The 56,731-nt window shown below is 38.2% G+C and overlaps 1 protein-coding gene across 1 annotated transcript; it reads right to left on the reverse strand.

The window, feature by feature from the left end:
* Window positions 1-6,841: 6,841 nt before the first annotated feature.
* ABCD3 (ATP binding cassette subfamily D member 3) lies at window positions 6,842-33,841 on the reverse strand. The gene is made up of 23 exons (XM_058809046.1): window positions 33,668-33,841; window positions 23,870-23,906; window positions 22,762-22,863; window positions 21,216-21,304; window positions 20,273-20,342; window positions 19,419-19,516; window positions 18,721-18,844; window positions 17,730-17,786; window positions 16,483-16,625; window positions 16,058-16,127; window positions 15,559-15,628; window positions 15,341-15,438; window positions 15,170-15,261; window positions 14,628-14,716; window positions 14,480-14,552; window positions 13,705-13,768; window positions 13,265-13,342; window positions 13,109-13,174; window positions 12,917-13,006; window positions 12,581-12,700; window positions 12,070-12,174; window positions 10,691-10,747; window positions 6,842-9,883 (listed from the first exon to the last, which is right to left on the reverse strand). Exons 1-23 carry the CDS (start codon window positions 33,778-33,780, stop codon window positions 9,806-9,808), a joined length of 1,983 nt encoding a protein of 660 aa, XP_058665029.1. The 5' UTR covers window positions 33,781-33,841; the 3' UTR covers window positions 6,842-9,805.
* Window positions 33,842-56,731: the final 22,890 nt, after the last annotated feature.

Raw genomic sequence — 56,731 nt, forward strand, 5'->3', positions numbered from 1 at the left:
TGCAGTTGCTTGTCATAGACAACACAGTATGCTATACTTAAAGAGATTCTGGGTTTGTTCTGAATTTGGGTGGGGGGGAAGGAGGGGAGAAGAGACACCCACAGAAATGCAAACAAGTGCCTTAAATGGTAAAAGACCCCTGACTGGACCAGTTCTGGAAGTCTGAAGCACTTCTGTTTCCTAGCTGCAGTATGTTATCATCCAACAATGCTGAGTAACCAGAGTCACGGGGCCCACAGATCCTGTTTCAAAGAGGGTATTTTCTGTTTGTGGAGACAGTTGAGAAAGGGGCTTCTTAATTGCAAACTTCTGTAAGTTCTAGTTCTTGGGCTGCACCCACGCAAAATGTTTTAGGCAGAGACTTTCTCAGAGTATTGGGTTGGGCAGAAGTTGTAATACCAATAAATGTGTTGTCACTAGGAAGAAAGAATAGGCCCACACATGTGGCCACTCCAGCACTGTATGGATTTAAGATGAAGGCAGACACACAGGGAATGGATATGAGGAAGGGAAGGCTTTTCCTATGCAGCTAAGTTCCCTGGCTCCTCTTCTAAGGACGTTTCTGTAAGCAAGCATGTTCCTTTTGATGCTCCCTATTCCCCTGTTCCACTTAGCTCCATCATCTGAAAAAGGTATCCAACTATTTCAAGTGGATAAATACATTTACATAGCTGCCTCACACAGTACTTGTGCCCTCTCCTTGTGCAAGTGAATCTGTAACACTGCACACTTTAACAAGCCTGCTTTAAAACCACATTCTTCTTCACACAAGCAAAAAAAGGCTGATGCTGTTCTGCTGCTTTTCTGTCAGCCCTAACAGCAAACACAGATAATAAAATTACTGCCATTACTTAAAATGAACAACTGTAGAGAGCTTCATAAGTGCATGATGGATATGGCAGCAAACAGCTTAGCTATTTCTAGCAGACTCAGCTTTCCAGTGTGAGAAGAGTGCTGCTGAGAGACATGTAATGATAAGAACATGATTATGAGCTTAACTTGGATCACTAGTTATGTGGCAACTCAGGACAAAGAGTTTTCTGCATGAAGTGAGAATAAACAACTGTGATAGATTACCCTGTCAGTTCAGTTTTGTAAAGCTGATTATTTTGCAGGTTAGTAGTGATCGCCACAATTTCAGAAACCTTGTAATATACATTACCAGATCCAAGAGTCAATTGAATAATCTAATTACACAGAATTTATCCACATGCAACAAACCATGCTTTCTATAGTCTATGTTTGTCCTGGTGTGCATGTTTGAGAATGACAGGAAAAGAACAACCTGCTGGACAGGACAGAAGCAGGAACTGGTCAGCTGAAAATCTTTCCACAACCCTTAGGTGTGGTGTTACTCACCATGGCATATGCTCCCTCACAGACTACGCCAAGTCTGTCCCTTACAAACTGCCACAGAGAGCTGCCCTTCCCTTATTTGATGTGTGTGTCTTCCAGTGCACTACAGCAGAACTTTTAGCAAAGCTGAGGACATAAAGATGTGCTACAAGATTTCTTCCTTACTACATATATTGAGAAACCTTCCCACCACGAGATCCCTCTGCTTCTTCTGGCACAGGCCCTCACTCAACCCACGGAGCCTCTTGCAGCATCCCCCAAAGGACCCAGAAAGAACATCTTTCCCTGTAACTTCTCAGCCTCTAACTGTAGCTGAATTAGCCAAGTTAACAGCAAGATTTCCCTCAGGGATGGTTTCTTCCAGAAAAACCTGTCAGTATCTGGTTATAAACAAGCAGCCACCTTGACTGCCCCCAGGGTTTCACTGCCAGGCTGTCTCAGATGTCCAATTGCAGAGGTTGTGCCTGTTTCTCATCTTGTCAAAAGAGACATATTTCTGTGACTGGCTCCTGTAAGAAGCTTGAAATGCTTCTGCTCCTGGCTTCCCCTAGTTCTTTTGTTGATGTTTCCCTTCCTCTCCTCCATCCCCTACTCATTCCCATTACTTATTTTTCATGAGAGATGAACCCTCTGCCTTATTTCTTCAGACAGGTAGGCAGGATCTCTCTCATTTTAATCATAATATAGAATCTGAATAAATCCATGTCTCTAAATCACAATCAGAAACATATTAATAGCATGGAAGCATTATTTTTTTACCTTCTACAGCTCCTCTTGGTCAGTATTATTGAGACAGTAACTTTCAGAACATTCACTAGTACTGCTCCAAATACCTCACTGCGCCTAATTAAATTTAAGTGTAATTTTTTTAGCATCTTGTTTAAAATAGCAATGAAGTTATTAACATGAACTTTACAGTTCCAGATCTCATTTGAACTCCCTGATGCATTTTCTTCTATTTTTATTTTCAAATTTTCTACCTTATTACTTCAGGAAATATTAAAGTGGCATTGTTAAATTTAAAAAAAATATTTCATTAAAAGAGGTGTAATTAAAACTCACCTTCCTTTCAACAGAGAAATATTTTCCCAGTGAGATCACATGGTATTTTTTAAATTAGTTATTCAGTAATTACACAACTCAATTAATCAGCTAATGTACTAGAAGAGCTAGAGTGACAAGTGAGATTTTAAAACCTACTCCAATAAGGAAGCACTCCTTATTCAAGGGAAAAATGTGCGTTTGTTAGTTGAGTTTTTTCATTTTAAAGAGTGCATCCTTGATTAACAGAAAAAGTTTTCCCTCTGTTGCCTCCATACTTTACCACCCCTTCACCCCAAATACGTACATCTCCACAGAGATAATACTCAGTCTGATTTCCCAGCTCTCCACTTGATTCTTACACGATCACTTGCTTCCAGAGAGCACCGAGGGTGACCACAGCCGTGTGTCAGCGCTGCAGGACCGTGACCGCGCAGCCGCTCCTCCCTCCCTGCCTGCCCCCGCAGCCACCCATGGGAGCAGCGCCCCTGCACGTACAGCCTCTACCCTAAGCCATCGCCTCCGCAGGAATTCTGTGTCTGCTTTCTGTGCTTCGTGAGCCTAGAAAAGGTGACACCAAGTGGTAAAAAGGGGCATAATCAGCACATTAACAATCCAAATGTTTCTACATGATTAACACACTGACATCCAGTTTAAATCCAGAGCTCACCAAAATTTGGAGGAAAAGGGCACGAGAAATGTATTAGATCCTCTCTTTTCTAATAATGAAAAGGAACAGAGAGATGGAACAGCTCAATAAGATCTGATGTTAAGGGCAGGAATGTCTCTCCTCCTGAACACCTCCCATCTCCTATTCAGTGCTTCCCTCTGACAGCTTCTCCAGGAATCCTGGACTACAATATACCCTGTGCCGTCAATACTCAAACATTGCTGGAAAAAAGGCCCGGTTAACAATCCATCAGTACTTACCTATTGTTTGCAAGTTGGTGTTGAAGCCTGCACAAAACCTACTCCCTTCTCCTGACAAACTTCTTTAGTCTCAGAAACTCAGGAATACCTCAGAACTAGATTTGCATGCTGACTGTTGAGCTTCTTACTAGACTTTCTTTCCTCAGTATCCTTGAAACAGAAAACAGAGTCCTCTTACTGCCCTTTTAACTCTTAGAGGAACAGACTAAGCACCTTATAGAAAGAACTGTAGTCTTCTAGAAGTACTGGAAAATGTTTTACTACTGCTGCACATGTCATAAATTGAGCTGTAGAAGCCCTGTGAATTATGCTGAAGTACAAGCTATGTTTGGAACTGTGATAACACACTATTCCAGTGGCAAGGAAAAGAAAGGCACGGGTAGGAATAGCAGGAAGGCAGCTGTGTTTGAAACTGGGGCTATTTTGGGCCAGATGTGCTTTGAGTTCTGCTGAGCCTGTCTTGAAAAAGCAACCCCAAAAACACCTTTTGAAAATAATGACTTTCTACTCCACAGCCAGTGATAGGCACAAAAAGTCAAAACATGTCTCAGCTGAGAGGTTGCTCTTCTGTACCTGTCTCTCAAGCAGGTCCTTACAGAACAAACTCTGAGACAGCAAAATACAGGGTGCCTGCAGGAGCTAGTACTGTCTGTTAGACACAGCCCTTCTGAAGTTCCAACACAACTATTTCCATAATTGAAAAAAATTGTAAGGTTTTTTTTCTTAATCTAGTTAGCATTGATGGGCTGCAATTTGACTTTGACCCTTAATTCCCCACTGTGCTCCAAAAAGTCTTTGCACATGGTTCCTGGCTTTTCAGAGAAGCCTTGTTGCAATATATAATATTGCATCCAAGTTGGAACAATCCTCTGGTGCACATGCTTTGCTTTTTAACTATTATTTTTTCCCAACACATCAATCCCTCTATAGGTACTTCATCTTTCAGTGTTACCACATCTGTCCCATCAGTTACTTCTGACATAGCCGTGTTTAGCTGTTGTTTTTGTGCCAACAAATTCCTGAAGTAAAATACTATAATTAAGTAAATTAAGCTAAAGAAACATTAGCTTATTTTGGGGAGCACCTTTACACTTGTCATTATTGTACAGTGATTAAAAGTAGTCAATTGTTTTTTAGGACCTACTTGCACTCAAACACTCAGGGTAAGGAGATTGAGGGTATATTTGGTTACATAGAATGCTTCTTCAATTGCACACTTGGATTGTCTTTCAAAGCAGCCTCCCCCAAACTTTCAATAATCAGTATTAAAAATTTAGCTTTGATTTGGGCCAAACTCTTAAATCACTTTAATGGAGAAAATTTGCTTAGTCACGTAGGTGGAGTTCCCTATTTCTCCCCAAGTAAACCAGTCTCAGCATTTTTTTGGGTCTAGACAGAAGTGACCTCATTTTTCCAGTTCTGTTCTATTTCGGTTCATCATGTGTTTCCCAAAATGAGAGATGGGTGGGAAATGAAGGATGCTGGTTTGTGGACAAGCAGAGCAGGGAACAGGGCTGGGCATTACAACAAATGTGCTCCTTTCACAGTAAAAGCAATTGTGTTCTATCTTTATGGTCCAGACTTGCCAAAGGTCACTAAGAGAGGTTTCTAAGCAGTGTAAGAGAGACTGTGATTAAGTCTGGTTTGTGAAAGATGTACCCCCACAGAAGTAGAGTGTCCAAGTTTCCCTTCTCTCCCATATAAAAATGCCAACTGGATGATTATTCTTGCATTGTAGCATTCATTGCAGGATTACTGGCAAAATGTCCTCAGTTTCCCAAGTCAATCCCCAAGGAATTTGCTTAGGCCTATTATTCCTATTTAATCCCTGAAAATTTACTCTATTTTCCAAATTACTCCCTTAAAACAGCTTCTGTCTGTGAAGTTCTAGGCTATTTGTCACCTGACTCTGCTTTTGATTTCAAGCAAAGAAACTTATGCAGAAGTCCAAAGAAGGCTTTGAAGATAACATTTTTTCTAAGATTTTTAACGTGAAAGACAAGCTGCTTTCATAATAACCTAGGTTGGCTATATTTCTGTTTCAAGATGAATGATAGAATGGTTTGGGTTGAATAAAACCAGTTTCATCCTCTGAGTACACGTGACAGGATGGATTTCATCAGAACATAAACAAACATAGGGACCTGCAATGTGCACAGCCACTTTAAACTTCCCAGTGAAGTTTCAGGCATCATAACAAAAACCTGACTGTGTCCAGACCTTGAACAACAACATGTGAAGGGAAAGAAAACCAGCCAACCCACCCCTTCCTGACACAGCTGCACATCCCTGATTAGTAAAATCAAGAAACCTCTCTCCATGCTCAGGAAAGAGACTCGCACAAACCATCTGGCTATGTACACCTAAGAAAGAAGCAAACAGATTATACATAGAAATAACTGCTTTGAACAGCAGCCTTGTAAGCAGATTTAAACTGGTACACTTGATTTTCTTGACAGATATAAGTTGTGGTTTATTTTCTCTATAAAACCTTGCCAACCTTTTCACCCCACTATTTTTTGCAGTGGGATTTCAGATGATCATTACCGTGGATGTTTCTATGGACATCTCACAGTACCAATGACAGTTAAATTTAAATTTAAAAAATGGATTTTAACTTATACCTTAATGTATCTAAAAATAAATTTATGTATTAAATGTCCCCTCCACAACACAGAAATTCCTTTCTTTCCTCCTCCAACTCATCAACCTAACTGAACAACACTTTGATTTGAAAGAATGCATTCTTGGTTGAGATATTTTCCTTCAAAGGGAGGTCTACCCTTTTAGAATGCTTTACAATACACTTGTTGCACAACTAATCTCAGTTAAGAAAAGATTCATACTTGTTGGCATTAGAAAACACTGTTCACTTAAAAATCAGTGAATTCAGGCATATCTTGGCTGCACTTCTGCATTACTGTGTTTCAAGTATCCTGATAGCTGGTATGTCTACCACAACGAAGGAAAACAACTAAAAATTAAAAATACAATAAATGTGGAAAAAGATGAACTTATTATCCTCAAAGTACAAAGATTAAGGAGCATTCACAAGAATTACATACTGATATCATGTTAATCTTACTCTGGCCCTTCTAAAATCAACAAAGGGAAAAGAAGTGGCCAGGAGACAAAGGAGAGGCCAGGCTCACAGAATACTGTGAGCTGGAAGGGACCCAGAAGGATCAAGTCCAGCCCTTAGGTCAATGGCTCGTACATTATTAGCACCAGGCTACAGCCAACTGAGCCAATCCAGTGCAGACTCAGAGCAGATTAATGTACCTATAATCCCACTGCTCTAAGCATGTGTCTTCAAGAACTGAGCTCATGTACTTGGTTAAGCCTAAACTGGATGGCATCACCTGGCTGATTCCAGGGCAAATTTCACACAGCACTGCAGCTTTTCAAAGCTGAACACAAAGACAATCAGCTCATTGAGCAACTCAGCATTTGTTGCATATGCATTTACTACAGAATTCCTAATCACATCATTAAAAAACATGAAAAACCTAGATATATTTTATCTTTAGATTTTTTATTATTATTATTTCAGAGGCACTTAATGTCTTACATTTACATAGCGCCGTTTCCCCCTCCAAAACACTTTACAGTATTTACACACAGGAATGTTTCCCACCGTTGAAATGCAGCCATCTGACTATTTCCAGTACCATCTTCAAAGCACCAGCAATTTGAGACTGAAAGTATGCATCAGTGTGTTGTCTATTAAGGTAGTTCAGAATTCCACTTCATGAACTTCCAACTTGTGCTATTAAAGAAACATAACTAAAATACAGTATCACAGTGCAATTCTGCAACAGAACTGAGACTTCCATCATTTCCATTAATTTTTTTTTTTTACAATCTCTCATTAGATCAAGTCTATCTCAAACACTTTAATGTAAGGCCTTTCAAGAATATAATTCTAAAATATTATTCTTTTTTATATTTTCTTTATAAGCCTCCCTTACAATCAAGCACAGAATATTTTTTTCCCTTCCAGTATATTTAGAAACACCAAGTCCTGGCCCTAAGGAGATATGAGCATCCTCAGTTTCAACAAACTTCATAGCATCTAAAGGCAAACCTATTCCTCCTTGGTTTTGAGGATGGATTTTTTTGTTTGCTTGTTGTTAGTTTTAAAAATAAATATAAGATTACACAAAATTCTGTTACCTCCAGTAAAATTGTAAAGTACAATTGGGATTGGCTGCTGGGGGCAATGTAAGTGTGCTGTGTATGGTTTTACTTGTTAGCATTAAAAACACATTAAAGTATCCCAAGTTCGCTACTCCACTGCAAGACTGCCCTAATCACAAAGATCATAGCAACTTTCTCAGTTTCGAGAATTTTTTCTTTGTCTCTCTAAAAGATTACTAAAACATCCCTCCCAAGAGAAGAAGTTGCATTTGTGCTGAGAACTTTAACAAAAAAAACCCCAAACCAAAACACCATCCTACACCAACCTGTCATCCCTATTTGTCCCTATGGTTACACTTTGAAAAAGACTACAACCTCACACACAGCATGCTGCTACCTGCTACGTTATGGCTGATGTGAGAACCTGAAGGAACAGAACCAAGAGATTAGTGAAATCAGGCACCTATCTGCCTTCCTGTAAAACAAGCACAAAAATGATTCTGGTACCTTATTCTCTGGAATATGCTGTACTTGAGAGAGAAGCTTTTATGATCTTCATTGAAGCATAATACTCAGATTCCACTGTGGTCACTAGATTCTTGTACCGGGACAGCTGTTTGCATTTGAGTACTTTGAAAGAATACTGACAGGTAGGGGCAAGAACTATGATAAAAGGAAAAATATTAACAGGTAGCAATTTGAACATGAAAGAAATTTCCTAATTAAACTGGGTAAAAATTAAACAGCAGTGCATCCAAGTACATATCCATTTTATAAAAAGTAGGGGTTTTTTAAAATCTAAACCCTTGATAAAAGATGCACAAAGTACAGATGTATTGCATATTTTATGCATGCCTTCATGTAGTGCATTCCTATATTATATCTTACATGGAACACTAAAAAACTACTAGACCTTCACTGTACAACAGGTATTGTAATTTTTTTGTTTTAAAGGCTAAACAGCAATTCAGTTTGAATTACACCTTCCTATTCCCTGATCACAAAAAACACCTTGCTGTATTTATGCTTGTCAAAGTCAAATGACAACCACAGTAATCATTTGTATGGAAAAAACAACTACAGTAAACTATTGTAATAATTTGGTTCCTTTGAGGGGATTTGGAAGCTGGAACAAGAAAACCAGCAAGGACTGGAAATCCTTACAAAACACAGAGAATCATTAGTAAATAATTTGTAACGGAAATCAAGAAACATCATGACAGTCAAGAGAATAAACATGAAGAATGAAAGCATTGTTTCAGGCTTCACTGTCCAGAAGACCAAACAGAGAGTACCATTGTCATTTGCTTTCAAATTCAGACATGAAGGGCAGCTAAAACTATAGGATCATCAAATTTTTTTGAAGAGGGAGGAAAGGAGGAACTTGGAAAAAGTAACCGCTGTATTACAGGACAGATTAACATTTTTGAGCTCATTATAACCTCTACTGATTTGATGAAAGACTGGACCCACATTCTTTTCTCTGTTCCCTCTTGTGGGAGTCATTTGTTTCTTCAGAGCTAAAAACATTCACAAGCTTCTTTGATACAAGGATCATCACTTTTCTTTCCCTCCCATTTTTTCTTGTGGGTCAATCCTTTCCTCCCTCAACCTCCACTCAACTCTTCATTACCACAATATTTCTTTGTCAGAAAAAAGATAGTTGGGCTGGGAGATGGAGGAAGCTTTTGCTAAATTGGGAGACAATGAGAGCTGAGCGAGCTGCAGAGGGAACTGCATGGACAGACAGATGTTCAAGATAAATCCAAATCCCAGCAAAGAACAACCGTAATTTTTTTTAAACACCAGAAGGAATTAGTTTTGTCTTTTAGTTTCAGTTCATCCTTTTTCAGCAAGGGCACATTGGCTACATCACAAGGCTTGGACAAGGAAAAGGCTCTTTCATTGAACAGGGCACAGATCTGAAGATGGGACAATGTCCTGCACCATGTGAAATCTCTCTGAAACATGCATAGAACAGAGCAAAAATCCAAGACTGCTTTGCAGGAACAAGAGAGGTAGCAACCCTAATTTTAACAGGGCTTTTCACCAAAGGGAAAGAAGGTCTACAAAAGTCAAATCAGCCGATTTCAAATGGTTTGCATCCCAGGATGAATCAGGTTACACTAATTTAAGCCCAATTTAATTTAGGCAGGTTTTTAAACCACAAGAATAAGGACATTCTTAGTACGTATCAATAATTACACCAACATATACACAATTAGCAATATCCTACATAATAGTAAATGCTTAACAAGCTGAGTAATTTTATGGTACATTGTCTGACATTCTACACATTTCCTGTAATCATCAATTTCTAGCAGTTCAGTTCATGACTTTAAGATCCAAATTCAACTGTGTCTTCAGTTATTTTCTTGAACTCATAGTTTCCTCGGCCATCCATATGCAAGTAGAACTGAAAAAAAACAATATATGTTATTAACTAAAAATTACCAGCTCTATAAAGACCAAAACAAATTATATTTTAAATACAATTTAAAATATATATTTAAAATTTATAATATATATAAATAAAAATTTTAAATATTATTTTAAAAAGATAACATTTTTAAAACTTAAAAAAATGTTTAAAAAGTTTTAGAGGGTAAACTTAAACTCAGAGGGTAAGCTGCTTTCACCTCACATGTCATTAAATTCACCTGTCTCTGTAAAAATGTTAAATTGTATTTTTGCATATCATGCATCAGTCTGCTAACAGCCATATCTAGACTTAACACTGTTCTCTTGGGTTTTGTGGGGCACAGATTCATCCCCATGTATGAATTCAGTATTTTTATCCACAGGTACAGTCTGTCTGCATAAAAAGTACAGTAAAACCTTAGTTTGCAATAAAAAAGTCCAGGCCTTAGCGACTATTTTTAAAGCATAAATGGATTAGATATAATGAAAGCAAAAAAAATCCATGCTGTTTACTGAATTCTAGTTCAAGGAGTTTTTTTTGAGTCTAAGAAAGAAGACTTAAGCAAGCCTCTCATATTTTATAGATACAATAAAAATTTTTGGATAGCATTCTTTCATAACTAAAAGCATAAGAATATTTCAAAGAGTAAAATGAGATTTTGAAAAGTAAAACCTTATAAAAACCCAAACGTAACACAACCTATTAGGATGTAAAACGATAAAACCTCAAATCACCAAGTCAATTTCCTACAGTCAGTCAACAAAACCCAGACATATTCTTAATAAAGCTAAGATTACATACATCATGGTGTTTCCAGAGTGACTTCCTGTGAGAAACAGTGAAGAGAGTGATGCCAACCTATATGACAAAAATACCCACAAAACAGTTAATTCTTCTCAAGGCTAAGGTGTTAATAATTTTTCAGTATTGTATCAGATGAAGATCTTAAATTCATAACCACAAATTTCCAGGCTATTATTAACACTACACATACATAGCTTTTATTTCAAGATTTTGCTGGGAGGGGGAAGCAATCAGGAGGGATTTATAATTTTTAATTGATTTCATTATTCTTTTGCTCCTAAAGATTGCCAAACATAGAATTAAGTGAGTAAAAGAGGTAAGGCAGGAAGCAGGTAAAACAATAAAGCTGGTGAATAAAGGAATTTTAACAACAAAAAAACATTCCAAACCCACAAAAGCAGTAATCAATTACACACTTAGAGTGACAATTTAAAGTGAATAACCTTCCGTTGTTTCCTTTCAACTTAGCCAACTATCCATCCCCAACAAGGGATGCAAGGACAAAATGACTCTGATGATAAAGCAAGATAACATTTTTTCTTTTTGCAAGGACAGCCTAACCAGGAATTCTACTTTTTCAGCAACATGCACTAGCCACTTGGCAAGCACAAATGAATGTTCATGTTTATAGAATAAGAAGCATATGGAAAATAGGCTTTAAAAATCGTCAGGGTATTGATACCAATGTAGTAAAATGAGTCCATGAAGTAATGCTCCTCCTGCAGAGTCCTCACCTAGTGTCCATTCTCTACTGCAGAGGGCTCCTTCAGTTTGAAGCACATATTTCAGTGGCTGCACAGCTTTGCTCCCTTATCATTCTGGAATACTGCTACTCAATAACTAAGGTCATTTCAAGCCCTTTCTTTCCCAGACTAGGGTGTGAAATTGAATCTTATTGAGTTCACTATTGTGATGGCACTACAGAGAATCTGAAATGGTGAGTTTAAGACGACAAGGAAACACAAAGCTATATAATCATATCTTCCTAGAGTGCTTGGCTTTTCATATCTCAAAAGAGATGGAAATGTGACCTTCCCAGTTTCACTTCTGTTGCCCTGGCTAAAAGAAGCCTTTTGAACAAGAAAGCATGCTATAATTTTAGGTTATTCTAAGACTATCTATAAAAGTAAGGTTACTTAGCAGTCAGTAAGAGTTCTATGTATATCATAGAGGCTACACGTGCATCTAAATTATCCTGGGACTGCAAAATGATTACTGAATTCTAGCATGCATGAAGTTGTATGCCCCTCTAAGCTTTTTTCCAGATTTTTTTTTTTTTTTTTAGTCTGCACTAGGCATAAGGAAGAGTGAACCTTGTACCATTTCAGGTTTCTTGTTAATGTACAGAGAGATAACTCCAGAAACAAAGAGCTCACCTTTCTGCAGTGGCTGTAAATGTAGCCCTCTACATCCACACTAACAGCACTGGTGCACTCATCCAGAATTGCAAACTGGGGCTTATGATAGAACAGCCTTGCCATCTGCAATGCAAGCCAAAAAAAAAAGGATACTAAGGATATTGTGGATACAAAACTACCAGCAATGGTGCAGTGTTAGAAGTTAAACTAAGAATTAGTGTCCAAAAATCTACTATGGAAAGGGAATTAAGTTGTAAACCACTGAAACCTGAAAATCCAAGAGTTGTACATGATCTCCTATTTTTTTATTCGAGACAATGTTTAAAAGCCAGTATTTCCTTTTAAATTTTGAGTACAAACCCCACTATTTCCAGTTGTTCCTTCAGTATTTAGGTATTTCACATTTTGGGGGTTTTTTCTAAGTCAAATACTAGTATTCAATGAATAAAAATAGCTTACAGTTCACATTTTATTTTTTACTGCTACAAATGTTCTGCATTTGTTAAACATTTATGCTTTTGAGACATACTGCCATTCTCTGTTTTTCTCCCCCGCTGAGTACATCCATCCAGTCCTGAACACTGTCCCAGCCTCCTTCACGTTCCAAGATCGGACCCAGCTGGACATTATCCAAGTACTCCTTCAGCACCTTTTATGGAAACAGGAATGACAAATAAAGCTTACATGAACTTAAAACACAAGTGGTTGAAAAAGCTAAAAAGGATTATACCATAACATTATCAACCCTGGTAAATATTAAAGTCCTATTAAATGCAGTGCTTTTCATAGCAGTTTCAGTATTTCTGAATTGGAAGCATTACTCATCCTGAGCAAGACAAAGGGTTAATGAACTAATTATCATTACCTGGTCAGAAATCCCTTTCTTTTTCTGATCTTCCAAAGTATCTGGATATATAACTTGATCTCTGAGCGTTCCAAGAGTCATGTATGGTCTCTGAGATACAATTAGAACCAAAAAGATATGTCAAATATTTCCAAACATAGTCAAAGTACAAAGAAAGAGAGTATTATTGGTGAGTAAAGTACTTGGTCTCACCTGAGGAACATAGAACAACTTTCCTCTTACAGGTTTTGTTAAACGCCCACCAAACAACGGCCACAACTGCAAAGGGAAAAAGATTAAAATGTGACAAAAGTCCAATTATAACCATGCTCTGCATTCTCCCCTGTTGGTTTTATAAAGTTCCCTTACCTCACCAAGAACACGGAACAGGGAGCTCTTCCCACACCCATTTGGCCCACAAATCAGCACATTTGCACCAGATCGAACCTAAAATCGCAAAGCCAACACATAAAAGGGTAGTGAGAAAGTATTGCTGAAAGTTTCAACAATCAATAGGACAATCTGGTATTATCATATGCTTGTTCACAAGTTTCTGACATTACAATGAGCAATTTCCAGCAAAAACTAGGTTTTTTCCCCAATTGGTTTAGCAGCAGCAACTGCAGCTGGAAGAAAATGAACTTGTAACAATAAAAACTTTTTTGGGTAAAATAGCTTATTGCCTTTTTTTTTAAACTAACATGACAATTTGTTTGTACTTTCGTTATAAACAGGATGACCTTCGAAGCTATCGTCTTCCCTTGAAAATTTTACATTAATATTGTTTCCTATGATGCTAAAAAACTTACCTCAAAGTTAAGGTCTTCAATCAAAACATCACCATTAGGTGTCACCAATGGAACATGATCAAACCTGTAAGTATTGCAAAGTTAAAAAAGAAAAACACAACAGTTGTCTAAAAGAAGCTAATACTGCATGGTTACTTGAGAGATTTAAGGCACTGGGAAACACCTCACCAGTACCTGATTCACTCTCCCACTTTCCAGCTATGAACAGCTAAGGAAGTTCTTGAAACTCTAGCTTTTAAATATCTACATCTACAGGCTTGGTTTTATCCCCTGTATTTGTTTTTTGAATCCTCCTAAGCCTTTGGGCTCCAAAACAGGAGAACATCTTGTGGATACAAACCTACATTTAAGGATGCATGGCATTTTAAACCTAGTAGTGAAGTGTATCTCACTAGTTCTACAACATGCAATGAATGACTTCTCTGCTCACCTCCCCCTTGCCTGTTTGAATAATATAATAGAATAAGATCCATAACTAATATATTTCTAAAAGGAAACAAGATGGTCTGAGAAGTCATATTCTAAAGGACAGTAGGAATGTTACCAAAAACCCCAAGTTCAGAGAGCAGAAGATGCATTCTGCTAATATGAGAGGATAGGACTGGCTTACAGAACAGAAATGCTGAGGTGGGATTACTAATAAATAAAGTTCAACAGGAACTGCAAATTGTAATAACAGGTATTCAGCCCTCTATTAATGGTCACAGAGAGACTTTTAAAAAGTCTACTTTAAAAATACTGAACTATTGAACTTGAGGAAACTTCACAAACATACTTGATAAGGTTATCACTGTTGATAATTTCTCCAGATCCAGGTATCAAAGACAAAGGCTGCTTTTTATCTCCATCTTAAATAAAGAAAAATGTATTAGTGACTGAAATGCTACACAGAGATGACATATTGAATATTATATCACATGTACCTTTTTCTTGTGATATCATTGTACGCTGATATTTGCCACTGTTCAAGTCCTTGAGAACCTGCATTAATTCCGTGATTCGAGCTGTGAAACTTAAGAAAAAACAATCCACAGAAGGTCTAATAAGCACTCTGTCAAGCTGCTAAAATGACAGTTATTCAACCCAGCACAGAAGCAGAATGTTTACATTTTAGAGTTGCACCAGGTTGTCTAATATGCACCATATTTTAAAAGCTCCTTTTCCTGTAATAGCCAAATTTCACTTCTTACAATATAAAAAAAAAGTTTTGCAAATAATAAATACATAATTGACTTAAGAGCATTTGACAAGGTTTCAACTACACATTCAAACTGCATGCTAGCACTATCAAGATGTGAAACTTATAGTGGACATAATAGCACATCTTCAGACGTGTTTTCAGCATAAAATGTTTTTAATTGCTGAAATTTTAGCATGCTGCAAGGAACAAAGCACATAAGTTTATTTGAATTATAAAATCAGTTTCTGAAATTGAGATGAGAAAGATTCTTATTATTAAACTTACCCAGCCAATCTCGTCATTTCACGGCCTGCTAGGACTATTCTGCCCAGAGCTTGAGACATTCTCAGTAGCATTCTTCCACTTTGGTAGTAATCCTACAGTAGAAGAAAAGTTTCTTTATGTGGACTAACAAAATTTAAAATTTAGAGGTTGTTTTAATTCTGGTCTATTTACCTCCAAAAGTTCTGCATGAGTGCTATTCTGATGGCGTGGATCAGACAGGTTCAAAAATGGACGACTAACAACCAGGTAGCCAACCACAGTGGCAAGGTCTGCAGTTTAAGAATAAATATTAAGCTGCACATTAATTGAAACAGTAAAAAAAGACACTTATTATGTAAAAAGTTTGTTTGTTATTTATAGGAATCCATTAGCACTTGAGACATACTTACATTTGGCAATGATAGTATCAATGAAACCCATAGAGAACCGGAACAGGATAAAATTATGCAAGTGTTCCACCTGGTAAGTTACAGAAGAAAGAAGTTCAAACTCTATCACTACCTGTTTTACTATCTTTTATTAGACATTTGGTTCCAAACAATTATTTTTCAGTACCTCAGATAAATTAACATGCCACTAAGTGTGGTAAGCACAAGAGTCCCTGCTGGCACAGATTTATATTTGTGATCAAAACAACCTACAAATGAAACTAAATAGTGAGAAGAGTAATTGTGGTGGGTGACAAGGAGGTAAGTGGCTAGAGAAAGGCCATTCTAACAGAAACTTCTGTTCTGCTTATAGCCTACCAGCTAATTTTTTAATCAAATGAAAGTAGCAGCAAAAACATCAAGCCACTGTAATTCAATTTTTATGAGTACATGTCAGGAATCATCACAATAGAATTAATAAAGTTTTGCTTTAAATTTTTAAGAAGTAAAAGAGGCTTACCAGCTTACGGAAAGTCTTGTGAATAGTCTGTTTTTCTCTCAAGTTTCCATTATAAAAAGCAATTTCCTCACTAAAAAAAAAAAAAAAAAAAAAAAAAAAAAAAAAAAAAAAAAAAAAAAAAATGCAACTTCATTTTGTTAAAGACAGTCTTTGAAAAAGTCAGACATAAAATATGGGAATATAGCACTTTCAGTTACTTTATGAAATACGGGCTTGTACTTTTTCACAACAAAGAACACAGAATTATTGTACCCCACTCAGTCTTGACTGTGGAATATAATGCACATACAAATTACAGCACATAAAGGTGCAAACACTTGGCTCAAACCTGATAACATCACACTTCCCAAGTATATTTTAACACACAACTTCCATTTACCGCACACTACAGTCACTTGTACCTTAGCAGCCAAGCAAGTGTATACCTGTTTGTAATGAGCCGTGAGTTGACATATCTGTACTCCCCTTCATACTTCTGTTCTATAATAGTCATCTTGCCAATTGGTCTCCTTAAACGTGTAAGGAAAAACCCTGAAATAATCAAGTACGCCATCATGCTAGCTGGACCCTGGGAAAATCAAAAAAGAATAAAAGCTTAGGTGGTCTCAAACGACAGTATCTGTATCCAAAGTGCCCAGAAAGCATGAATCCCTTAGTTCTCACCTCCTATGTGCCTATGCTGCCAAGTCAATTACATTTGCAATTCCCATCATATCCCCTTCTTTGGTGTTATAGATACTACTTTACTAATTTTACTAATTCTCTGTCCCTAGATGTCCTTCCCACCCCAGCCTTCTATTCAGGTTTTTATCACCACCCAGTGTGACCTGTCCCCTACTGTCCTAGATTACTTCATTAATGATTTACTGATACCCTCTCATTTCTTCTCCCTCCTTTCTGCCTACTTCTTTCTCTGTACATTTGCTGAAGTGTCACACAGCAGTCAATATTTCAATCCCACTGTCCACTGTTTCCTTGTCTCTCAAGTAGTCCTGGATCCTAAGTTTCCACGGATGAAGGACAGATGATTAAATACCACTGAAGCATGGAATGGCATAAACTGAATTTGGCATAAACTGCACACAACAACTACTAAAGAGAGCAGAACAAAGACATCTGAGACTGATAGTTACCAAGGTTTAGTTAAGCCTTACTGCAAGACTGTCAACAAAACTTGCACCATGTGACCCACAGCTACTCCTTTTCAACTCCTGAACATTTTTGATAATGCATCATTTCACTAATCTGAAGAATTAATTCTGCAATTATTCAGCTTATTGAGTCTTACAGCTCAATGCAAGAAATGGTTCCCCTTCATAGAAACTGCACAGAAACAGAAAACTTATTTTCACCTTTAAATGCAATCCATGCAAGACACAAACAATTAGAAGGGTGTTGTACTAAATAGGATTTCTAAATAAGTACTAGAAGAAAGTAAAGAACTTTCTTGATCCTTCAAACTGCCTGAAAATCCTGTTTTTTATTTTGCTTGCCTCAAAATAGAGGGCACTAAAGCACATAAAACATTAAGTGTAAATGCCTATTTCCAGTATAGCCCTTCAAATAATGTAGGAATCCACAACTACCACCTAGAGTTTTCCTCAGATTCCAAACAGGTACAAAGAAGGGAAAATGTGCTTATAGTTCTAAAAAAACCACTCCTTTTATTTACCTGTGCTCCTATTGCACTTGTTAGCTTGAAGATGTACAAAACTATATCCAAGAAGGGCTGCAAGAAGCATAGGAAAAAAGGCTTAGAACACAAAACCAATATAATACTGTTCAGAAGCCATGTACCACCCCAAGAACAGTTACAGCTCTGTACTAAAATACTGGCTAGTCTATTATACAAACTGAAAGCTAAGACAAAAGGATTCTCAGCCACATGACTTTTTCCAGAAAACACTGGCTCTAGAATTGAACATAAAAACATCATGATCTTCAGATAAATACATACCATATGAAAAGAGTACTTTGCTGTTTTAGGTCTGTAATGACATTCTGTTCACTTATCAAAGGTGGAATAGAACCCATAATAACTTAACTGAAGTAATTATGAGAAATACTTAAAAGATAATGCCTTATGTATCAGGCTATGTTCCTGATAGGAGGACTATTCCAAAATTCTATAACCTCCCTCACAAAGCTAAAACAACTGAACTAAAAACTACTATCTGTTGTAGTCAGAAGATTTTGAACAAAGTAAATTGTAGTTTACTTATATGCATCTTGCATGAAATATATAGCATAAAAAAAATTTAGTCTAAATATGTCAACAGTATTCTCATTCACTACCCAGTCACCTTAAAATTCTCACCAGAAACAGAGAAAAGCTTATTCAACCACTCCTCCCTACACACAAAAATATTTGTGTGTAACTAAGAGCTAGGCATTGCTTTTCTTCTGGAAACTATCTACCTGAGAGAGCAAAGTCATCATTGCTCATCTGCAAAAGAATGCTTTATGTTCTTTAAAAGAAAATTTAATACAAATTATAACAACTCGCAGCAGTGCTTTGGTCATGAAAGCCAAAAAAGAGTATGAAACACTACAGCATTATAAACAATTTTTTTAGTACCATACTCCAAGCAATTGTTGTGAGTTGACATCCCCATCCTAAATGCCAACAGCTACTACTCAAAGTTCTCTCTCAAAAGACTTACCTTGCTAAGGTTTGAGTACAGGTCCACTACACTATTACAGAATTTTTCCACATCCTGTGTAAGGAGTTGATCTGGATTGGCTATTCTGTTGTCCAGATTTCCCATTTTGTAGTATGTATAAGTTCTGAAACAAAACAATTGCTAAGTGGCAGGAAAAAAAAAACATTACCTGGGATCTGAAATAACTGGAACACCCTTGGTTCATACAACTGAGACACTTAGTAGGGCAAACATTACATTACTGTATGGAATCAACGTAGCTTGTGCTTTTACCTGACTAAACCCACATTAAATGCTGAAGGATTGTTTAGGCATTTAGGCTCCAGGATGTCTGAGCTGAAGCTCAGGCTCATGCTGTGCTGCTATTGAACTTAGAACACCCTCACACAATCTACTACAGCCCATCTGACAACCACATTTCAGTCCAGAAGTAGCTGCTCAAGCTCATACATCCAATTCAGTCTTCCCCATATGAAGGCACCTGAAGTACTTTGGAATCTGACCCAATCATGGAAGCAGTGCAGTGCATTTTGTCCCCCAATTAAGCCAACTTTACCGTCTTTGTATCTATGGCATATGCAACCTGGATAAGCCACTCACCCTCAACTGCAAGTTAATTGCAACCTTGCAATCTTCTTACTGTGTACTTAAAATTAATTGAATCAACTTATAAAACCTGTAGACAAGGTGTTACTTACTTAAGATATTCTTCATAGAGATATCTGGTAAGTCTTACTCGGAAGCAGAGCTTCAGTTCATTTAGACCATACTTCAGGAAGTTATTCACTAAAGAGATCTAAAATAAGAGACAATAACATTTAACTAACAAGGGAAAATATACTTACATCAATTTGCAGCATAAATTGTGTAAATACTTTAAAACAGATCAATTCTCCCCTTAAAATCAATTATGCCATAAACATACCTAAGACCAATCAGACAGTGTCTACAGGACGACTGCTTAAGTTTCTGTCTCCAGATTCTAGTGGGTCTCACCACTTAGGATAAAATACATTCAATATTACATATTTTCAGCTCTTCTGATAAACTCTAGACAAGAGCCACCATTTTACAAACACGGCCTTAAATCTGTCAACTAGTTTTAAAATTTATTGCAAATCAGATAGCAACAATTAATTCTATCTGGCGCAGATCAGAGATGTCAATAAACTGAAGGAAATTTAAAGCATGGAAGAAAGCATAACAAAGCTGTGAAAAATGTAAGAAATATAAAAATTAAAGTTTAAAAGAAATCTTCATCTTCAATGGTGCCAAAGGAATCCCAAACCTATAGTCAAAATTGCCATCAACAAAACTAACCTGAAAACCTGAACATAGCTGTTAAAAAAATAGTTGCTACCAATAAGGAAATATGCTGATAAAGTCTCCCCATAGTGGAGCCAGAAAATTAAATGTGTTTTCATACAGACCTGTATGCAAAACAATTAATTTCCATAGGTTTTAAGACACTCATTTGAGACCTTTTCCTCAAAATCTTAATTTACATTTAAAATACGTTCTACTAATAGGTCAGCACAAGAAAAGCACTTACAGCAGGCATTGCAGCAATGAAGTTGAACAAGTATTTCTTGAAATCTTTTCTGCTGCGGCCAATGATAGCACTGCAAATGACCACCAGCTAAGAGTCAGTTACAAGAGAAACAACAAAGTATGAACTTGCATGTCTTAAGTGGATAAACTCTCAAAGGACCACACAGAGAAAACAAAGTCATCATGGAAACCTGTAGCATCAGCTGTAGGATCCAGTCTGACACCCTCTAGTAAGCTAAGCAGCAAGTGGCAGACTGAGCAGTTACCTCCTGTCTGCTCCTCTCTAACTGCCCACATTAAGGGCTCAAAAATTCATGGTCACAGAATACCAGTCCTTTCCCTTCGCTGCTTTCATAGATTCTCACAAGAGAAACAAAGCAGTCCTTCCATTCTACAAAGCACCAAATGTCTCTCCTCAAAACACAGTATCATTTTGAATACACAGTTCAAGACACATTGTGACTTGCTTCAATTAGCAACAAGACCAGCAAGAATAATCAGAAGTCTAAAAACTACTTTCTAACATATTAAGACCAAAAGCATTGTTTTTATCAACCTAAAGGGCAAACAGCTCAGTGGGAAGAAATTAAAGTCCTAATAGCCACACAACATGTCTAAGTCTATCACATAAAATGACTATTCTGAAGTACCTTCTTGGACATTCAGATCAACAAGATTTAGTGTCTTCAGTGTACAAAATGTTACCAAATGAATATTTAATAAATAGTTTAAAATATTAATTTAATCAAATAATTTTATTGATGAACAAAAATAATTTAATATATTTATCAAAATATAGTGGTCTGTCCCCAAATTGCAACTACACCAGTTTTCCAACAGTTTTAAACAAGCAAGCTATAAAATGTCCAAATATATATTGTGATAGAAAACTTTCCCTGTTAAACACTTGACAGAATGTCTAAAAATAACAAATGTGTAGGTACCTTTCAATGACTGTTCCATTTTGAATCATCCAAATGTCACAGTAAGTTCGGACTACCAGCATCACAGCAATAAGCAGCAAATAACCTGTCTGGTACAACCACAGAAATGTAACAGGTAAATAATGGCTAAAATTCACCATTTTTTCAGCAAGTCATCTAACTGTATCTAACAGAAAAGCACTGGTGCCCTAGCTAATGTAATATTTACTTACTTTGCTGGAAATACATTAGCATACAGTACCTTAAATAAAGTACTGACTACATATTTACAGTGAAAGTTTGCCTTTTAAAAAAAGCTGTATTTGGTTGATCCATGTACTGGACACATTATAAGATGGAGGATTGCAGGAATAAAAAAGTTACTGCAATTCTAAGACAACTTTCTGCCATAAGGTTGCAAGAGACCTCTGAACATCATCTACTTCAACTCCCTACTTACAACAGGGCCACTAGTAACCAGTCACCAGTTAGACCAAGAGTGCAGACAGTTTCCCATGCACTTCACTGTCCACTCATCCAGCCAATTCAGTTTGCCTGTTATGGTATTAAGGGAGACCTGATAGCAAAGTATTCAGTATCCTCTGTTCTTCCCTTATCCACACAGCCAGTTCTCTCATCACTGAAAGCAATCAGGTTAGTAAGGCATGATTTGTCATTGGTAAATCCAGGTTGCTTGCAATCACTTTTTTGTCCCTTTTGTGGTCAGAGTTAGCTTACAAGAAGTTTTGCTCACAGACTTGCCACGAATATGATGAGGCTGACCAGTAAACTTGTTTTCAAATATGGGAGCAAAGTTTGAGTTTTTTTGGGATTATCTGTAACCTCCTCTAGTGGCCCTGAGCTTTTGAAGCTGATAAAGGCTAGCTCTGTGAGCACTCTCACAGGCATTTCCATCCATGCTTCTACCTTCTGTGCACCTCCTTTTTGTAGCTGGGCTGCTGAAGGCCCCTGGTCTACACTCTGGACATCACAATTCACTGCTCTTGTGCCTGATGTATGTTTAGGTTCTTACAGTTCATTGCTTAAGTTCCAAGCTCAACTAATGCTTTGGATCTTTTTTCTTTTAAAAGTGCCCTGGAAGGCCTGAGAAAGATGGAGGCACTGATTTCTACACTGCATAGCTTTCCTGAAATGATGCTGAAGAGAACTTTTGACAACTTCATTTTCTAATACAGGTTGGCCTGGCTATAAGTTACTAAATCAAAATAATGAATGAACTGAATCTTATTTAAAGGCAGGAAGCTTTTGCACACAGAAGTGTACTGCCTTGTACAAGACAAACCAAGATGCCCTTTTAAAAGTTATGCTACAACAGTAGTTAGCAGCTGACAGTAAATGGCCTATCTTGTAATTGAAAACAGAACCTTTAGTGATATAACAACTGAGCATGATGTAGACTTTTATATTATTACATTGCTATTTTAAAATACATAGCACAATTTAGTCCAATTTAAGTAATGTATATGCAGTTTAAATTCTGATGTAATTTCAAAAGAGACTTGACTCCAGCTTTATTTCTTTATTTATTAATGCAGGCAATGCTTACCTCTTTGCACAGTGTTCTAGGGACCATTATTTTCAGGATTCGACATATTCGTGCAATAAACACTCTGTCCACCATGGCTCGCTCCTTCTTTCCCTCCTTCTGCTGCACACAGAACAAAACAAGAAAAGTGAGAACTTTTTGTGTTATTGAACTGTTGATGTGATATTTTCCAAATCATTTACAGCTATATTCCTTCTGCAGAATTTGCAATATTTCCTGCCAACTTAAGACTTGCTCAGACAAGTTAAATAAGGAATTGGGAACTATCAAAACAAACTGCAATAGTACAGTACTAGTAGACCTGTACTTCTAGGTGTCTGCTGTATCCTTTCTGTTATCTTTAGTACAGTTTAGTATAGAATTCTTTTATATAATATAGAATCATAAAATAATAAATTAGCCTTCTAAGAACATGGAATCAGATTCATCATTTCCTCCCTTTGTTGGGGGTCTCAGAAAACACAATGTACACCCTTCTATTTATCCAGTGCAAACCCTTTTTATTTTAAGTTTTCAGTAAAGATATAAGTACATGGAATCTATTCATAGCATTGTAATGCCAGAATCACAGATTCTGCCTTTTGGTCTATTTTATTTGACCATGAAACAAAAATCTTAGCTTAAAGGGATTTAGTACATCCCTTTCAAATAACTGAATTAACAGACACACAAAAGATAAAGGAAATGACAAAACTCCTACCAGATGTGTGAAGTAGTTTCTAATTTAGTAACTGTGAGACTCAACATCTTGTTCCATACATTTTTCTTTCACATAAAAAAATAAACAGAAGTTATACCAAATCTACACACAGCTGTTTGTTTCTATCTATACAGAAAATCTTACAACACTGGTCCTTACAAATTCCTAGGGCAATAAGAGATAAAAGAACATTGTGCACATCAAGAACTGATCATTATGGAGTCAAACTTCAGCCTCTTGTGATTATCCTGATTCTTCCATTTGTTTCACCAATGCAAATCTGAAAGTATCATTCAAACTGTACTTGCACCGTAGCCAAGATCAAACTACAGTGACAGGACTTAAAGTTTTAAAAGATCAGGTTTATTTAAAATTATTAAAGAATATTTGACATAAGGAAAGAATTACCTCATTATTCTGCAAAGCTTGTTTTCCACTTCTTTTACTGCAGAGAAAAGAAAAAAAGTATTTATTTGTTATTAACACACTTTTCTTTGTCTTGATCGCTACACATAAAAGACAGAGAGGAAACCTTGGGATTATGTTGCTACCTATTTCTTTCAGGGCAATACAGCAGGGCTACCTCCAATGCCAAACCTACATGCTGCTGTTATACAGCACATATAATGCCAGTGAAACCCCACTCATTCCAGCAACCAGTTTCACGTAGGAAAACCAAGTCTCACCCTTTCATCTCAAAGTTCTGCTTTACCTTGGCTTTGTATCATGAACTCCAAGAGTTTTTCTGTTTCTCACACATACTTTACAAGCATGGCTACGTGGTTCCACTGACCACAAATGAAAACTACAAGAATGCAGATCCAGCAATCCAAGCAAGCCAACTTTGATGTTTCACACTATCTACATAAGCTAACCAGATTTGTTTTGCATTGCATTTGACTTCAAAAATAACACATTTACTACACAGAGAGATTATTTGTTCATACACATGTGCTACAGGGGAAAAAAAGCCAGCTCCTGTGAAATCAAGTTCCTGCAAAGATGTCCATTAAAAGGGGAGTTATTTTTTAGTCTGTTTTCCTTCCTCTGCATTTAACAGAACAGTTAGTAGAAAAATATTTATCAACTGGCGTTAAACAAACATTCAAAACCACAACACTATTTTTTTTGCCTCGACTTTTAAGAAAGAAAAGCTGAACAGTAAGGCAGTTATAGTTTGTCTTTCTTCTTTTTGGAGCACTCAAGCATCAGACAAGCACATGAAGCTGTTTGGAGAATTTATGTAGTTTAGAAGAAGCCACAAACTATATTAAACCATAACTTTCTTAACCATGGTATTATAACACTGAGAGCAGGCTGCCTTAAAACTACAACATTCATACACTTTCAAGGCAGAACCTAGGACACTACAAGAAAGCAGAAACTCCTTCAGTCTACAACACCAAAACAGGAGCAGACTGCCACACAACCAGCTGTCCCACAACTTCATCAACAGCACCATTTCACACTTGTGTTTTAGAGTTCCACCAAGAAAATATCTAGAATGAAACTGCGCCTAATTTAATTTAAGATGATTAAAAAGATCTATGAATGTCACTGACGAATAAAAAGAAATAACTTAATTACTATGAAAGAGGCAAGGCAGCAGAAGAACATGAGAAAAGAAGGAGGGAAGGAGGAGACCATGAAAGCAAGAAGGGAGATCCACCAGTTCAGCAAGAACTTAATTAAAGGTAACAGAGACGGAAGTCTGAGAGAAGATAAAAATCTTGTAAGACTACTTGTGTAAAAGACAAAACAAAGAATTAATATGAAGGGCAGCAGGGGCCAGATTGAGGGAGAAATAATAAAAGTTCAGAAGAGATATAACATTTAATCAGGCTGTGAGGGCAGTAAATCTGTGGAAATGGTAACAGAGTGTAAAGTCTAAGAAACAGTCTAGTTGGAGACTACATCCTGGTGATGCAAGAGCAATGCATTTCTTGTACAAAAAACTTCTCAATCCATCTTCTAATTTTACAAAACTTGAATATGGATCAGTCCAATCACATTAGGTTTGGCAGTAGGAGGAAAGTAGTATTAAGCATGAATGAGTAGTGATCAAACTATGTGGTTATTTCTCTAGATGATTCATGACTTGTTATAATGTAAGATGAAAGCATGCTGCTCTTCCATATATGCTGTAATGATTCCTATAAGCTTTACTGCTTCAAGTTCCACCAGTCTTTGAAGTCACAACACTCCTAATACACAACTATTTCAGCTTTAAAAGGATCAGAAGTGAATATATTAATAGAGTAATCTATTAGGTAGATAAGGCCCAGAATTATTCTATCAGTTAGTTGAATATCTTTGATGTATTTATTGATACATTTTTCCTACAGTAGCTGTTGAGAGAAACTGAGCAGCCGAAATTACTGACTGAGCTGCAACTGAATATCCATTAAAGGAAGATTGTTCAGAAATCAAGATCTTACATTTAATAATAAACTCACATTTAATTAGCATTTATAGTTATAAAGTTTAAGATAAAAATGAAGCATTTGTAAATTTAAAATCTAATTTTAAAAGAGCTTTAACAGTGTTCTGTTCTCTTTTTTCTAAAAAATTTGTGCAAACTCAAAACAAGACTAATACTTGAAAAAGTATGGAAACAATCTTACATATGAAGTCAAGAAGAAAAAAATATTAAATGTGCCTATATAGCTCTCATTTTATTTGCAAATAAAGACTCTGCCATATTCAAGCCTGGAATAAAACCTTTCCAGTCCAATACCTATTGGCACTACTCCTGACTCCACTATACTACTGTAAAACTTTTGGTGGTTGCATTCTCAATGAATTTAAAGACTAAATAACATTCTCAATTAGTCAGCAAGAATACAGCAAGACTATCTGGTTGCAGCAGAGAGCTCTAACACTTGGAATAGATTCAGGCTCTCCATTATTCCAGACCTCTCATTTACATAATGCTGGAGCATCACAAGGCTCGGTGGTGGAGGAAGGTAAGTGCTACATGCTGGCCAAGTTCCCCAGTGCAAGTAACTCCCCTGGTACAGAGCCACTGCTCCTTTGTGCCCTCACAGACAAGGGGGGATGACAATGAAAAGGTTTTTGAAAAGGAAAAAATTAGGAAAAAATATAGTAGTAAAACATTTCTAATAGTGAATCAAAAACAGTGGAACTTGTCACCATATATTTTCAAGATCTAACTGCACAAAACCCTCCACAAAGCAGTCAAAGCAGTCAATTCAATGTGTAAAATTTTTTTAAGACCACAAAGAGTCTAGAGGTATAATGGAACACATATCTCCTGAAGAAGTTTCAGGAAAAACAGCATTTCAGATGTAGCCTGCTACCTATTATTTAAATGCACAGGGCTTTTACAGCAAACACAGATATAAAAAGCAAAGAAAGGCATCAGCAGCACCTGGGATGACACAACTACACCAAACTTGTCATTCATCCGTGCATGGTAACTGAATAGCAACTCTCTAAAGAGAAGTAAGTAATTACTCAGTAGGCAGGAGGCAATACAACAAAACACCTTTCTCCTGCAAAATGAGAAACACGATCAGCCCATACCAGCAAGATGCTTTAAAGAAACTAATGGAGTTTTGGGACTCTGTACAGGCATCTGACAGCTGATCCAACTTCAAGGGCAGTATGGAAGCCCAGTGGGGATGGAGAAATCATGCAATTCCAGTCTCCAAAGAAGGACTGGTCAGAGTACTGGCTCTTGTGACTCTATTTACATACCAGTGAGGCTATTCTCTCTAAAGAAATATGCAATAATACTGGTTACTCAAACAGAATCATTCTCAACACTACTGAAGAAGGAAGTGATTTGAGAAACTGTGAAAAGCCTCCAAGAGGCCTGAGTCTTCTTACTGAAAGGTCTCAGGCACACTAGTTCTGTGGCATTTACTAGTAAACAGGAAAAAGTTAAAGGTTTACTGTCTTTAGAAATACCTGTCTCCATCCAGAACAAAGTTCAGAGGAAGCAATCTACACTGAGCTCAGCACAACAGGGAATTGCAGGTGAAGAGGGTGATAAGCAAGACTTGCTGTTTAATGGCACATTATGAGGAAGTAAGGGCTTTAAAGTGTTACACTGTCCTTAACTGAAAAAAAACCTACAAATTTCATTCACGTCATGCTACCTTCCTTCTGTGGAGTTAGGATGACTTGCATCTGCTCAAGTGCAAAGAAAGAGTATCTGGTTTAGGATTTAGTGTAGCATTTCAAAGAGTTGTTACCTCCAGGCAACCTTTGTATCCTGCAGACCTTACATGTTGGAATGGCACCGTGAAGTTTTCACAGCTTCCAAAAATCACACAAAATAAACAATTTTGCAATAGTTCATGATTATTTGTGCAGTTTTCAGGTTAGTTTTGGAATCATTAAGACATTGTAAAGAGAATAAAATTCAAATGGCTAAAGATGCAATGCAACAGTGTGAAGAAATAACTACAGGGAGAAAAGTCTGGTGTAGTTAACTGGCAGGCAGAGTTTCATAGTGCACGTCTCACACAGAGGGGTAGAGAGCAACAGTACAGTTATTTCAGGTCAAGGGCAGCAACCCTACTCAGAAGCCTGGGCACAGTCCAAAAGCATGCCCATTTACACAGTACACTCTGAGCAGACAGAGAAACCAAAACCAGAACTTTCTTGGCTCTAGATTGGTGGCTAGTTGCAGCTTAACCAAAAATAATGTGAGAGGAATGTGTTCAGGCAAGCAAGAAGGGGACTCAGAAGGTCACAGAGAGCTGTTACTGCAAACAGGAGCTCTGCATTGCTAAAGCTCAAAAGGTTTCTACAAACCTATGAGAAGAAGACAAAGCAGAACTGTTGGAGAGGAAATTCTAAGTTTCAGTAGAAGAATGCATCTCAATAATATATCTTACATACAAGAAAAACCTCAGCACTAATAATTTTGTCTTAAGCTGTGCTTGGGCCTGAGCTGTGGCTGCAGATCTCCTTCATAACAGTGGAAAAAGATTTCTAGCTAGTTTCCTAAAAAAATTTTTAAATCATTTTTTAAAAAAGTTATACACTGTCATACACACTTATACTAGATCTTCCCTTAGACAGCAAGCATTTTATGCAACTTAATTAAGAGAGAAACCACTAATTAGCTAGCCAGGCCCCAAACAAAGGCGGTCTAAATGCTAGGATTAGGGCTGAGTCATCTGGTTTCTCCTGTCTCCATACCCTCCAGCTGAATTCAGGTTTCCTGAGCCCCAGGCAGGTTTTTCTACAAGACTGCATTTTCAGTATATTTTCTAGTAATCCTATCTGCGTATTTAGTCTTTTTTCCCCCTCAACGCTAGTGCACTTCCTGCAAGCAGCAGACTGAACAGTCACATTCACATCTGGAAAAATTTACTCCAATGTAGTTAGCATAAAGTTGTTTTTGTTACTTGCCACCTTTCCTTCAAGTAACACAGGTTCCCTTTAAGGCTTTTACATACACAAAAGCAGTCTATTAATCTGCAGCAATGTAATTTCACCCTTCCTATCAAACAGCCATGACTCAACTAGAACAGGTCCCTCCATTTGAAGTACACTGGCAAAGCCCACCCAAGGACATTCAGAATCTAGAGAAATTACACAAACTAACAAGAGAGAAGAACATTCTAAATATATACAAATGGAATAAAAATGCACCATCTGTTTCAAGCTACAACTACCACTTGCTACATCTAAACTCCTATTTTACGTTTGAAAGCACCTCTGAGCATTTGGACGTGTGTCTGTCACCTCTGACTGCAACACTGTCACTGTCACAGCACGTTCTCAGGCTGTGCAGCTGAGGACACAAGCAGGGACATCTGAGGGAGTGACACGAGTGACACGTGCTGCCACTCTGTCAGCAGACAACGGCTGAGGAGCACAGTGACAGGCAGGAGCACAGGTTAAGTGTCACCCAAGATGAACTGTGCAAACCCTATTTGATACACACTGTCTGCAACTCAGCCTCCCTCCACTCAATGAGCTTTCCCCTCACTCTAGGCTTGCCTAACCTCTAAGGCCCCAGGCAATATTCTTGCTTTATTCATTTTTTCCCCAGAGGTGGGACACCATTACAGGGGTTTCCAAGTTCAGTTTATATTAAATTGTGTCCATGTCTTAGCATCTGCTTGGATTCTAATGAATGCAGCTAGGTGAGAGGAAAGGCCCTACAAGCAGATTCTAAAATATTTGGTCACCTTCTCATTCACTACAAATGCCTTCCTATTACTCTAAACTGTTTATTGCCTTTCCCTAACCTTGCAGTTCCAAACTCTTTACCTCAACTACCTTCTATTACCTCTCTCAATCCCTCCTTCCAGCAGAAAGTTGTATGAGTTAAAGATCTTCTTTTTCAAAGTAAACCAAGCTCATTCTCTACTTGTGTAAGTACTTTATTTTAAATTACACAGATACTCGGGAAAAGTTCTTATTAGAGGGGTAATGAAAAATATCCAGCTCCTTTATGTAACACCCTTTAAGGCTTTAATTCTGAAGCAATCAAATCTTAAGCAAATATTCTATAACTTCTTGTTTGAAGCAAGATTAGTGAAAGAGAATAAACAGACTTTTTTTTTCTGCATTATAAACCCAGGATAATGTAGTTTCTCAAAGAACTTCCCATTACTCTAAAAAAACCCAAATACTACAATTGAAGTCATAATTGCATTTAGATACCACAACTTTCCCCTTCCAAGAGGACACACAGCTTTTGTAAGGAAACAGACTTTGTGAGAGCAACTTTGAAAAAGAACCAATGTATTTTTCCTCCATGTTTACTCCAAGGAAGTAAGATTGAAAACTAACAAGTTAAACAAACAGTTCTACATCACTCTACTTCAGAAGATTTCAGAAAAGTGTAGTAATAAGGTGTTGTAAATTGCAAGTGACACCACCTCTCAGTTCTGGAAAATCAATGAGCAGTGTAATACCTCTTACAGAAAACATCTGTGACTAATCCAGGCAGTACTAATTAAGTGATCTTTGACCTAGTAAGGCAGGTTGGCATAACACATACAGCTTAATTATTCATACATTACTACTTTATATGAGTTGTACTGAACTTTGCCCCTATTGTCTGAGAGCAGAAAAGTAGGTTAAAGTTGCTACTTCTCCTTCCTATAAACTGGTTATTCTATATAAAAACAAACACATACAACATGACAGGCCTGTGACATAACTTTCATGTTACACATTCAAACACACCTGATTTGCTAAAAGATGATTTTCTTTTTCTCAATTTGTATGTTATTTTACTTTCCAAGTTTAACCAGCAGCAAACCTATTGCTGACATTCCAGCAAAACTTTAAAAAGCACACAAAAATCAAACAGAAAAATGGCAGGTACTGCAGAAATACATGAAATAATAGGAAAATGTGAAATGTTATTTTGAACACAAAGTATGTACAAGAATGTATTCTGAAACTATGTGAGGAAGGAAGAAGTTTTGCAGGTAAAGTTCACAGTTGCACTAAAACACTTCATTGATTCACCTGAATGTTAAGCCCAGCGTTCTGCTGGTTATATTCAGGTCTGCAACATTTACCTTTGCCCTTACAAAGCTCAAAACTAGAATTTCATCTTCCAGAATTCAAGAAGTTGAAATTCACCTCACACTGACATGGCACAACATTTTCAGGCATTATACACCAAGGTTAACAAAGGAATTCACACACAAAAAACTAAATCACCTCACGGATTTTAGCCAGTTAACCTCAAGCAGCAGATACACTACCAGTCCTCTTCCAGACTATCTAGATTGCCAAGTGAAATTCTTCACCCTAGGAATAAGTACAAAAATTTAGGACAGCCATGCCTTCCCAACTTCTTCCTCTTCCCAGAAAGTCAGAGATATAAAACACAGATGCTAAAGGACACACTAGGCCCTGCAGATTTCAAAGGTTGTGCACTTGTTACTATATGTCAGCATCATATACCAGCACAAGAATGCTGAAAACGTAAAGATGTGGCACGAAGACAATCCTTTTCAAAAGTATTCTCTAATTTACATCAGCAACAAAACATGAAGAAATGAACGATACATGAACTAATGAGACTAAAGGAGGATGAGGCGATGGTAATAACCAGATGCTTTTGTCTAGGCTGGTGATATAGGCAATGTAGCTTACCTACTGCCTAGTCTTGATAGGTAGCATTCTGTAAGGCTCCTGGCAAGGTTTGCCTCACAGGGAAACATGGAGAAAAGAACGAAGACCAGTGGGCAAAAACCATCCTCAAAATAGCATTCAAGCAGCAGCACAGCTATTATTGAAACAACCAAATGTTGGATGTTAGAGTTTGGAATCCATGGCCACAATACAGTACCAGCAGTAAATAAGACCTAAGCTGTGGAGGGACTCAAAAGTGTAAAACAATACATACACACAAGTGAAAAATCAAATTTGTAAGCATGGCACTTACTTTAGCAACTGCATTTCTAATAAATTCAAGAATGCAAAATGACTAAAGAGATTACAGAAGTAAAGGACAAGGTATCAGAAAGACTGCAGTACAGAGAGAGCAGAAGGGACAGATCAAGTCAGGCTCTCACAAGCTCGTGCATCTGTTGAATTTGCTGGAATGTAATTCATAAGTTATCCTCCTTTCCCAATTCCCAATAATCTTGCAATAATGTTTGGTCCACCTACTATATCTGAATACCTCAGTTTTTTAACACTATACCTAGCAAAATTGAAGATCCACACAGGAAAGACACATTCCAAAGAGTCTTCAGCATTCAGGCTGACACTTTCCATACACTGACCCCCAAACTAATGCATGCATTGCCATTGTCAAGTCCTGCAGATCAACATCAGAAGACATGAAAGCAAAACAGTTTAATGGGGACCGCACAGGACCCACATAATATCTATTTCAAGTATAGGGAGATGACTCTGGACAAGTTCTAGCCTGTTTCTATCAAATGAATGCTACTAACAGTGGGAAAATATTAAATGCACTTCAAAACTAAACTGGACCTGCATCTGTTTTGAAGATGCGCTCCAATCTGAATGTTTGTGTGCTCCAAGATCATTCCTCAATGAAGGCAAAGTAAGGTAAGTGTGGACAACTGACATTCACTTTAGACATTCTTGGTCTAAACTTAACATATAACTGCTCCTGGAACATCTGCATGGCCCAGTATTTCTTACAACCACCACTATACTAGGCATGAAAATCTGAGCTCATCATTTTTGTGCCCTTCCATACAGCTCTTCTGCTTTTTGAAAGTGGAATTTCACTAACTTAGGCAGAGATATTTGAAAAAAATCACTCCTCCCTATGAGTCTGATAGAAGAGCAACTCACAGCCATAGCTCAGGATCTTGTTTTAACTCTCATGCAAGAAACAGTTAAGGTAGCAAATGTATGACTTGCCAGCAGGGTATCAATGTCTGCCATGTTGTGTGACAGTTACCCAACTTCATTAAACTCCCACAGATATTGTGCATGAGTGGACTTAGGTAAAATAAAACTGGATCCTTGCTTAATCTCAGGTATGTTATTACTTAAGTCTGTTGAGTAAGTCCATCTCAGTATTTGGTAGTGCTTACAAGACACCTGTAGGCACTGTAATATCGCAACACATCAAGTCTTAAGCATCGCAACACATCAAGTCTTAAGCATATAGTTAACAACTTACAATCTCAAATACAGTAAAACCATGAAAGGGCTGAGCCTGCGATATATTCTTCGACTGCCACACTTTGCAATACCAGTGCTTTGTAAGGCATTAACGAATACAGACCCTAGAACCATATAACTGTAAGGCAACCTCACAGAGAACATCACCACATTCGGCCGCTTTGAAATCACTGCCCGTGTATCTTATTGTCACACGGCAGCATTCAAACAACAGCTGAGTCCATTAACTGCCTAGGCAGACACGGTCATCCCTAGAAGTGCCTATTCTCATTCCTAGTCCGGAAAATAGAAAAAGCCAACATAATTTGGGTAACAAGGCGGCGGTGGTTGGATGCTCGCAACACGGGCACAGAACCGACGCCGGAGAAGGCGTGGGGAGAAGCAGGCTGTCCCTGAGCCCAGGAGCCGCCTCCCGGGCAGATGGCAGCGGTGGCAGCGCCCTGTGTGTGGCACAGGGGCGCGGCTGCCCCTCCGCCGGGCGAGGGCCGTGAGGGCGAGCATTGCTCCCGCTGCCTCGGCCTCCCAGCGCCGGCCCCGCGGCTCGCCCGGCCCCTCCCGCCCCGCGGCCCGGCCCGGCCCCGCGCTCACCCGTGCTGCGCGGCCCCCCGCCGCTTGCTAAGCAGGCAGAGCAGCGCGCAGGCGGCGGCGGCCCCGGCGATGGCGGAGTGCCGCGCGGTGAGGAACTTGCTGTAGGCGGCCATGGCGAGAGCAGCACGGAGCCGCCGACCGAGCGCAGCCGAGCCCAGCAGCCGAGCGAGGGATGCCGGGAGGGGGCGGCGCCGCCCGGCCCCGCGCCGCCGGCGGGACGGGCCGCGCCGGGAGCGGGTTGTGCAAGGCCGGGGCGGCAATTACCGCTCCCTGGCAGCCCCTGGCAGCGGGCGGACCCCACGGCCAGGGGAGGGGAGGAAGGGGCGTTTCCTCCCGCGCCGGCGGGGCCGGGCCTGTCGCCGGCCGCCCTCGCCCGGAGGTCGGGCTGAGCAGCCGAGCCGAGCCGAGCCGAGCCTCCCCCGCGGCCCGCGGGTTAATGTGCCCAGGCACCGCCTCCTGCCGAGCGGGCTCCGGGCATCCACCGTCCCGGGGCTCTTTGTGTAGGGGTACAGTGTGATTCCTGAGTGTGTGCTAGAAATGGCTTGTGAATGTGGTAACGACGGAATAAAAATAAAACTTAAAAAAAAAAAATAAAACGTTTTAAAAATTCAGAAAAACTTTGATGTAGGTTTTGCAACACCTTGTCTTTTCTCTTTTTTTTTTTTTTTTTTTTTGTTAGTGCAGTGAGAGGAGCTGCCAAGGTTGGCTGTCAGGCAGGGGGTGGAATGAGTTGTCACCTGTGTAAGTACAGGAAAATAATGCCTATAAAGAGCAGAGCCATGCCAGGTACAGCAGGAGATACCAGCTAGCTCTGTCCCACAAAAACCAGTTATACCTGCGCCGGTGCTTTCTCCAGCAGACTTAATAACAGATTGGCATGTCAAGCTATACCAGCAAAAACACCCATGCCAGCATAACTGTATTTACACTGGATCTTCCCCTGTGGTCATATCCCTCAGAAAGACGCCTGATAATGTATATGAAGTGTCTCTACTTTCTGTGGGAATTGGTTGGTTATATAGTGAAAACCTGTATTGATGCCATGGTTAACACTGAAATGACAAAACTATTTCTCTGATTACACTTAAACGCAGATCAAAATGCAGGTGGAATCAATGTATTTATTTTTAGTCTTGAAAAATGTTCTCATACAGGCTTTTAAAAACATGTGAATACCTGTGAATGTTGTGCTTTTTTTTAGTGTAGCACAAAAGTGTGCACATAGGTCAGTCAATTTATCAGGTACTCCTATTTCTTCCAATTATTCCTGCCTGGAGTAGGAGGTCTGAAGCTGCCGTTTGAGAGGTAATCCCTGGTTCTTCATTCTGAATCACCACATATACTCTTCTTTCTTGCTCTCTTTCCCTATGCTTGGTATCATCAGGCATTTTAAAGCAAGTTTATGTTGTGTTGTAAAAGCTGAAGTCTCAAAGTCTCAAATTGTTAGCATTCTTTTAGAGCATTAGAGTCACAACTGTTGGACTTAGTTCTCTGCCACTTGTTTTGAGACCTTAGACGCATCAGTAATCTCCCTGCTTTAATGCATGCTGTACATTGGTGGTTTTGGTGTGGGTGGGAGGAATTGTCAACTATTTGAAGTATTTCAGATCCTCAGTATATAGCAGAATCACCCAGCGTTAATTAATTCATGTTTTATAAGGTGAATGTTTGTGAAAATACTTTTGTTTTTAAAATCTTAGATACTTTGAGAGTAGGTGAGTATGAGAACCTTAAAAAGAGGTACTTTTGGTATCAAAATAAACTTCTTATATTAAAATAATTGCAAAAAGGAAAATTCTTTGAATTTTCAGGTTTATGAATCTTTGTAGTACAGTTTTGCTGGTACTTTCAATCTCAATATCAGAACAGAGATCAGGAATGTTATGATACTGTCTGCTTTTCTTTACAAGTCCTCTTCCCTCTTTAAGCTTAGGTTGGTTGTACTCTTCCACAGAAGTTGCTGTCTAGTACAGCCTAACTTTGTTTCCATGAACTGTCCATCAGTTGGGGCCGTGCTGACCTTTGTTGTTTGCATGTCTGTGTGACTGGTGTTCTGCTGTTTGTCTGCTCAGTGTCCTTAGCCCACTTTCTGACACTAGCCAATACCATGACCCAGTACATATTTTATTTCTCTTCTTTTTCCTGAAATGATTTCACATGTGCCTATAATTTTATGAGAAACTTGTCTAATGCATCCAGATCTCCACTTTGTCTTCTGCTGCCTCAACTCCTGAAAGTTGTTTTTTTTTCAGAATAACTTTTTAAACATGATCGACAAATGGGCACTTAGGTCAAAACATGAGATTTTTATTGATCCATTATTTCATCAGTTTCCAACAGCACTCATGGCTAAGCATATCCTTGATAAAATCATCCACACTGATCAAATGTTTTTGTGACAAAAGCTCCTTTTTTTTTTTTCCCGTCAGTTTGAGATCTGCTGCATTTCAACGCTTTATACATTGCAGCCATACTGCTTTCTTGATATTCTTGGTACAAGTCAACTGTGAGAGTTTTCTAAAGTAACAAATAAGAGCAATGTTAATTCAAAGATATCTCAAATGTAAAAGCTAGAGGGGGAAAGGTAGCTTGGAAGAAACAAAGAGTAGCAGTTCTGTTGCCTGTACTAATAGTACTGTGTCTAGTTTCTCTGATAAAGCAAGGTCAAATGAACAACCATCTTTTTAATACAGTCCATGGTATCATTCAAACTTCTTACTAGCTAAGTAGGAACATCCATAGCAAGCAATTTTAAATATTTAAATGAGAAAGTGTACTCTGGAAGACTGAAGCATGTAGGAAGAAAAATGTATGTTTACTACTGAAATCTTAAATCCTCTAATGGACATTAGGAGACCTCGTAACAGGCAGTGTTAAGCTGGGCTCCTGCGTCTGAAGTGTATCTGCCTAAGCAGTTCTCCTATTTCACAATTTAAAAAACAAAGTCTAATAATAATAAACAGTAACAATATTGCTAAACAGTTCAGATTTTCAGTTCATATCCTCAGCTACTCTTGATTTTAGACACCTGAGTTTTAAGAAGTCAAAGTCAGAAATATAAGAGTGAATATTTGTCCCACTAATAGTTATGTGAATACATTTTACTTAATGGAGTCTCAGTGAACAAATAAGAAGATGCTCCCATTTGGTTTCTCCCAGAACAGGAAGAACCTGTATTATTTGCTGTTGGCACTTGGCATACAACACCCAGCTATATTCTGAGAACAACATGTCATCTAATAATTAAATGAAAAATCATGTTGTTTATTGTAAGTCCAATGTAACATATAAATATCATGGAGTGCACCTTACAAATGTTGTGAAAGGTGGCAGAAAAATGAGATTAATTTATGTAAGCTGAGGTAAACTGTAAGATGCAAACTGAATCATGTAAGTTCATCAAGTTTGAAGGTGATTTGTGTAGTGCTGGACTCTGTTCTGCAGACTTACATTTGCTTAATTTTAAGCAAATGTATATAAATTCAGTAGGATTGTTAACTTTTTAAATTTTAAGTCAAGTCGGTGGTATTGAAAACTTAATAACTAGTGAAGCAAGAAGGAAAGTTCCAGGGATTGATGTGGTCTCTTTTGTGAAATCTGTGTTATCTCCTAGATATATCACTTAGTAGTAGAATCTGGCATGGTTTACAGGGAAATAATTAAACTGTTCTGTTAATGCAGTCATCAGCACTAAGCGATAAGGTTTTGTCCTTCCGCTGAAGTGTTACAACAGGGTATTAAGTTGATGTTTCACAGGAGGAGATTCTACATCTGAAGTTGAGCTTCATTATGTCATGTATCAATTCATATATGTGCAAATGGGTGTATATGAATAATGATACAGATTATGCTCAATAATCTTATTAAGTCTTGTATTAATACAACTTATGTCTGCCAGCTGGTATCATTATATGTTTAGTCACTTCTTAGAACTTCAAACTCCAGTGCAGGTGAAGTAGGGTAGATCTGGTATCAGCCACTCAAAACCTGTAAGCCTCCAATGCTGATTATAATGCAGGTTTGATCTTCAGAGTGGGGCCTACAGGGTGAAATTGAAATGGACATAAACTGTCTTTGATCTACAGAACACAGAGAGAAGACAAGCTTCCATTTCTTTGTACCTATTTTCTCTTCTTGTTCTTGCCCTTTTCTTACCCACCCGCTGCATGCCTCTTAGATGATTGGTGCTACAGGAACTTTAGATGGGAGAAGGTAGTTTTTCTGAGCAGTGAGTAAAATCTGGGAATAGCATGGGCAGAAGAAGATAAGGGGTGTATAGAAAAAAAAAAGATGTACAGAGCATTGACTTTTAAATTGACGCTTGTAGACCTTCTGTGCCGTTATTACTTCACTTTCCCACTTTCCTACTTCACTTTAAATTTGTAAAGTTGTTCAAAAGGGAATCATCTCTCTCTCTCTTCTATTTGGTCATAAGGGTACTTTTCCTAATCTTCATTAACTGACATTGTAACTTGCAAGTGTTTAATTGCTACACACAAGTCTTAGTGCAATTTCTTGATTTCTGTCTGTAGTTTTGCTTTATATACTTGGATTTTTTTATGTGACTAGCCTCTGTACAAGTAACTTTTGCCTCTGCTTAATAGCTCATGCCTTTCCAATATAAAAGACAGCAGATTTCTTTTTATAAGCAGAGCTCATAAATTTATAAGTCTGGGTGAAAATGTGAAAATACACGGGAATTATTGTTATTATACCAGACTCAGAAATTATCTGGTCTTCTTTCTGTATGTGAATAGTACCAGATACTCTTAGAGGCAGTATAGACTCCACATACCTGCTTTCTTAGTGGATTTTACTCTCTTCAAACACACAATTATTTCATTCTAAGTATGGTGTTTGACACCCATTCTAATTTGTCATGTCAGTAAGCATAACCACTCATTCTGCTGGTCCAGGAAACACACTGGTACTGCAGAGAGAGAAAATACCTGATTTGTACTAAGAACTGTTTTATTTTCCTTACTGTTTTTATTTGCTTTTGTTGTTAATTGGCTTCTGACTTCGACATTTTACACAAAGATGTCTCAACTAAGCTGTTCACATTGATGCTTAGAATGCTGATACTCCTTTTGTGAGTCAGGTTAATTGGACAATCTGTGTAAAGTACAGAATTAGATTTTCCTCCAAAATACAGTACTCTGCATTTATGAATAGTTTCAGTTATGATTTGGAGCTTCTCTTGCCTACCTTGTTAGGACTAGGTGAGTGGGTAGAAAAATAGAAACTGAAACTGGATGTTCCTGTTTAGCTTGTTCTGAAGTGGATCAGTGCTCAGTTTGATCTTGATACCTTTTGGTGATCTGAAAGCCAAGGTATTTCACTGCTCAATATTTATTTCTAGCTTATCTCAAATGTTGTATTGTTTTATGTTTTATTAGATACATTATAAATAGAAGACCAGATATCATTGATATTACCTTCCTTATCATACCTAGAATAATGCTTGGTTTAAAAAGTTTTTGATTTATCATCCGAAAGTGAGAAAACAGAAGAAATTCTTAAGTAACATTTTATGGAAAAGGTATTCATGAACAGTATCGTGGATCTTTGCAAAGTCAAGCTGTCAAGTTTGATGTCTGAATTCAGTAATTTAAAGAAAGGCATTTAAAATATGTTTACAACTAATATCTCTTTCATAGGTAGATCTCTATTTCTTTTATTGAGATTGCCTCATAATTCTCTTATAAACAGTGCTTCTCAGCTGATATCTTTGTTCTTTAATGTATTTGCTGACTTATAATGATGCAAACTGAAGACTTGCATAAATTTTCTATCTCAGCTTAGATATCAATTTATTTAATAAAAGACATCATGCCAATGTGGTCCAATTATTTCCCAGAATGAAGCAATGGGAAAGTATGGGTTTTTTCAGTATATTAATAGAATATAACAAGCTTTTAGATCATTGTATTTTGTCACCATGGTTTGCAACAGAATTGAGTTTGGCAGAGACTAACTTATATGAAAGCTTTTGGAAAGCTGTGTCATCATCATTGTTTATGTCATGGTTTCTTCTTATTTCAGGTGATGGAGCTTAAATTTGTAAAGTTGTTCAAAAGGGAATAATCTCTCTCTCTCTTCTATTAGGTCATACGGTATCAGACATTAGGTTTAAACCATAATAACTTCAGCAGACCCATCTTCCTGTTTTACAGGAGCTATGACCATAAATACATATCATCGTGACATGTTCTTTGAACAAATATAGTTTGTTTTTAACATTGGTAATGTAGAAAGAATGCTAATAGAGCAAGGATTTTAATACATTCTATCTGCAGATCTATTTGCTTAGTATCAGTAGTGAGGGTCCAGTTTTACATTCCACAGAACTCTTCTCCCTACTGGTATATTACTGGAAACTTGTCTCCTACCTCCTCTTATTACAGGAAGTTTCAAACTATTCAGTATTAAGTGCATGACCCCCAGTAAAGTTCTGTCCTTGGTAAACACAGTAGTCCTTAATCATTGTTTTGCATCAGTATAGTTCAGATCTTTTTGAGAATTAAAGTAAAATTAGAATTTCTCCTCGGTATGCAATACTTTGCATTTAGTAACACTAGGTTCAATTACCATTTTGCTACACACTAGGCAGCTGAAGAAAGGTAGGCAAAGAAGGAGCAGTGATAACTTGAAATGGATTTCTAAAACTGAAGTCTTGTCTCCACCCATTATTTCACAAGTTGGCAATTATTATAGCAGCCCTTCTGATTAACCATGTCAAGACACTGAACATTCTAGGAGCCTAATGGTCTGTTTTTATAGACTAATAACAGGTCACATATGGTATTCATGTAGCATTAATGAGTAAGTTTTCTGTTTGTTCCTTCACACTAACAAATTACTAGCTTTTCAGAAATAGATTTGTGTGCCTTCTGTAACAGTTCTTGGCCTTAGGCTACCAGCAGTGCTGGAGATTCCATCATGTGTTATGTTCATGCCCTTCACAGCTGCCACAGCTCAGCAGCCTGCACCACACTCTAAAGCAACCATATAGCATCTGTCTCCTCCCAGCTCAGACTGGCCAACCTTACAGGTCATGTTACCCACATTTCTGCAACCTTTCTCCACACAGACTGACCAACCTGTTGTTGATCAAGCACTGTGCAGGCTCCAAGGCTTTTTCTGCAAGGGGTTTTTTGGGCCAAAATGCAGCTTGAAATGGTGACTGAGCATAGTAACAGTTTTTGACTTTCAGAATTATCCTACTGAGCTGAATGCAAACAGATAAAACCACTTTAGGAATGAAAGGAATGCATTAGGATGAGGCAAGACTGAGTGGAAGAGAAAGAAATGGCTTGACAAGAAATCAATGAAGAAGGGGTACAGAAACTGGAGTGGCTTAACCAGATGATATCTAGGAAAGGAATCTGAGCCACGTTGGGTTAGGAAGGCAGAGGAAGGAGAGCTTGGAGACCAGTTGGGCAAGGAGATTACAGGGGTTGGACAATGATTCTGGCATTGGGAGGGAATTAAATTATTAGACAAGAAAAGCCGAGTGGATATGGGTTGCAAAACAAGAGGGTGACATTTAGAACTACTGAGCAAAACAGAAAGCAGGGATTTAGAGCTAATTGCCTGGAGAAGAAAAAGGGTGAAAGAAGGCAACTTAATGAGGTGTGAGATGGAGTGGGCTGGACCACTCAAGTGGTACCTGAGCTACCAATTTTTGGTAGAGGAGGTGAGGGAAACATGGTAGAATTATTTGACAGGGAGTTCAAGTTCAGTTCTTGGAATCATAGAACCATTTAGGTTGGAAAAGACCTTTAGGATCAAGTCCAGTTTTACAAATATAAAAAAGAAATGGCGGAAGTTCCTGTAGGTATATGGATATGTGTGCATGTGTATATCTATCTATATCTATATCTATATATCTATATCTATATCATCTATATATCTATATCTATATCATCTATATCTATAAAATACAGAGATTCTCAGATACACTTACTCCTTTTTCGGTACAGAAAAAAAAATAATTTCATAGGAAAATATAAATAGTGAAGTTTTATCTCTTCAGCCTTAAGGGATAAAGTTGCAAGACTCTAAACAACGTGAGAAAATTCTCTGTTCCTTCCTACAGGGAGCTACACCCTAAGCCACAGCTGAAAGCTCACCCTCTCTGCCTGCCAGCTAAGGCACAGTTTATAAGGTAGAGCAGGATTCTTCACTCCAGCTCAACAGGACTGAACTCAGACAGTCCATCTTAATGCAGAACATATAAATAGAAGATACACAGTTTAAATATGAAGTAAATAATCATCCAAATTACATCATTCCAATTCAAAACTCAGCTGCCAATTGCGCTGTTATCTGAAATGAGAGTGACTTTTTAGTACAAGTAAAAACACATTTCCTTGTTATTATCACAGCTTAGTTAATGTACTGAATGCTCACATGCCAGTTTATTTCACACTAACTTGGTGGGAATAGCACAGACAGGCAGCAGAAGTAACCAAATACTCTATGGACCAAACCTCTAGCAGTTGTGTATAACTAAGCAAAAAGAAAAATAGACTTCATCCTCCTAATTATTTTGCCAGACTTAGTTGGGCCAAGTATCTGACCTTCATAAACACCTGTGCCCTAATTTTTAAGACTATCATATATTTCCTTTTGTAATCTGGAATTGTAAATCATAGGGCTTGACTCACATTACCCGGCTAAATGAGAAGCAGAGCAATTGTCTTGTCTGGACTGTATTGTTGAAATACCTTCCAGCCCAAGAAATCCTGGGCAAAGGAGGGTGAATAAAATTGCTAAAAGCAGGCAAGAGATCAAGGCATGCAAGTACTGAGTACTCTTACAGGCACATTTTGCAAAGTTTACTTCAGGTATCACTGCAATTGCTCTTTCACCAAGAGGCTCATCTTCTGTGTCATCTCACAGCTTAAATAAATTGCTTCAGTTGCCGGGGGACCTTCAGATTTTAAGAAACTTATGTCTCTGGTTTTTCCAAGGCCTTCTCAGTAAGAAAAATAGAGCATTTTTTCATAATGGAAATAAGGGTTATGTAGCACAACCATAGCTGGTGCTCTGTCTGCTCTGAGAAGAGAATATCTGTGAGGAAAAGATCATATGCCTGAATCATGTAGGATCTTGGGGAAAGCAGAACACCGACTCCTACACTGGGTGAAGGAGGGAAGCAAAGTAGTAATTGAAATCTCAGAAGAGAAAGTTAAAATGCATAACAAGAGTCTGGAGAAGGAGGAAAGAGAAAAAGAAGGAGGTCTACAAATGTAATTTAAGGTCATAATAGTTTTTTCTTGGAAGTTCTAGAGGTGGATATTGGAACCTCCCATACACAGTAGCACATCTTAGTCTGCAAGTTTATTTGATTAAATTGTAGTCACATAAGCAGTACCTCACTGGTTCAAAATAATTTAATTAATCTTCCAGTCTTTTTACACAATAATCCAAACTCACCTTAAGGTTCTCCAGAAATTCTAGATTTGTCACCTGCCTTTTGAACACAAAATGCAATTTCACAATGAACATAGTGGCAATATTTTGAGGGTATTTTCACTGGTGCTCTTTGAATTTGCTGCATTTCAGTAAAATAACAAGTCACAAGTGAGCTATTAGAAAAGTGAAGCAAATGTGAGAATAAGGGTTAAAGTGCACTAAGGTTTGCTTCAAAGCTACGTAATTTTTATTCTTCAGAAGTATGATGGTATAGTGTGTCCTGTAGAACTTCATTCCATTTCATGCCTCAATTTCTTGGAATCAACAATTTTTTCTGCATTATATTAATGATATCTTCTAATTTATTTTGTCAGTAGAGTACTGGTAACATTTGTGTCACATCATTAATGACAGCATTGATTCATCATTAAAAATCATTCTGTACCTGACCACTTTTACCCAGTTCTTCCCTGTACTATAATCCTTACAAAAAATATCAACTTTCCTAACTTAATTAATAAATTTCTGAGTAGCTCCATGTGTTTTATTAATGTTCACTTCAGTCATATTGTGTGACAACATTATGTTTGTCTAGAAAATCAAATATAATCTTGCCTACTCTGATTATTCAACACTTTATTATTTGCCCTAAATTATTGCAGACAACTAAATTCAAATTCAGGGGCTTTTCAGACATGAGTAATTTCTGTCCCTTCCCTTCTTTTTACTGTGAGATACTGTATTGCCTGTTCTCAAGTTACATACCACCCTGACTTTGTTGGAAATACTTCCACCAAACCAATCCCACGGTTTTATTCTAGTTTGTTTCAGAAATTTGGAATTGATGTTTTCAGCCTATCTCAGTAGTTCTTCTTCAGATACCTACCTCCCAAATCTATATTTTATTTGCTTATATTATACTAGCTGTAGATTGAGGAGTATATTTGAATCAATTTTAGAATAGTAGGGAAAACTTCCTTCCCTTGAAACCATTTTCCCTAGAACAAGGTGAAACTCTGCTGGAGTAGCCAGTGTGATGCTTAGCCACAGAAAGGGCCATGGAACTAAAGCTCCAGGTGTTCAGGTGGAACAGTCAGGGGCAGGGGACGGCGCTGGAAGAGCGGCTGGAGCCGTGCAAGTGCCAGGTGCGCCACAGGATGGTGCCACAGCGTCAGCTTTGGCCGGGTGCAGCGCGGTGAAACCCCAGGGCTAAAGGAAATTGTGATACACGCCTTATGGACAGCCACGTCTGCATTGCCTGTGCTCTGGACAGATAATTTAAATTCTACAGGTCGGGTATTTTCTTTATCTGTACACATCTGATCTTCACCCCCAAATCTCCTGTACATATTTGGGGGGACTGTGCACTAAGCACTGGCTTTTCACTGGTGAGACAGCAGAGCTCTCTTTGCCTTCCTAACTTTGGGTTTATGTCATGTCTGTAAAATACATTGTGCAGAAATAATTTTAGTAGCTCAACTATTGAGCTAATAATTTATGTACATCTTCTTTTTGGTTTACCAAAGGTGTATTAAATGAGCATATTCTGTTGTCATAGTGGTTAAGCCACTCTAAGTCACTGTTGGTCTACTTTGGGTAACATTTCAGTAGTTAGGGGAGCAGTGGAAAAGCATATTTGTACAAGAGACCTGAGAAACAGATATTCCATTCTTTTCCTGTGGTATGATAAGGTTCTTTAAATGAAGAAAAATAAGTTCCCAAGAATGCATATAAAACTAAGTGGTTGATGTATGTGGAGAGTGATGTGTGAGATACAATCCAAGTGAATTAACATTGTCAGGTGCTTTTTTGTTGTTTATCACAAAAATTTATCTTTTGAGCTTTAGAATAAAATTATATCATTAACTTCTCTCTAGTAATCTCTGTCACTCAGGTGAAAATAGAATTGCTAATAACTCTCTTGCTTATCATCCTGGTTGTGGTATTGCACATTTTTATGTACTTTGTTCATCATGATTTTCGAGCCTTAGAGGCCTTCTTGTCTTGCTGACTCTTTTTTCATTTCTGCAGTAGACATATGAATGATGAGCTATCACTGGTTTGCTCTGACTTTTATTGTAGTCTGTTGAAATCTAGGCAATATTGTGATAAGATGCTGTCTTATCAAAATTCCTGATATTTTATCAGGCTGTCAAAATGTTGTCAGTTAAAACACTGTTTTCAATTCTGTTCCAGAATTACTGTTAATATTTCACTTCACTTGGATAAGAATCAGACAACACAAGTGAGGTTTTAAAGCTTATTACAAAATACTTCATAAAATATGGTCGAATTAGAATAAGTGCATAACAATGGCAAACTGTGGTTTGAGTCCATATACTTAAGTATTTTTATTTTTTTAGTCTAATTGTCTAGCTACTCATTTGGAAAAACAGATAAGCTTGCTGTTTTACTACTGATTTAGTAGTACTGATTTGAAACTGGAGACTCCTCTTGACATTCTGTGTGAATGGTAATATGGAAATGAGAAACTATAACCCAGAATACAGGCTGACAACATTTTGTGACAAGAATTATTGTCTCAATAGCTTTGCCCAATGTCAGCTGCCTTGTGGAATAACCCTGCACACCTGATCATGGATTGTTACGGAAATTTCCCTATTTCACCACCAGTGAAAGCAAACCAGCAACATTCCCTTCTCCATGCAGACCTTTCATTGTAAGGAAGCAATTAAAGATTTCACTCATAGCCACAACTTATTACAATAAACAGTTCCTCATCTTTCTCATATCTGTTTTAAATCTTTAGGGAGGAATTATGTTTGATGACACTTATAGACTCAAACTTCTATAGGCACAGTTACACCCAAAAAACTCATAAATCTTCATATGCAAATGAACCCATGAAACTGCTTATGGCCATGGGGCTGTGTGCTTAACCCACTTTCATCTGAAAGGAATCTCAGTGCCTCACTCCCTGGGTGCTGCATTAACTGACAGGAACTCAGGCAGTGGCCTCCAGGTGAAGACAATTAAGCTATCCTACCAGATCTGGAATGTGTTGGGAGCAATTCAGTGATTGGCTGTAAAGGAAGGAAGAAAGGAATGTGTCCTGTTTTTCCTTGTTAGGGCTTGCTACCACCCTAGGGATAAGAGAACTGTTTATTTTCCTCCTGAAGGGGTTAAAAAAAAGAGTTATGTTGCATGAGAAGCAGGTGATCTTAACAGCTTAACCCACTTACTGTGTCATATATATTCAACAATATTCCTTTTTACAACTTCTTTCTCTTTTTTTAATTGTGTAGATGAAAAGTAGGAACAATCTGATCTACCTTATCATGCCTATAAGCTTCTGTGTCCATGTTGGAGGCTACAGGAAATCACTGCTTTACCACTGAAATAACAAGGAAAGAGTAATTTAAAAAGAAATGCATTTATGTTATGCATTTCCAGTGCAGAGATATAGGTCCAGAGTGGTCACAGATTCTCCCATATTTGGTAACACTGCTGCTGCACACTGAAAATTGAAAACAGAACTTCACAAAGAGGGGAAAAAAAATCAGTGGAATTTTAACTACAGCCCTGTGCACTCTGGCACCACGGTAAACCACAAAAAGCACACACAAGTGTGCTCTAATGCATTTTGAACATGTCTTCCTGTGGTCATTTTGATGTTCAAGATCATATGGTGCTGCTATTTCCTTCTCTTTTCCAATTCATTTCAGTTGTTGCACAGTGGCATTGATGGAAAATCTGTTCCTGCAGCTTGTTCTGATAAAGCCTGTCTTCCCAGAACAGATTCTGTGGCAGGAGCCAGATTCAGAAACCCAGACTGAATCCCAGAACAGTAGATTTGACTCTCAGATATCAAAACCAGCAAAGAAAATTTTAAAAATGAGTAAATCTTTGCAGTGTCTGTTTGTAAAGCTCGGAACACCCACTGCTACAGAATGTGTTTGCTAAAAATTAAGTTTCTGGAGATGATTACAGGAGTTCATGGGAGAGGAATTCACTGAAAATTACTAGATACAGAAGTCATGCATGATTCAGGAAGTTTCTCAGCTGCAAATGGCTGGAAGCTCAGGAGAATATTCCTGTCCACTGTTTCATATATTTCTCAAGCATCCATTCATAGCTATTAATAGAAGCAAGACACTGGTTCTACTGGACTCTTGGTCTTACCCAGCCTGGTCATTCCTATTTTGAAGCCCTACCTACATAAATTCTATGTTCTCAGGTTTTACTGCTGAAAAATCCTTGTTTGAGAGATAAAGTACCAGAGATTATTAAAAATCCTTTGTAGTATCGAGATTAATCTATAGCCTAATTTATTTCTTACATTAATGCCTTTACTTTTGAATATGCTAGGTCCCACACCTTGGAGTCGGTAAGATTAGGACCTGATCTTTAATGTTTGTGTCTTTCACTGTTACACACTTGCTACACATGATAAATAATATTATTAAAAAAGAAATCCTATTCTACAGTACCTTTAGATATGTGAGGATAGAAGAAAAATGTGGGTATCTGTTATTAGTCTCCTTTTGCAGCATTAGCTGTGTATGCCTATATTCTAAGATAGCAATACATCCACTTTGAAGACAAGATAGCTGTTTCTTGTACAGTATGTATACATGTGACCATTAAAAGCAGTACATATTTCTCCCTTTTATTTCCTTTCCAACTTCTCCTCATCAGAGAAAATTTTTCTCTATCTGATTTTGACCAGTTTTGTTAAACTTCTGCATATCTCCTACCTTTGAAGTCCCTTAATATTATCTCTGAGGATTTTCTTTTAGCTTTCCAGCTTGAGCCCTGCAAGACTATTCTCTGACATAGCTTTTGATGTTTTAGTAGGTCACTGACATACAGCTTTTACCTGCCACCAGACTTCAAAGCCTGTAATGTTTGGCAGCCAAGCCTGTCTCGGGCATTTTTCTACTGGTTGGGAGAAGTTACTGAAATTAGATGGCAAATGCTCCAGCAACACTGGAGTCACATTCCTATGCTGAAGATTGCCAGTGTGGCTTCGTTGATTATATGCTGCCTCATGGCTGCATCTGGCACTGGAGGCTCTCTGTCTGAAGAGGAGAGTCTCCAAAGCTGTTCCACACAACAGGGTGACGAGGAAGGAACCAGCCCAGGCTTGTGATCTGCCTTTGGTAAAGTCCTCAGGTTCTAAAAGAATGGAATTTTCATCTCTGTAGGCTTTTACCTACTGGGACTGCTCTTCCAAGAGCAGCTGTCAGCAGTGTCTGCCACAGCACAAGGACTCCACCTGCAGTCATCCTGCCCTGACACAAGGGCTGTCTCCTCACAGAGGCATCCCATCTTCAGTGGGACAAGCAGGGGAACTCACAGGGCATCCCCACGTGTTCCTACCAAGACAATTTATTCAGGAGAAAGCTGAGGAGGGTCCCCAGTTGGAGTGCATTCTGCCATAGCTCAGGCAGTATCAGCAGCCTTTCCACTCACTAGATTTGCAAACCTACCAACTTGGATTTCTCATTCCTGCTGTTATCAAGCACAGTACCATGCTGCTAACATGCCAATGAACCAGTCATAACTTAAACACAAACAAATAGGGCTATTTATTTGTATTTGATCCTGCAGTCTTCTAGTTACATATAGTTTGGATTTCTCATTAAAACTACAGATTTGTAAATAATATTAGCTAAAAAGAAACTCCTTTTGAAAAACTATCAGTAAATGTGAGCATTTATGGCTTTTCTCAGAATAAAATGTTAAAATACTGTGATTTTCAATACAGTGAATTGTATTCTATATTTTTATGCTATATTCATAATAAAAAATAACAGATTCGTACATTTTGTTAGCCTCTACCTGTAAGTATCACATTGGATTATTTTACCTAGGCAAAATGACAGAAATAGATCAGTCCTATTACTTTAATCCTTCTCTGATTAGTATAATATTTCAAAAGATATGCTGCTCTTTTAGATACAAAGTTATTTTCTCAAGTTTATATATATATATATATATATATATACATTAAATGACAATGGTCCTGATTTTGTACATATTATTCAGTAGAGAGTTTCTGGAAGTGCAGAAAGCATTGCTTCCATTGCACAAGAGAATGTTATATAATACTAAATAACATGTTGTATGAAACAAGTCCAGAGTCTGTTCTCACATCTGTTATTCAAATATTATATTGCCATAGCATCTGCTGTCTTGCAGCTAATCACATTCATCATTACTATTTAAAGCAAAAGCAGGAAACAAAACAAAACAGAGCACTGTTGGTGTTGGATTAGGAATTTTTGGGACAAGACCAGTGAGAGACTAATGAACTAAAGCACTTGGTGTCTCAGCCCATGGCCTACAGGTAATTCTGCATTAGGCACTACACTCCCTTTATTATTAACAGGAAGATTTAGGAGCCTTATTTTAGGACAGCTGAGTAACCTGTGCCCTGGGCAAAGAGCAGTTAAGGTCAGTAGGAAATTCCCTTCAGGAATTCAGGTGCCACACCAAGGCTGAGAGCCACTCAGGAATTGTCCCTCAGGACCAGGCATCTACAATTGTTACATCAGAAACTGCATACAGTTCACTATTTTTACTGAAGCTTTTGTACAGTAGTTCAGGGATCAGCAAACTCAGGGATATGTCAGAGGCATTTAGTACCTTGTCTTTAAATGGCCCATGCCTGTATCTTTTCTGTATTTCTATTTCTATTTATACAAGATCTGTTCACATGGACAAGTCTCACAACTGCATGGCAGATGTTTCTTTCCTCTGTAATTACATCACTTGAGTGGAGATCCAATACTTTGAAAGGAAGGAAATACTGATGGGTGGAAAAGGTCAGTTAGAGTAGAAAGTCTTCTCCGGAAACTCTGTCTGAAACTCATATTCATGATCAAGAAGCATTTATAATTGTCATTGACGGAGGCGACCAGATTTTTGTAGCTGAGAAATACCACCCACAATTAAGCAAATTGTTATACAGGACTAGGAGTACAGCCCTCTCCTGATGCTAGTCTAGAAACATGCCACAGAATTCTCATGACAATATTGCCACAGGAGACTGATCTGCATTCACTGACACAGAAGACACTGGCAATAGCACTGTACTTTCAAAACCTATGAACACATTATAATCACTTTAGCAACTTCACTGAACAATATTATACCCTCTAGCATCTATATGCACACCAGTGTTCAATAAAGTGTAATGTCATTTTAAAGACCTCCCTTAATACAGGTGATTGAAATGACTGTATCACAAAGCAGACTGTAATACTTAATTTGGCAAGAAGATGTTAGAAAGAACTTGACCTAGATATTCAGGTTACAATGTCCAGGATGAAAACTACTGAATGAGCTCCTTGTACAAAAAATACTTCCTCAGGTAATGTGACCAGTGTAGGAAATTCAGGAAAGCTTGAGATCCAGCCATTATAGCTGGATTATGTTTTCCTAGCCTTATTAATATCATGGTCAAATGCTGCTTTTGTAGTTAGAAAGAAGAGTAATCACATAGCTCTATTTTAGCATAGAGCTTCATTATGAGCTTTAGTAAAGGGCAAAGTATGTCTTGCTCTGTGGTGATGAGAATAACCTTTATTTCCCAGTCCTTTTTACTCCTAAAGTACCAAATAGTGCCCATTAGTAATGCACAGGAGAATGCAGCTCATCACCTTTCCCTCACAGTATCCAAGCACTCAGCTCTAGCTGCATTTGAGATAAACTTGTAACAGCACACAGGCACAACAGTTCAATTTCACCATGATTAGCTCAGTTGTCCTTACCAGCCAATATTGGTCAGCTTTATGCTTTAACTACACTCATTAAACAGTGTTCACTTGTTCACAGCAAACATATGTCATTGTATCTCAAACATGTATATTGCCGTAAAAACTGAATCTGAAACAGTTTCTTCCTGAACAAGCTGCATAACAGCCAAGGTATCAGCAGTGCTGATCTTTAGCTGAATCTCTCTTTTATTTGTCTAGGATCCAACATAAAAATATGATCTCTGGCAACAAAACTGCATATGCAAGCCAAGTACAGTCCATAAGACTAGCATAGAAAACCCTGAGCCACAATGAGAAAAACCATTCCAGCTTCCCCTTAAGCAGGTTGTGAGGTTACAGCTCCTACCCCATCACAAACTAGTACACTTGGGTTTGCCACCTTCGAGGCAGGCTGTACTCGCTCTCTTGGCAAAATGGGCTGAGTGAACTGCAAGACCTTTAACCATAGGGGTTCTTTTAACCTAGATCATTTTGTCAGGGCTGGATTTAAACAATCATCACACAACATCAGGGGCAGGAGAAGGAAGGAAGAGGCATAGATCTGGAAGTAGAAACCACTTAATCACGTGTGGTGCATTTGATTGCTACTTGAGGACCTTACATGCTCTCCCAACCTGAAATACGCTGTTCTCCCTGGCAGAGAACTATTGTTGGAGGAAAAATGGAATGTATGTTAAAAATAGTTCTGAAACTACTGAAGATTAAGGACTTTATTGCTACATTTGAATTGACTTACTGTTGTTGTGTTAATAATTAGTCAAATTTGGGGGAAAGAAAAGTTTCTAGTGACACTTTCCTTTTTTCTTGATTTATCAAATTCTTTAAGTACTAAATACTGTCAACAACATAGAAATGAATTTTTGCTTTGAGGATGAGAGCAGCAATAGCCAGCACTTGCAGAAGGACTTTGTGTGAGCAGTGAGACAGAAACCCAGCGACAGCAGGAGTCCCTGCAGGCCTGCTGTCCTGCAGGCTTCCAGAAACTGGCTAACACTGTATCACCCTATAATCGACTTCCAGCCTGAATTCGCGTGGCAAAGCCCACAGAAGCTGCACCACAAGCCCCTTGTCCTGCAAGGCAAATCCAGCAGCGAGAGCCGTGCTTTTCCCCTCTCCCAGCTGGTGCTGCAGGCCCCGAGCGCAGCAGAGCAGGAGCCGCCCGGCCGGCAGCCATGGGCGGGATACCACCTGCAAGGAGCTCCTCGCCAGCCAAACCTCCTGTCCCTGCAGAAACAGCCTGCTTCCCTGCTAACCCTTAATTGCTGGGCTTTCTCTGCCTTAAATCCTGCTGGTACTGGTAGGGCAGGTGGGGCTAACAGAGCCGGGGTGGTAGCTCCGGGCCTCCCGGCTCCCACAGCAGCAGGTCGCTGTGCCGTAATTACTGTTGGTTAATAGGGTGTTTGGCAAGCTGCGAACCTTCTGGAAGTCGTTCCCTTCCTGCAGTCTTTCCTTTCATTCCTCACCACCCACTGTTGTCCTTGGCAATTGCTAGTTAAGGTGGAAGTTTCTTAAGAAACTGCTTGTTAAAAATTTGGAAATAGGGTGCTGTATATGCCAGTGGCAATCCTTTTCCCTGCAGGATTAGCAAATGGAGTTGTTCTGTGTCCAGTTGCATTTCTCTCATTGTGCTTCCGGCTTTGCATAATGTCTGAGGAACAGTTTGGGATGTTATGTAGCTCATCTAGAGCAGGGAAGACCAGGGAATGAGTTTTAAATTAGGTCAGTTGATGAAACTGAAAAGAAAAACTCAACAGTTTGGGGCATCAGTCTGATAATAACTGCTCTGCATTAAGCTATAAAACAGCTAGATCATCTGAGAGAAAGGCCAGATAATAATTGTGAAATAGAGGAGAGATTAGTGGAGAAGAGGTCTATTAGCAAGGGCAGAAGTAATTGAGTGAATATCTCCCATAGAAAGAGACCTCGCTCATCACATAAAAAAGCATGGAGGGATTATCTTGGGGGTGAATTACAATGAGCCATTAAATAAAAATATCATTATTTAGTACATGCTAAAGCTATTAATTTCATTTCTCTTGCTCATCTTTGTGGTCTGCCTTGAAGCCTAGTGATGAGAAGAGAGGGATGGCTGATCCCTGTGTGAGTGGCACATCTGCAGGACATGGGGTGCTCCTGTTCTCTATCAGTTGGCTCTGCAGGTTCATACCAGTCCATAGTGGCTGCTGCAGTTTCACCCACATAGCTCCCCTAAGGGCATCTGCTGCACTGACTGAAATGTAGGGTGTTCTAGGAAGTGTGCACGAATCTTTTATCTTGATGGGTTCTCAGGTAGGTGGGTGGTATTTATTACCAAAAGGATCTTGTGAGAGAAAAAAATAAATTCTTTTATAAACCGTCAGTAGATGCAGTAGGGCTGGGGGAACAATTTTTTTAAATTTTCTAAGACTTTAAACAAATAATTTTTAGGTTTGCATTCTAGCTGTTCTTCAATAACAGTTCACTTAAAATATAGCAGTGTGCAGGTTTTATTTTACCAAAAATGTCGCATTATTTCCTTAAACAGAAGCTGAGTCTTGAATGGTTTTCTGATATACAGATTGTGTTGGCCTTTTGCCGGAGCCTGTATATAAATTCTTGGCAAGAAATGGTTTATGGAAATACTTCTTGAGAGCAGAATGTTACTTGTTGGAATGCAAGCAGAAGGTAGAAACTTCTACCAAGTTATCTCTCTAAGCAAGTAGTTAAAAATTATTTAAAGTGATGCTCAGCATGGGGCCAGAGTTGTGTTTCTTGCTGTTGCTTCACTTGCAGATGTGGCAGGTAACAACAGTAGCAAACATCCAGCTTTGAACTGAATGTTTATTGATTGCAGTTACCTATCTGCTCATAATTTACGTCTTCCAACTAGTCTAGAAAATCTGTCAGTTCTGCACATAGATAGAATAGAGGCAGTGTTTTGAAACTGATTTCTTAACAGAAATTACTTTCCCAGTTCTAGATACATGAATGCTGCTATCTAGAAATGTTTCTACTCTAAACAGTGATTGGAGGCTGCAATGTAGAGCAGCTTTCATCAGGCAGGTGTTTCTTTGGATTTCAAAGACACTTCTGTGTGAGTAAAGTAAGGAACAAAACAGGACTTGGAGTTTGGGGTTTTTGTTGGTTTGTCTTTTATAAATTGTAACAGAGATATGCTATAGCTTTTATTTCACTGTGTGCACATGCTTTATCAGGAAAAAAAAAGTTTAAAAAATCCTAGTAGTGGCTCTTACAGAGTTGGACATTTCACTGGCTGCTCTCATGAAAATTTAGCATTTTTAATGGAAACAAATTCAATTTTTGTGTCTCTTCTTGGAGACTACATTGTTGAAACACTGGTCTCTTATTGCCCCACTGTTTGCCTAATAGTTAATTCACAGTAAACTAATATAGTTGGATAAAGTACAGAAAAAAAATATTTTAAGCAACCTTTTACCTGCTCAACTTCTGTTCGTGCCCTGAAGGCTGCATTAGTGGTGCTGTAGACTACACTTGGCTAAAGAGGGGCATTGCCCTGTGGATTAGTAAAGGGTGACCAACATACAGCAGCTGTCAGACCCTAAATCCTCTTCCCAGTTTATCTGCTGCAGCAAAAGTTGTGATGTACACCTGTCCTTTTATGCAAGGCATATTTTCTTGAAGGTAGATCTATTTCCATTTCTCTTTCATGTAGTATTTTCCAAAGCAGTTTAGGAGGCAATCAGCACTGTACAGTCTGAGAGATGGTTGCAGCTGTTTTGTGCTAGATTTGATTCAGGGGGAGTGCAGACAATCTGTATTCAATTTGGCAGCCAAGCTGAAAATGGGGAGGGAAAAAAGCTCTGAACAATGAAAAAGCAAAAGGACAATTGTTTGTTGTTTTACTTTGAGGAAAACCCACAACTTCACTTAACATTCCCATAATGCAGCATGTGGGCTCAAACCCTTTTTTCAAAAGATGTTTGAAGCTAGGCCTCCCACAATGTAGAACACTTTTATGTTTCAGATCAAAAGTAACTGAAAAATATATTTCAAAAGCATAAAAGCATAAAAAACATAATCCTAGTATTTCTATGTCTTTGTCACTCTCAATTTTAGTCTAGAACAGATTTTTTTTTTGCTTGCAAACAATTCACCAATACATTTGCTGAACTCTTGTATGGACCCAGGTTAGCTTGTGTGGGAGCTGGCATGAGAGAGACAAGACTGTGGAGGTGTCAGAGCATATGAAGTGTATGTCTGCTTCAGTAGAGTATATATGCACTTGGAACAGCTGAGTTTATTCTTCCTAGCATTTTCTAAAATGTGCCTGGGAATGGTGTAATTATGGCAAGATAAAGTCACTTCTATTTTCAAAAAGTGTGTCTGTAAGGAAGAGAGACTCTGCTGTAGCTATAGGCTTTTCTTTTGAACAAAGGTTTGGCTCACCAAATAGTATCCACTGCTTTGTATTCTATCTATTGATAAGTATAGGTGGAATTTCTTGTTTATCTTTTTTATTGTTTTTGAACACTTATCTAATGGTTTCAATGACTTTTCCCACAATAAACCTTTCTTTTTCTGATGTTGTGATTATTGATTGTACTATTTAACCCACATTCTCTACCATACTTCCTTGTTTTCACATTAAATGAGTTTACAATTGTTTATTCTTGCCTGATTTTGACACTTGCAGTATCAATTACCTGAATGATCAAAATCCTTTTGAAGGTTAGAGTATTGTTTTCTTTTTTACTTTTTTTTCCCCATGCTTAGAAGCCTTGAAGAATTTATAACACTGGATTTCTAAATTTACATCACATGTTATTTAGAATTTTTCAAGGTGAAGAAAAGTTTTTGAACAGTGCTTAACATTGACACGAGAGATAAGAAATGTCACAACTTGTTTTAGTTTACTTGTTTAGTTTCAGGTTTTATGAATTCCAAAAGAAATTTAATAAAATTCTTCCAGTAGAATAAATAATGACAAATATGAAAAAGAAGGATGAAGAAAAGAGAAGATTGGTGCTCTAACACAAAGTCCTGCATGGGAGTGGCTGGGAAAGGAGGCTGGAGCAAGGATGGGGAAACTGAAGATGTAGAGCCTGAAATTGCTAGGATTAAGGAACTGGGCTATGAATTAGATGCTGGGGGCTTTGATACATTTTTGAAAGTAAGTCCTATTCTAGACCTCGGGCATTGGATCTAAGATTGCTGAATTTAAATGGCCTTTTAATAAAGAGAAATAAAGAGTGGGTTTGTAGTCCTGCCTCTAGAAGATGGAAAAACTACTGCTGCCATCAAGCACTGTGAGATGATGTAACAGAAGTCTGTACTCAGGTCTAAAGGTCGTGGTGCTGCTGGGAACTGAGTTTCTGTATGATGATGCAAATTTCTGCTTTTCCAGCTTCTCTTTCCTCTTAACCAGAAAAAGTGCATATATCTGCACATGCAACTAAATTCAGAAGATAAATTATGCCAAAATTTGGGCTGTCTGGGTAGCTGAATCCACAGCTATCCTGGGGATACAGTCTGAGTTTATATAGTAATTTTGTTACTGCTTTAATTTTCAATAAGTAACCCACAGAGCTCATGCAGGAATAGAAGTGGGCTGAGTTTAGTAGCAAGTGTGTGTGTGCACACGTTACTCCCTTACAACAATACTGGAAGCTGTTCAATTAATGATAAACTGGATCCAGGAATTCAAAGCGTGGGAGGTTGAGCATGAGAAATTTATTCTGCGCTTTGCCACGGTGTTTGTGTTTCTTGTTGGCCAAATCCCTTAAAAGCAAAGCCTGTTTGCTAAACACCACGTAGCCTGAAGTTGGACTTTTCCTCGCTTTTGAAGCGTGTTGGGCGCACAGCAGTGGCTGCTGTGCGGTTCCTTTCCCGGCGCTTAGCGGGCTCGCGGAGCGGCGGGCGGCTCCGGCGGCTCCCG

The sequence above is a fragment of the Ammospiza caudacuta genome, chromosome 7 (assembly GCF_027887145.1).
Source record: "Ammospiza caudacuta isolate bAmmCau1 chromosome 7, bAmmCau1.pri, whole genome shotgun sequence".
Lineage (NCBI taxonomy): Eukaryota > Metazoa > Chordata > Aves > Passeriformes > Passerellidae > Ammospiza > Ammospiza caudacuta.

Coding starts and splice junctions, on each gene's coding strand:
- ABCD3 (XM_058809046.1), bottom strand. CDS start 33,780: ATGGCCGCCTACAGCAAGTTCCTCACCGCGCGGCACTCCGCCATCGCC. Junction 16,128..16,482: donor TCACGGCTCATTACAAACAG/GTATACACTTGC, acceptor TTTTTTTTTTAG/TGAGGAAATTGCTTTTTATA. Junction 12,175..12,580: donor GAGAAAAACAGAGAATGGCA/GTATGTCTCAAA, acceptor CTTGCATTGCAG/ATGGCAAGGCTGTTCTATCA.